At 35.2% G+C, this 72089-nt stretch overlaps 1 protein-coding gene across 1 annotated transcript; it reads left to right on the forward strand.

Moving 5' to 3' along the window:
• The first annotated feature begins 18208 nt into the window (after positions 1-18208).
• Positions 18209-26867, forward strand: LOC112773207 (pathogen-related protein). Its single transcript, XM_025818273.3, has 4 exons — positions 18209-18390; positions 18674-18806; positions 20156-20454; positions 26433-26867. Exons 1-4 carry the CDS (start codon positions 18223-18225, stop codon positions 26589-26591), a joined length of 759 nt encoding a protein of 252 aa, XP_025674058.1. The 5' UTR covers positions 18209-18222; the 3' UTR covers positions 26592-26867.
• The last annotated feature ends 45222 nt before the right edge of the window (positions 26868-72089 follow it).

A 72089-nucleotide genomic window follows, 5' to 3' on the forward strand; every position in this document is an offset into this window, starting at 1 on the left:
GCTTAGGTTATTACTCTCGACTAGGATAGTGGCAGTTGTTTCCCATTCCTTTATGAGGCTTCTGAGGAGTTTTCTCACTAGGGTTTGTTCTGAATAGGTCGTACCCATAGCATCAAGGTTGTTGATTATGATTGAGAATCTCTCAAACACTTCATCAATGCTTTCTCTATCCTTTATATTAAACATCTCGTACTCTTTTCGCAGCATATCAACCCTCGTTTCTTTGACCTGTTTAGTACCTTTGTGTGTAACCTGGAGTTTCTCCCAGATTTCTTTGGTTGTCTTGCATCTAGCACCTTTCAGTACTCTTCAAAGCTGATAGTACAGTGAAGAAGGTTGATGGCTTTAGCATTCAACTCCATTTTCTTCTTGTCGTCATCGTTCCACTCAGTTTCTTCTTTTGGAGTCACCACTCCATCAGTACTTGTTTTTGTTGGAATCTTGGGGCCACTCACAATAATCTTCCATATGTTGTAATTAATGGATTGAATGAAGATCCTCATCCTCTCTTTTCAGTAGGCATAGTTCTTCCCGTTGAAGAAGGGAGGCCTGTTGTTCGACTGGCCTTCAGTTAGAGTATAGACAACTGTGGTTGTACCCAAGTTGTTCGCCATTGGACCTTTGCTCCAAGTGGTGAAGCTTGATTCTTGAGACTTTGGCTCTGATTACCAATTGAAGGTTGTAGAAGGTTTAGAGAAGGGGTTGAATCTATGACCTTTTTTACTTTAATGAAATATGGCTTAACTTATAAACTTTCACTTGGATTCTGTTCGAACTCAGCAACAAAAAATTTATGAGACAATTTTTTTTTTTGTCTTATGAATATCAGAAAATAGAATAGAGAAAGGAAAGGAGAAGCTGACACCATCATATATCCTGGTTCAGTTGCCTTGTGCAATGCAACCTACATCCAGTCTCCACCACAACAGTGGTAAAATTTCCACTATAGTTAAAGTATTATATACACCAATTCCACAGGATTGACACAATCCTTCTACTCTCAAGTTCTAACCTAACTTGATTTGGCTATGCTAATACCTAACTCTTCACTCTTAGTGCTTACCCAACTAAAAAAGGGATACCTCACAGGTACAAGATACAAGAGACAAAACCAACCTAAAGAAATCTGAAATCACTCTAGGCTTTTCACTCAAGTGTTTCACTCAGCCTTTTAACACTTATTGGCTTTTACTTGAGCTCTCTCTTTATGCCTTTTCACACTCAAGAAATTATAGAAAGATATACATTAAAAAATGAAATAAAATTATAATCTGTAAAACATGAAAGAGATTGATGCTTCAACAGCCTCTGTTGCTATGTGATGAACCAGATTTGCTTAACTCTGATTTAGTTCTTCATTCTGGCGGAATGCTTCTTTGAAAGAAAGCACTATCTAAGTTGATGAACTCTCTCAGAGAAGACTTCTTAGAACATGAACTTCAAACCCTGGTTCTCTCCTTGTCTCAGTATGAACAAAAATTTTCTTTTTGTATCTCCTTGCATGTTGCCGAGTTGCTCTCTTCCAAGTTAACCTTCGAGCTTTGTGCTTCACCAACTTACTTTTTCACTTTCTTCCATTAATCCTCAAATTAGGAACTTTGGTTCTGACCCTCTTTCTTGATCGAAAGCCTCAGGATAGCAAAGAAAAATATTTTCAATGTTAAACCCAGATCTGAACCCTTGAGCTACAATTTTGTCCCCAAGAAACAAATTTGGCCATTGATTTACAGCAGTGATTATCAGAAACCACTTTTTTCATGTATCCCAAATTGGATTGACAGAGAGTTGGAGAAGAAGAGAGGAAAGTAAAATGCATGCAAGAGGAAACAAATCACCTTTAACTTCTGACTTAACCTAAGATGATTAGATTTGGGTGATTAGACTTTTGCCTTTCTGATTAAGCTTTCTCTTTCTTTCTTCTTTGATGAAACGAGCAAGAGAAACGAAGTTCTCTCTCTTTTCTCTATGTCCAACCGAAAGAAAAAGGTGAATTTTGCTTTGGTGGAAGCATTTTGGAGGGTTTAGCTTGAGAGATCAATTCGGGCTTGGGTTGGCTATGTCCACTTGGCCTATCTGATTTCTTTGCTTGGTTTTCTTTGGGCTTACTCTGTTTAAATAGTCCACTTGTTGTTTTAGTTTATTCCAAACTAGGATTCTACTATATTTGATAAATGTGGGCTGCATCACTTTATAAAAAATAATCAACACTAATTGGGTAGTTAACCCAATAAAAATAATGTTTGTCATCATTAATTATGTTAGTTAATTTCTTAACTCAACAGTCTGTGTTTTATTATTTTTTTGTATTCTTTTGTGTGTGTTTTGCTTTCTGTTTTCTTTATTTTCTCTATTTATCTGTTTCTTCTATTTAGTGTTTCTCTGTATTCTGCTATTTATCTGCTAAATAACACAGAATTAATGAACATAACCAATAACCCCGGCCCTACTAAGAACTCCCCAGTTCTTACCCCTTCTCTCTCCCTTTCCCCTTCAGATGAAAGCAAAAGTACCCTTTCGTAGTTCACTGACGACCGTTCGCAAAAAAGATTCTGCTCTAGGTAGTATTCTGAGTCTAGGTTGAATCTTGTTATCTGTTTATATGTATATACTTTGAGACTAGCCAACGTCTGCACCCGTTTGTATGCGAACTTTAACCTAAATCCTTTGTACAAGACTCTTGTTATGTGGCTACTTGATGAGGTACCAGAGAGACATCATATGGCAATGTCTGATCGTGCAGAGGAGTAGTAGACGATCTTCCACCTTTTGATGGCGTTCCACCTAACTTGAGTTTTGAAGACTTAGAATGTACTTTCCCTCACTTTAGTAGTTTAGAGGGACTAGGTGAGTATAAAGTCTAGGCTAGCCTGGGCGCCAGCTTAGGGACTTTTTGAACATGTCAGGGCCTGGGATGTTGTATGTATATATATGTATGTAGTTATTATTTAGCTATATCTAGGGCTGTTCTAACTAAAAGTCTATACTCTAATAAAGGCTGAATCACCAAATGTTGTCAACTACTTGTGATATATTTATGTGTGGTTATTTATAACTGTTTTATCTATTATTATTTGCGAATTGATTATGAATGATTCTGTTTATTAATCCAAACGTTTTAAAAAAAAAGTACCTCGTAAAATAACTACGCTTTTAACAACGAATCAGGCTCATATAATAAATGATAGATAATAATTAGGAAGACAAGTTGGTAGCGCTCAGTTTCTAGTATGATCATGACGTACCAGAAATTGGGTCGTTACAGGAAACTTAGATCTCTTTATGGATTAATGAGCAAGAGAGAAATGGTTAGTGGTTAGCATTGTAAATCAAGGCTCACTAGGGTTGAAACCTCAAGGTTGGAATTCCAAGGTTGGCGCAATGCTCGATTCAATGGATCTAGGAAGATGGTTTGGAAATTAAAAGAGAATTATGACATCTCATCACCCGGATGGAACCCGGGTAATCAACTAGAAGACGGGTATGAAAACAAAATTTGAGATCCCAGGATACATAATAAAAATCAATTTTAGGAGCTCTTAGCTTGTTTGCAATTTCATCAAAGCCTGGTGCACTTAATAGAGAATTTTAGAGATCATTTGAAGTTCAAACATTGGTGGAGGCTCAAAGATGAATTCAAGCACAAGCCTCCATGACAAGATCTCACTAAAATGTCCAACTGAAGGACAATAAATAAAAATGTCAGGTGGGAGATACCTCACCATAGTAACACGTTCCTAAACTTATCTCTTTTCTCATTTTTGTAAATATTGCTCTCTTTCTTAGTAGTTTCATTTAGTGGATTTTTATTTTGAATTGCATGTTTGAATAGCTGAAATAGTTTTAGAAGTTAGCAATCTTGTTAATTTGGAGTTTGCTTTGTTTTTCTTAATTTGATTTTCTAATTTTGTTGCTTTTGTTAAGTTTTAGTTATCTTGCTTATTTTGGGTTGGATTTTGTTTTTAGAATGCCAAATTATTGGTTAGGAAATATTTCTAAGCTTACGTTATCTTTGAAAAAAAAATCACATCATGCATATGCACGAACACCTTTCTAGAATGAGAATGTTTTTGTGTAAGAATCGTGCGACCATCGTGCGTACGCACAATGCATAAACAGAATGAAAGTGCTTTTGTGCGAGTATTGTGCGAATAATGTGCGTACACACGATGTCCTACCCGAAAGGAAAAGTTTTTGTGCAAGAACCATGTGTACGCATCGATGCTAAACGCTTATCCACTCATGCGGACGCACAACCTCCATTTTTATTCCCAGTCACACGTACGCATGGAAGATGCATAGGCACGAATTTGAAAAACGAACCCCCTTATGCGAAGGCCCTAATTCGCACAATACTTCACCCCTTTCCTTCTTTCCTCATTCTTCTTCCTCAACCCTGTCCACAAACCACCACTCCGAACCACCATCAACCACCTCCAGCTACCACAACCTCCGGCGAGCCACCATCATTGCCGGCCATCATCCCATCTCCCTCTCCTTCCTTATTTTCTTTCCTTCCTCTCCTTTATCGAACCGTCATCACCTTCCTTTCTCCTCCATTTCTGCCGCACCACCACAAACCACCGTCGCAGCACCCTCTTTTCTCTCGGTGCTCTCTATGTTCGCTGTCACCCACGCAACCACCGCGGCACCCTCGCCGCAGCCATCTTCTTCTCCCTCTTGTCACATTCCATCTTCCTACCTCCTTTATTGTGGCTGGTCCAACACAGGGCACCCCTGTTTTCCGCTATTATTCTAGCACGTCAACTGCCGCTGGCGCCGCCTCTAGTGGTTGGCCACCACCACTGCCACCTCCTTTCCCTCTGTCCTGTTTTGATTATTCCACTTCCAAGTTTTTGTTTCATTTTTGTTTTCCTTTAATTTTCTGTTAATTTGATCTTGTTAGTTTGTTTGATTTTGGCTAATTAGTTTAGTTAGATTATTTTGCTATTAGTTGATTCTAGGTTCTAAATTAGTTTGCTACTAGTTTGCCGTTAGTTTCTATTAATTAGTATGCTATTAGGTTAGGATAATTTAGTTTACTTTAGTTATTGTTGAAGATGTTTGGAACCAATCTGGAATTGCTGATTTATTGTGGATGATTGATGATTTTGCTAAATAATTATTGTTGCCATAGTTTGGATATTGTTGGGTTGTATGGAGATTTATTGTTTTCTTGCAGTTCTGTTGAATTTTGTTGCTAAAATTGTTTACAATTGGATATTGAAAATTATCATGCTTGGGTGCTTTTTAAGCTTTGATTGCATTTTGATTGATTGGACTATTGTTTTGATTAATTTCTAATAAACACTGCTGAATTTTGGCGTCATTGTTGTTGAATTTGGGAATTGGTGTTACAAGGTCTTTTTGACGGTATTCTGTGTCAATGTGACCTTGCCTCGAAGAGTCTTGTATTGAACATTTTTTTTGTCAATTTCTTGCTTCAATGTTTGTTTTCCTCTTATTTTACTTAAATGCATTAAAGTGACTGTTTTCAATCTCTAAGATAGCGTTTGTTTTGAGATACTGAGACGGAGACTAGAAAACTGGAACTCAGTATCATGTTTGTTGGCCCAGAGACTAGTATTAAAACTTTAGTCTCTGTCTCCAAAATTTCAGTACCTCCAAAAAGTGGGGACACATGAGACTAAAATTTTTAGGGACAGAGACTACAATTTTAATAACAATTTATACCTAAAATACCTTCATTTCAATTAATTAATTCTAACTTTATCCTTTGTGCAAATTAAATTAGAGCTTCTTTCTTATTTTAGTCTCTGTCTCTCACTTTTCACTAAATATAATACTGAGACTTATTTCAATATCTATCTTTCAATCTCTATCTCTCAGTCTCTGTCTCCCTTCCAAACACTACCTAAGTGACCAAAACTTGTGCATTTTACATACTTGATGTTTCTTTTGCCTATTATTATAAGTTTGACACATTTTGAGCTATGTAACTCATATGTTTCACTTTCTTTATGCTTATTTGGTTTGGGTTATATTATACATGAACTTTTCAATTTGTATATCAATCTTGTGATTTTAGTGTTAGAAATCATATTGGTGGTTGATCTTGCTATGATCACTTTGTTGAACATTATTTTTGCTTGTTTCTTACATCAGTTGCTTTTGTTTTTGCCTTGATGATATGTTGACTCTTATTTTCTTAACTATGTGCGTTGCACATACTTTAAATCATTCATTTTGGCATAATGCATGATTTGTGAAGTTGGATTGTGAGCTTGCCTATTCTTATCTTTCTAAAAAAATTTTGAGTTCTAAGGGCCATGTTTGCTATGCTACATGACAACTCTTTTTCAACTAACCTCTTTTCTTTTGCTTAGTACATAGCAACCATGTTTCCATACTTTTTGGTTAAATAGGCAACACGACTAACTTTGATTGATGTTATTGATTGGAGTGTGATTTTTGGTTGGTTTTGTTTCATAATTTCACTCACATCCAATCAATTCTCTTTCCTCCTTCCACTTCACAAATACTTAGTTATTCGCCTAAGTTCTTATACTTCTTGTTGATTGCTTGTTGCTTTAACTTGCATATTTATCTTTAAAGTATCTTAGGCACCTTAAAATAAGTGAGTATATGTGTACTTTGTGTAGTTGTGACATAGCTTTCAAATGATGGTGTGTGAGTTCTAAACCACGTGCAAACTTAGAATTCACGCACTATTTTCCTTAATGTCACAAACTAATCAACTCACTTCATTTTAGTGATTACTACATCATCCCGACAATCTATGCTTCCTTTCTTAGAATTTACTTGTCTTAATATATTCTGTTCTATACTTTTCAGGATGAGTAATCATAAGCAACAAGGGAAGCAAATGAAAGAACATGCCACAATGGATAGAGAAGCGAGAAAACTCATCCTTAGCAGCAGAACCACCACCAGCATCACAGCCGATCCACCGCATTGTTCTCCAGTTATTCCAAAAGATAGCCCGGATGGAATGTTGCAACAAGCGACACTATCAGTACTTGAAGAAGCTTTCTGGCTGTATAGACCCCTCAGAGGAGGAGCAGCATCCACCAGCTGAAGCTAGAGATGAGTAGAGCTCTAGCTTTGTCTTCATTGCACGGAAGACCGTGTATATTTTTAAGTGTGGAGAGGTCGAGCGACCAGATCGGCTGTTGGGTGACAATTTTTTCTTCCAAATACTTCCATTTTGATTTTTATTATGCTTTCTGGATATTTGTTAGAATTTTGCTATTTTGAGCGCCTTTCTAGCTTTTGTACTTTATTATTTTGGTTTGTATATATTTAGTTATCTATGGTTTGTACATATATATCTTTATCTTTTGGTTGCGATTAGATAATGTGATAATTGGACCTAGTTTACTTTTCTATATGCATATGATGAGTTGGATCGATAGAGAATAGGAAAAGAAACTAGGAATTTTGATTTTTCATCCAATCACATTATACTTATACATATAATAAACTTAGTCAAAATAATTAATTTTCAGGACAATTTTTTATATAGGACATCCCATTCATTTGAGTAAAAATTTTTCATTGAACTTGCTTGAAAAATATTGTGGAACATAGATGAGAGCTAGAATACACAACCAAGTGAGCTTTGAGTTTTAATGTGTGATTGCATCATATTAACCACTATGTTAATTTTTGTGTGTTATTCTCTCTCTAGATTGTGATATTTGATTTATTTAAGGTTTAATTACTTAGCAGGTCCCTATAGTTTCACCGAATTTTCAATTAGGTCCCTATACTTTTTTTTTCAATTGGGTCCCTGTACGTTAATTTTTTTTTTCAATTAAGTCCCTATTAACGTTTAACGTCACAAAAAACGTTAGTAAATTATGAAATGACTTAATTACCCCTATCTTCCACCTATAAACACTCTATGTTTCTGACTTATCTGAGGTTTCTCTTCTTCTCCATTTTTCATTTCCAGTTTTCATCTTCCACAAACTTATAACTCAAAGTCAAAGAACCTCTTTTGATAAAAAGCTCAATTAACTATTAATTTGAATTTTTTTATTTCAGTTTTGTACTTAGATATATTTAGTGTTTAATTTGTACAAAAAAAAATTTGCATCATCATCAACATCGTTCACAGTCCATACACGAACCAAAACCAATCAAAGAGCAAAACCACCCAAACCATAAAAAGTTTCAAATCCACGCACCCAATTTAAAATCCACAACTTCAACCAAACACAACCATATACATCATACACCAATTGATATCCGGCTATCACTAATCCAGAAACAAAATACCTGAAACTGTTCACCACTACCTTATACCTAACAGCCATCAACCATCACTCAAACACAAACAGATCCTCAACCTTCATAAAAAAACAGAAGCAGATTTGAAAAAAAAAAAACCTTTTTCTTCACTGAGACAGAACCTCCATCAGTGGCGTCGTCTGTCTTTCTGCTCCGATCTCTCTTTACCGAAAGCTTTTTCTGCATGCAGCAGCACCACGGCCCTTCTCTCACTTCTCTGCGCCGCTCCTCTGACTTCTTGCTCTTAACACCACTCACCGCTGCCATTCTTCTTCTTCTTAGCCGCTTCAACCACCATCACCATCGTCTCTTTCTCTTTCTGAAAAAAAATAAATAATAAATAAAAGAATTTACTGAGTTTAAAAAAAGAACAAAATAAAATTTACTCTGTGACCAGAAGCTTGCATGCACAGCCGGCGTTGTCTCTGATTTCTTGTTCTTCATCTATGCTGTTTGCCAGAAACAGAGCAGAAAATCTGCTTTCTTCTTCGTCACCTCTTCTTTCTTCTCACTGTCATCCTCTGGGTCATCATTGTCACCATCACCGGCGAACTCCTCCTTACTCCTCGCCAATGATTTGAGACTCTGCCGCCATCTCTGTCTCTTTCACCGGCGAAGTCTTCTTCTCAATCGCCAGTGACATCTCCCTTCTTCTTTGGGATAAAGTGAAAGGGGTGTTTTGGGTATTTTGAATAAATACATGTTTGTTCAGCTAACCACTCCAATCAAATAATAAGAATATTCGTTTTTAACCAAGAATATTTTGTTATCTTAAACGTTATACTCACGGCAGGGACTTAATTGAAAAAAAAATTAATGTATAGGGACCAAATTAAAAAGAAAAAAAGTATAGGGACTTAATTGAAAATTTGGTAAAACTATAGGGATCTGCAGAGTAATTAAACCTTTATTTAATTCTTGATGTCCAATATTTTGTGTATGAATGCATTTACATGATTGAGGCCTTTATTTTATTTTAACTCACTTACCCATATGGCCTTATCCTTTTATCTACCTTTGTTAACCAATTTTGAGCATATTTAATCCCCTTTTATTCTTAATTTTAGCACATCAGTACCCCTAAGTGAAAAACAATAAATGTTCTTAATCTGAATATTTGATTAGCTTAGGCTAGTGAGAGAATGCATCATCTAAGTATTGGAAAATTTGAAAATATTGGTTGAGAAAAATGGATATTTTGCATTTTTTGTTGAAATTTTGGGAATTAGATACATACTCATGCATTGAATATTGAACCATATGCATTAATTTTTTGTATATATTATGTTATTGAAAAAAAATAAAAAAAAGAGAGAAAAAGAAAAAAAACAATAAAAATGAGACAAATGTTACCCCAAGAGGAAAGTATGAAAAATAAAAGTATATGTGATATGAATTGAAAGAATGCATGAGTGTGTGAAAAAGTGAATAATGGGTAATTAGGTTTTGCATTAGAGTTGAATAGGTTGTCATAGGTTAGGTGGTAGTTTAAGTTAATCAAAGATTCAATTTCAAGTCCACTTAGTGAAATACAATCTTACCTTGACTTTAGTCCCATTACAACACTTAAAAAGTTCTTATGATACTTGTATGCATACATTGAATAATTGTTTGTTGTTAGAAGAAAAACAAGTCTTGAAAAGTAAAATTAGAAAAAAATTGAGTGAATCAACTCTAAACACTTGAGCGATTAGAGAGTATACACATCTGATGAGAGATTTGATTGCTCAATTCTATGTTTCCACCTTTTATTATTTATTATCTTTCAAGTTGTTACAATCTTTTGGAACTCAAATGGATATACGAAAATTGCATTGATTGCTACATTGTTTTAATCCTCTTTGTTCATACATTTTCTTGAAAATTAATTTGTGTTGACCAAGTAAATACATATATAGATACAAGTAGATAAATAGAATAGATTTAGATAGTTTTCTTTCAATAAATGTTGAATATCCCTTGATCTTATTTTTCTTGATATTTAGCATGAGAACATACTATTGTTTAAGTGTGAGGAAGTTAATAAATGCATATTTTATGATGACTTTTGGATTGAAATGAGTGAATTTTATCAACTTATCTTGCATTTATTCATTGAAATTGCATAGTTTTGTGAATTCCTCCTAATTGTGCTTAATTGTGAAAACATGATTTTATGCTTTAAAATTGCTAAATTGAATTCACTTTTATCCCATTCAATGTCTTGATGTGTTTGTTTGAGTGATTTAAGGTTTAGAAGGCAAGAATGACTTGAAGAAGTGGAGAGAAAGCATGTAAAAGTAGAGAATTCATAAAAAAAATGAAATTTTGAAAATCTATTCAATTTTCGTACGCATGGCAAATGCGTACACATCTCCTTGGATTTGTGTGTATTGATGAGCGGATAATTTATACGCTTTTTGGCATTGTTTTTACATAGTTTTTAGTATGATTTAGTTAGTTTTTAATATATTTTTATTAGTTTTTAAATAAAAATCACATTTCTGGACTTTACTATGAGTTTGTGTGTTTTTCTGTGATTTCAGATAATTTCTGGTTGAAATTGAGGGACTTGAGCAAAATCTGATTCAGAGGCTGAAGAAGGACTGCAGATGCTGTTGGATTCTGACCTCCCTGCACTCGAAGTGGATTTTTTGGAGCTACAGAAACCCAATTGGCGCGCTCTCAATTGCGTTGGAAAGTAGACATCCAGGAATTTCCAGCAATATATAATAGTCCATACTTTGCCCGAGTTTAGATGACGCAAACTGGCGTTTAACGCCAGCTTTCTGCCCTATTCTGGCGTTAAACGCCTGAAACAAGTTGCAAAGCAGAGTTAAACGCCAGAAACAAGTTACAAACTGGCGTTTAACTCCAAGGAAGACCTCTACACGTGAAAGCTTCAATGCTCAGCCCAAGCACACACCAAGTGGGCCCGGATGTAGATTTCTGCATCAATTACTTAATTCTGTAACCCTAGTAACTAGTTTAGTATAAATAAAACTTTTTACTATTGTACTAGGGGTCTTTCTCCCTATCTTTCGAATTCATATGCCATTTGAGGAGGCTGGCCATTCGGCCATGCCTAGACCTTGTTCTTATGTATTTTTAACGGTGGAGTTTCTGCACACCATAGATTAAGGTGTGGAGCTCTACTGTTCCTCATGAATTAATGCAAAGTACTATTGTTTTTCTATTCAACTCAAGCTTATTCTTATTCTAAGATATTCATTCGCACACAAGAACATGATGAATGTGATGATTATGTGACACTCATCACCATTCTCACTTATGAATGCGTTCCTGACAAACACTTCTGTTCTACATGAAAACAAGCTTGAATACATATCTCTTAGCCTCCTAGTTCACGATCAGAGTCTTCGTGGTATAGGCTAGAATTATTGGCGGCCATTCCTGAGATCCGAAAAGTCTAAACCTTGTCTGTGGTATTCCGAGTAGGATCTGGGAAGGGATGACTGTGACGAGCTTCAAACTCGCGAGTGTTGGGCGTAGTGACAGACGCAAAAGGATCAATGGATCCTATTCCAACATGATCGAGAACCGACAGATGATTAGCCGTGCGGTGACAGCGCATTTGGACCATTTTCACTGAGAGGACGGGATGTAGCCATTGACAACGGTGATGCTCAACATACAGCTTGCCATGGAAAGGAGTATGAATGATTAGATGAAAGCAATAGGAAAGCAGAGGTTCAGAAGGAACAAAAGCAACTCCATACGCTTATCTGAAATTCTCACCAATGAATTACATAAGTATTTCTATCCTATTTTATATTTTAATTATATTTTAATTATCAAATCTCCATAACCATTTGAATCCGCCTGACTGAGATTTACAAGGTGACCATAGCTTGCTTCAAGCCGACAATCTCCGTGGGATCGACCCTTACTCACGTAAGGTTTATTACTTGGACGACCCAGTGCACTTGCTGGTTAGTTGTATCGAAATTGTGAAAAAGAATTTAAGATTGCAAAGTACGTGTTAAGTTTTTGGCGCCGTTGATGGGGAATGAACAATCACGATTTCGTGCACCATGTATGCATGGCAAATGCATACGCACGAGTAGCAGCACGTGATTTACTTAAGTAAATACGTGGCTCGCGATTTCAGGCGCAATTTTGGCCCAATCTAACTCATTTCTGAAGTATATGAAGGCAAGACTCCAGAAGGATCAACCAAGTAGTGTAGAACCATGTTTTAGCTTAATTCCTAGAGAGAGAAACTCCAACTTTTCTCTAGGATTTTAGGGTTTTTAGCTTAGTTTTTTCTTAGATTTAGATTTTAATTCTTGTTTTAGTGTAGTTTTCTTTATATTTTCATATTCTAGAATCTTAATTTGCCTAATTTTACTTAGTTTTTTTATTTTGTCAATTTTAGTTTATGAACACTTGTTTGAATTTCATTTTCTTTTAATGCAATTTTATGTTTTAATGTTCATTGATGTTTGCTTAAGTTTTTATTATTGTTTTCTTGCTTTGGCCAGTTATAGATTTTATAATTCTTATGATTTACCATATTTTCTTTGTATGCCTTCCAAGTGTTTGATAAAATGCATTTCTTAGTTTTAAAGTAGAATTTTGCATTCTTGAATTGGAATTAAGGACTTAGGTGACCTTGAGTCATTGATATCCAATATTGATTGATAATTTAGGGTTGTTAGTTGGTTTTATTTTCATTGACTAGTCTTTCACTAAATCTAATTAGTGAGTTGGCTAGGTCTTGTGGATTAAGATCAATATGCCTATTTGACTTTCCCCCAATGTTTGGGGATGATGAAATGGGATTAACTCTTCTCAATTGCCATGTTTGTGGTCAAGACTTGGATAGAAAAACCTTAACTCCCAATTCTTACCAAAATGCCTTTTAGTATTTAAATTTCTTGTTTGCTCTTTATTTTCATGCAATTTAATTTCTTATCAATTACTTTTAAAAAATCCTTTTTCTCATAGCCAATGATGTACACACCTCACTGCAATTGAAAGACGATCCAAGATTTAAAACTTTCAGTTTTTATTGATTTGTATTGTGACAATCTTCTAAACTCTGATACATGTCATTTATTGGTTTGGGACTATACTATTAACAAAATGATTCTTTTTGAGAAAATTTCGAACCGACATTTGGCCTACATTATGTTTTAGTATCCTATTTGATTTAAAATAACTATAAAGATAAAATAAGAATATTTACTAAAATACTCTTAGGTATTAAAAAAAATATTGTTAAAATTTCAGTTTCTATCTCAAAAATTTTTGTCTTGTGTCTCTACTTTTTAAAAATATTAAAAAATTAAAATTTTATATTTTAAAATTAAAATTAAAATTTTAATCTCTAACCACTAAACACAATTCTAAATTTCAGTCCGGAAGGTCAATTTAAATCTTCATACATAAACACTATTCTAAAGAACTAAATAATTCGTAGTGATCTTCCTAATATTAGATAGTAACAATCTACCAACTAAAAATAAAAATAAATCAAAGTAGACCAGGCCATGTCGGATTTAACTGCTAATAGGCCTAACTTGTTCCGCCTGAACTCGGCAAATTTTCTTTTTTGGATGTTTGAGCTTAAGTTTTTTGAAAATCTAATTTGATCTAGCGTCTGATAAGGAACCTGTTAAAAAAAAAATAAGTTGGGTTAAAAATTTCAATGGACTCAATATAATATATATTTATATATAGGGTAAAGTATTAAATTAGTTCCTTGCGTTTAGACATAATTTTGTTTTGGTCTTTAAAGTTTAAAGTATCCTATTTGAATCCAAAAAAATTTCATTTAGTTTTAATTTAATTCCACCGGAGGTCCAAGATAAATAATTAACAAAATACTCTACATGACAGCAGTATAAAAACAAGGTCGATAATCTAGAGAATAAGTACAGGTTCCAGAGGCACAAAATCAACTGTGGATGCATCAATACATTTATTTATCATTTTTCTTATAATTAAAATGAAATATTTTCTATAAAACTAAAAAAAAATGTTAAATACATGTATTGATGCATCCACAGTTGATTTTGTGCCTCTGGAGCTTGTACCTATTCTCCAAATAATCGACCTTGTTCTTATACTGCTGTCATGTAGGACATTTCGTTAATTATTTATCTTTGACCTCACGGTGGGACTAAATTGAAGCTAAATAAAACTTTTTTGGATTCAAATAGGACACTTTAAACTTTAAGGACCAAAATAGAATTACACCAAAACGTAGAGATTAATTTAATACTTTACCCTTATATATATTAAAAAAATTTGATAACCAATAATAAATAATAAAGTCTTTGACGAAAAATATGGACTTCACCTAGGGTGATTCCACCCCCTTTGAGTAGGGCGTCAAAATGAGCCAAACTCTATGATGCACGGACATTGATTCAAACACGAGATACGACACGATACAGAATACGTCGATACGCAAATTTTAAAATCTTATATGACATGAGGACATGCATACATATAAAATATAAAGTATTTTTTAGATAAATCTTAATGATATTTTGATATTCTATTAACATTAAAATATAAATTAATTTTTTTAATTATTTTTAATGTCTTATTTTAATTATATCAAGTATTTAAAATATTTTTGGTTTTAATAAATAATAATATAAACTATATTTAAATTTATTTTAAGAATATATGTTAAGAATAAGACTGGACATGCTGACAGTGATGGTATTTAGGTGTGTCCAGACGTGTCCGGAAAAATTTTTTTATTTTTTATTAAGACATGGTTGGACACAACAGACACGCGTGTTGGACGAGTGTCAATGAGTGTCGTGTCCGAAATGTGTCCGACACGCAGACACAGCAACTCAGCGAAGTGTTCGTGCTTCGTAGGCTAAACTTATTAGGTCAGTCCGTTTATCTATTTAAATGTGCGGATTTTGTCTCTAAAATTAAACCCGTTTAAATTTCGGACTAAACGGGCTGAACTCGATTAACCCAAAAAAAATAACGGGTTAAACGGGTTAGTCCGTGGGCTAAACGAGTGGCCCGTTTTTTTTTTTACATTTTTTTAAAAAAATAACACTTTTAGCCGATATGTTTTCTGATTTAACCCGAAAATCCGACCCATCAATTAAAAAAATATTATTTTTTAAAGATTTTTTTTTATCTAAAAGTGATATTTTTTGTCAAAATATTTTTCAAAAAATAAAATAAAATGATAAACGGGTTGGTCCGTTTAACCTATCAAACAGACCATAAACAGTTCGAACTAAAAAATTCTGGCGTGCGAATAAAGCGAATTTAAACGGACCAATTTATTTAACTCAGAACTTAACGGGTCGGATTTAAATGGGTCGGATTAATCCGTTTGACAACTCTACCTTTGAGTAAATGCACTTTCGTTCAATTTTAATTGCACACATAATTTAACGTCGTCATTGACAAAAATAATTCATAAAAGGGCAAGATTTCTTTCTCCTTTTCTTATTTCATTTATAAAAGGCATTGTTATCATGGGAGTTTTGATATTTTCATTTTCTTCTTATGTTATTTTTTAAAATTACCTTTGTTACTTTAATTTTTAGAATTATAAAAAAACCTTTTTACAATTGGTAACATGCATTTTAAGAGTACATTTGAAGAACATTATATTATAAAAGAATATTTGACTAAAAATTATTAAAAAAATAACTTTTTTTTTTATTTCTAATGCATTAAATACATATAAAAACTCAAAATTTTTTATTATTATATCCTTAAAGTGTTCTTCTAAAATATATTTTAGCTAAATTCTTAATTTAATAATATAATTTTACTGATAAATGTTTTTAGGATATTGGTTAAGGTTACTATTAATGTAATTTTTTTATTTTTATAAATAAATATATTATAAGTATATTAAAATGTTCACGTATTTAATTATTTTTATATAAAACTTTCTATTATACTCTTCAAGTTATGCTCTTACTTATTAGTAATAAGACCCAATTAATTAAGTGTTATTAAAAATTTAATTCATATTATTAAGATATTAAAAATATAATAATATTTTAAGGAATATATAAGAACCTTATTAGGAATAAAAAAACGAGTAATTTTATATTTTTAACGTATTTAATGTATTCAAAATTCATTGGATATATATAGATACACACACAAACTTTTTAACTAAATTAGTAGAATAAAATTTCAAGATGTTTTCTTTTGAGTAGATATTTTAAAATAAGAGTATTTTATATCAATATACCAACTATTTATTATTCTTCTCTACGTTTCGTACTAAATATAATTTTCCAATACAAAATAAAAAAATATATTTTAATCATAATTGTTAGAGATATAAATTAAACATTCACGTCTCTTTTCTATGAGTTTAATTAAATTTTAGAAAAAAAAATAATTTCATGAGATTGTATTAAAATTTATATAGTCAAATAATTTAGAATTCGATTCTTGTTATTCATAAAAAAATAGTATAAAATAAATAAAAAAATTTATATAAAATGTTTTTTTAGAAAAATTTATAAAATAGCATAAAAATAGCATAAAAAACGTTTGTATTTAAAAGAGTGTATTAAAAGTATAACAATTGAAGTATCTCTTTTCATCCCCTTAAATTTTTAGAAAAAATAAATTTTATAATTTTATATATATATATATATATATATATATATATATATATATATATATATATATATATAATACTAGAGAGATAATAGTCCTAAATTATTTTATTTAATTTAATATTTATAATTTTATATATGTAATATCTGTAGTTATATATTTGTTACATCTAAAATTATTTATTTTAGTAATAATTATAGAATACAAAATAAAAAAATTTTAAACTATTTAAATTAATTTTTATTATTTCCTAAATATTTTTATAAAAAATAGGCCTTAATTAATGCAATTAATAAATCAACATTACATTGTTTCTCTTTCTTAAATAAATGAATAACATATGTGGTGGATAGTCATTCTCCTGTTTCTATTTTTATATGAAGTTGTTAATTAGAAATTGTTAAATGATTTAATATGTTTGACTAAATTATTATATAACAATTTTCAACTATCAATTTAACACATAAAAACAACTTTATATAAATTTTTACCGATATATATATTACCTGAATATTATGAATGCAATAAATACTATGAGACAACATATTAAAGAAGGGTTAATTATGAATTTGGTACCTAAAAGTTTTAATGGTTGACAAAAAAGTCTCTAAAAGATATTACCGACAAAACAATCATTAAATGATTTGAAAATATAACAAAAATAACGAATAATTATTATAGTTTTTGTAGATGATAAAAAAAAAACTTTTGTATTTAGCAAATAATTTATTCATTTGATTTAGATTTTTGTGTCTAACATTTGAATAAATATTTAGAAAGTGTACGAAAAAATCCGAAACAAAATTTGATCTCTAGTTTTTTTTTTAAATATGATAATTCACAATAAAAAATTTTTTAAAAAATTCATTTGGTATAAAATTATCAAATTTTAAAGATAAAAAGATCTTATTTATCTAATAATAATTTAAAATTTAATCTCTAAAATCTCTTTTAAAATATATATTTAATATTTAATTCTTTTTGTCATGTTTTTAAATTTTTCAAAAACTTATTTATTGTTAACATATTTTAAAATTCTTTTTATTAGTAATGTAAATTTTTGGTATTATTTTGATAATTTATTCTATTAAAAAACATTTTTAGTATTTATTTTGAAAAAATCTAGAAAATCAATAGATTTTATAATTTTTAGTCATCAATAATATTTTTAATAATGTAAAATTTGTATCTAATAATATAAAATCATTCAATTTTCTTTTGATGCTTTTGATGGTTAAGTGGTGATGATAATTTAACAAAAGTGCTTGCAATAGCACTCCTCATTTACTTTTAAGGCGGTGGCGTTTTTCTTATATATAAATATAAAAGACAGGTTTGCGGGTTGTGAGTGAGAAACAGCAAGTCACATGCATGGCTGAGAAAGGAGGAGATTCAGGAAGTGAAGAGAAGAAGGCGGTGGTCTATGGAGACAAGTACCGTACGATTCTGGAAGATGAAGTTCACAACACTCACTGGAGGCATGGTGGCCCTCCTCTTTTCGATGCCGTTAACAAGCTCTTCGAACAAGGCCGAACCAAGGTTGCTACATGCGTTTCAAAATAAGTATTTTTATTTATTTATTTGTTTTAGAAGAGGAGCTTTTCAGCAACAGTTGAGTTGTCTCCATATACACCACTTCAAATCATAAAAACAGTGACCGATATCATTATCAGACTAGATTATGTATATTGTATCTTTTGGATACCTCTTTTTTTTTTCAGATTTTGCATTAACATGGAGTGCTTGTGCTATTTTTTTACTTATTTAGTTTTTTGATTCATTAAAAAGTAATATAATATTTATATTAATTAATTATATGCAGGAGTGGCCTAAAGGGTCATTAGAGGAAACGGTTCAAAATGCAGTGAAGTTGTGGGAAATGGAACTTTCTCATAAGACTCGCTTGCAAGACTTCAGGAGCATAAATCCGGACAAGTTCATGCTTTCTGTCAATGGTAAATTAAATTAAACCTTTATTTTTCTTCTTCTTAGCCACAAAGTTGTTTTGGTTTTTATGTGTAAAGAGATGTTTTGTGCATAAATTAAATAATTGAGAATCAAATGAAGTGAGAACGTTTATTAAACTCGTCTGATTTAATTTCTGTTGCTAACTGCGAAGGTTTGGGCAAACTAATATATAGATAAAGAATCTGCGGACAAACTAATTCTATCATTCTAGTTTCAACCAAACATATACCAAGTTTATCTATGAATTTAGCTTGAGTATGTATAACCAAGAATTTAATTAAATAGAGATAGAGTAAACTATACTAAAATGATATCTCAAAGTTTACGTTTGCTGATAAAAATAATTTAAAAAAATGCTAATGATAAACAAGTTCTCGAAAAATTAAAAAATGCGGTAAAAAAATTATATATTAAATATATATTATAAAAAATAAAAAACTTAAGAGATTAGATTTTGATACTAATTTTTATAATTATTAAAGATTTTTTATCTTTAAAATTTAATAATTTTATGTGAAGTGAATTTTTTGTTATCTTTTATTGTGAATTATTATATTTTTTAAAAAAATAAAAAAATCTAAAGATTAAATTTTGTTTCGAATTTTTTCGTACACTTTTTAAATATTTATTTAAATATTATCACAAAAATTTGTATCAAATAGATAAAATATTTGTTAAATACAAAAAATTTTTTTGTCTTTTTCAAAAATATAATAAATATTAATTATTTTTGTCGTATTTTCAAATTATTTGGAGATTGTTTTATCGATATCTTAAAAAAAAATTTATTAGCAGCTAAATTTTTTGAATATCAAATTAATAGTTTATGAGCATATCATATGGCTACGCAGAGAGAAAAATATACGACTAACAGAAAAAGTATAATGCTTTTTGTCTTCAGATTATTATATTAATTTTTAAAAATATTTAATGACGAAATACAAATTTTCTTTCCTTATTATGTTAGATAAAATAAGAAATATTTTGGTTATAAAAATGTATAATTTACTTATTAAAATTCAATAATATTTTATGAATTTAAATTAATTGAAAATACACTTACTTATTTGACATTTTATTTTATAAGTTCAATGAAAAGAATAAATGATCAATGAAGTTATTAATTTAAAATATTTAATACAAAATCTATTACTTGTCATTATAAATAGCTAGGTAGCACATAGCATATATAATTACTAAATTAGACATCTATCTAGGTGTGTAAATAATATTATTTTTTTATAGAGGAGACATTTTTTTTTCTCCTAAATAGAAACGAAGAGTGAATGATGGTAAGTTGTTAATAAAGGTTTTGATGTTGTGACGAGGGAAAAAGGAAGAAAAGGGTTGAATGGAGAAGAAACTTTGAGGCTTGGAAGCTACAATGCCCTTTTGAAGAACACACTTCCAGAGCAGTTTCAGTTCTACAAAGCATCAGAAGAGACATATGAGTCTTCACATGAAGCCTTCCGTACGGCCATGCCACGTGGCTTTGCATGGGAAGTGATAAAGGTGTATTCAGGACCTCCTCTTGTAACCTACAAGTTCAGGCATTGGGGCTTCTTTGAAGGTCCCTTCAGAGGACATGCTCCTACTGGAGAAATGGTTGAGTTCTTTGGCATTGGTGTTATGAAGGTTTGTTTCTTCATCCTCATACAATTTCCGATTTAATTATTCTTCAGTTTATGATATCTGGGTGGATTTGTGCGAAGATTAATATAAAAACTTATTTAAAATATTAATATGTAGATATATTATTTTTTATAAGAAATAATTTAATTAGAATTGTTATATTCTAGATCATCGTCTATTTAACTCTGAATAAAATAAATAAAGATATTACAAGATAGAACCAAAATAAAAAACGATGCATTTCATATATTGCATAAATATTATAATTATGTGTGAAAATTTATATATTATGATTAGAGTAAATTATTATTTTTATCCATTAAAGTCTGTATACTGACAAAATTATCTAAAAAATAATAAAATTAAAGTTGTACCCATAATTATCATAATAGAATCGGTGATTGAATTAGTCAAACTATTAGTTTTTTTTTTTTTGGTTTCCCACGGTATCCCCCAACCCGACAGGTCAAAGACTAATCCGTCGCGGTACTGAGCTCCATTTAAGGGTTTGCCGCTGGCCAATGGGTTGCTGCATGCACAAGGCGGGATTCGAACCCCCGACACTTACTTAAGCGGACTAGTGAGCTAACCACTAGACCAACCCAACTTGGTTAGTCAAACTATTAGTTCATTGGGTCATTAGTACAACTGATGAATTACTGGTTGAACCAGTAAAACAGATTTCACATAAATAAAAAATATAAAATAATAAAAAATTTAAAATTAAAATTTAAAATATATATGTCACTATTATTTTAAAAACAATCAAGTTTTAATAAATTATAATTAACAAGTTATAATTCGATTATTATTAAATAAGTATATAAAATTATAATATTTTTTATATTAAAAATTTTTAATTTTATTTTTATATTAAAATACCTATTTTTTATTTTAATAATTAATTAATTAGTTTATATTTATTATATTATTATATATTATATGTATTTATTAAAAAATAATATTAATAAATATCATATAATCATAAAAAATTGATATTTTTTATTTATACATATTTAAATATTTATATTAATAATTATAAATAATAAAAGACATAATTAATTTAAATATACGTGAGTATAAAATTAAAATAATATCTAAAAAATTTATTATATATTTCTACTATATAATTAATAATTAGCATGTAAAATAATAAGGAATAACATAACTTAGTGACAAAGGGAGCATGCACTCACAAGAGGACCCAAGTTCAAACTACATTCTCATGAATTTTAAAATTTTCTCTCGGATGATTCGGTTAGTTGGACCGTTTTTCACCGATTTTGACCCATTCTCACCGGCTTTGACCGATTTTTATCGGTTTTCATTCTTAACCAGTCCTAGGACTAGACTAGACTGGTTAGAAATTCGGTTCACTGATTTTTCAGTCGAACCGGTTGATCCAGTCTGATTTGTATAACTATAGTTGTATTCATGAAAAATGAGTTCCATACGACAAAACTATTCAAACCCTAAAAAATTATCCAAAAATTTCAAGTTACCCTTCTTAGCCTAACCTAATCTGTCATAATCCTTAATCCCTTTTATGGCTTTATCACCACTAAAATTCTTTCTCTTCAACTCTCGTCTACATCTACCACAACCGCGCTAGTGCCACTGTTACCGTCACCACAACAACCACCGTCATCGCCTCTTTCTCCTTACCATCACCATCCTCCCAACAAACAATCAGATTCAAAAGTCAAAAGTTAGATAAAACCATAGCAATATAAAAAAACCATAACCAAATACCAATACTACTCTAAAACTAAAGAGAACCAACTACATTATTTTAGGTACTAATTAAAAGAAATGTGTCATTCCTTAAGCGCAATGCAGCACCTTCCTCTACGGGTGTTATTGAGCAGATCGAGTACGATCCTAATCGCTTCTTCAGCATCGTCCTCATCTGATGGATCGAAGAAGTCCGCCGCCATGTCATGCCGGAGAGAGCCCTTTCTCAGCCGTCGTGAAATCACTCCAGATCAATAATTCCACTGAAGGCAACAATAACATCCGTGGTGTGTTTGCATTCAATTTGATGCTGCCTCCACAACATGCCAATTTAGCATTGAGGAACGTGTTCTTGTCGGTATTCTTGCTGAAGGGAAAAGCAGCTTCTGTTTCTAGGTCTGGATTCGAATCGCTTCCTCTCGGGTTACCGAGGATTGCAGTGGCTGCATCGAGAGCATCGTTCTTCCGACCGTGAGCGAGAAGAGAAGATATGCTGCAGGTTCAGAATTAAAGAAGAACAACGACGTGTGGACGCATAGGAACAAGTGCAACGCTACAATTTCTTGGCACGACATCGCGCAATAGGGTTCACAGCGCAATTAAAGTTGGGTTCGTGCTAGAAAATTGTCCCTTTTTCACGCTCTTGTAAAACTAAATTGTTGGGAGGATGGTGGTGGTAGGGAGAAGGAGACAATGTTAGTGGAGGTTGTGGTGACGATGGCACTGGCGGTTGTGGTAGATATGGATGAGAGTTAGAGAGAAAGAATTTGAGCGGTGATAATAGGGTTAGAGATTAGGGCAGATTAGGTTGGACTAAGAAAGACAATTTGAAATTTTTGGATAGTTTTTTAGGATTTGGATCGGATAATTTATCGTATGAAACTCATCTTTTATAGGTACAATTTTAATTTGTTGTTTCGTGAATAGATTTGTCAACATTTAAAATTTTTATGGGTAGAAATGGTAGTTTACTCTTATGATTATGAATTAAAAATATATAATATATGATATATATTAATATACATAACTATAATATATCGAGCCAGTTTTTGAGGCAATGAACTGAGCTTATCCAAATTTAAATTTGACTAAGTTCAATTTATCATACTATTAGTGAGTCGAATTGAGTTGACTAACAAATTAATGTGACTCTGTTCCAGCTAATATTTTGAAAATCGGATCGGATTAGTTGGTTGAACCGATTCGACCGGAAACCGATGACATTAGCGGTTTGGTTTGTAAAGAAGAATCGCAAATTTAAAAATCGACAAAAAACTGCTAAAACGAACTGAAACCTGCCAATTGGACCAAATCATGACCTGGCCGGTTCTCCTTAAACGTCGCTGTTTTGAATTTTTATAGGAAAAAAATTGAAAAACATAAACCATCTCTGTCTCGTTCACTCCTCTCACCTCCAGAACTAAACTCCCTCTCTAAAAGCAAAGAAGTGACAAACAGAAATCCTAACCTTTATTCATCCATTGATATCGCCGTTCTTTTCACCACCACTGTTCCGCCGTTTTTTCCACCGCCGCACCGTTCAAGTGCCAAAAGAATGTTTGAGAAGCGCAACAAGCTCAAGGAACACCAAACCGACGAAAAAAGTGCTCTTGAGCTCGGTGAAGAGGTTCTTGTGGATTCAGTTGTATTGATTTTTTTTAAGGCAACAACAATATAGTTGGATTTATTTTGGGCAAAGAAAGAAAGATGCAAAAGGATAAAAACAAATGAAGAAAGTAAAAAATTTACTTCATATAATAAGAAATTATGCAAGACCACTGATGAAACTAAAATATAAAATTGCGACGTTATGATGATGATTTGAAAATTTTACAATCGGATTGAAAATGAAAAGTGGTCGATAAGAGTAGTTTTTTTTTTTTGTCATGAGAATAAGGTTAAAGTGTTTGTGTTGTAGACACCAAAGCCAAACAAGTATTTGGTATATCCATTTTTTTTTTATCTATCCATCAATATACATATAATTTTGATGTATTTATTTTTATTTATTTATAATTAATATCTTATTCTATTTTTGTTTTTATTTAAATTTATTATATTTTTCTTTCTAATAACAACTTACGGGTTATATAGTATTTTTAATAGATTTAATTTTAAACTTAATAGAATAAATACATTTTACAATATTACTAAATTAAACTTTTTTGTTAAAAAAATAATAATTAAATAGATAAAATAATTATAAAATAATTATATTTTTTTATTTGATAAAAATATAATATAAATATTTGATGAGAATATTTATTTATATTTTTAATTTAAATAATATTTTGAGATTTATATTAAATTATTATATTTTAGTATAATTGTTTATAATTTATTTATTATTTTAATATAAAATATTATTTTGATTAAATTATAATTAAATCAATTAAATTATTAAATTAATAAATCAATAGTTAAAACGGTTCAATAACCGAATCCATTTTTAAAACCTCGGTTCCAGCCTTAACCAACAATAACATCACTACCGCCACCAACCACAGTATCAAACGCAAGAACGGGATCATTGTATCAACGCAACAGCATAGTTACAACACCAGTAAAATCAACAATAATAATAACCTCTATATATATATATATATATATATTGATTTATATTGATTTTTTTGAGTTAAAAAAGTATTTTTTATTTTTGAGTTAAAAAAGTATTTTTTAAAGAAATAAAATATTTTTATTTAATTTAAAATTTATTTAAATACATCTTTTAAAAAAAAGTATTTTTATTAAAAAAATTAAATACTCTTTTTAAAAGCCAATCGAAACTGATCCATATACAATATATAAATACATCAATTTGACAACAAGCAAGTTTTTTTCTAATTTTATTTTTCAATTTTATAATTAAAATTCTCAATTTTAAGTTTCGAAAAGTAAAATAAATTTGTAAATATATTAAATTGAAAAAAAGTAAAGTTAATAGTCAATTTTGATCATCTGATAACTTCATGCATATAATGTAATATCTTTTCTTTTTATTTTTAAAATTGTATGTTAGAAACTTAGAATGCGTTATTCTCAAACTGATCTGAAAATAATATATCCACTTCTTTGTTGGTGCAATTTATATCCCGAATATAAATAATTAAAATATCATGTGTGCACGTAAAAAGTTATTATCAAATTAATTATATTAGTAGTTGATTTTGTGCTTAATTTTTTTGTATACATTTAAAATGACAGCATAAAAAATGGTTACGATGACTTATGAATGCTTTTATAATAAGCTTCTTATTGCTTTAAATTATCAATTATTTTAACTTTGTACTCTTGAATGAGAGTTAAATTCGTAATAGATTAGTTATTTATCTGGATATTGTTAAAAATAAAAGAAAATTGTCAGTTATTTTAGAAATTTGATATTTCCTTCATTTAATAATAATTGTGGTTTTGATATTTCTAATTTCTAATATATTAATAACATAATATGTATGAATTTAAAATTATGTCTAATAATACATTAAATTATGAATGTTTTGAATGACATATATTTATTTAAGAGAAAATGATAAATTGATCTCTTATTTTTTAGTTTACGGACATTTAAATTCCTGAGAATTTAAAAATACATTTAAGTTTTTGACTTCTTCAAAATATGGACATATCGATCTTTGAGTCTAATTTGTTCAATTTTAAAAACTCTCTTACGTGTGCATCCAGGTCAGTATAATGAGAGTCACGTTATCAAAATATTAATAACCTATTTATTCTTTCCTCTTTATTTAAAATGAAAAATATATTTTAAAGTTGTTCCAGAAACATAAAAATATTTTTGGATATGTTGCAAAAAATTATTAAATTATATTATCTTTTGTAGGGTACAAATAGTTAATTACATATTTATTACAATCATTTATTCAGTTTTTACTACTGTATTTATTCAGTTAATTCTATAATATTTTTTTAGAATTTAGTTAATATATATGTGTTAAAGATATATGATAAATTTATTATTAGTAAATTTTTTTAAATATTTTTATTTTATAATCTTAATATATGTTTTAAAAATATATAATAAATAAATTTTATTTTTTAATAATTCATTCGCGTGGAGGAAGAAGTCTATAAATTCCTTTTTAAAAAATTGGTAAGACAACGCATTTATTCTACATTAATACATAATTGAAATTCACACACTTATTTATATAATCCAAAGAGTGAGTAATTAATGCGTAGCAATTTAATAATTAGCGTAGCCTGACCACTGTATCCGAGTATTTTTACAGGTTGATGAGACTTTGAGAGCTGAAGAGGTTGAAATTTATTATGATCCAAGTGACATATTCGGTGTTCTACTCAAGGGACACCCTCAAGATGACAACAAAGCAATGCACCATCTTCATCAAGATTCAAAACACACCCACGCTTGCCCCTTTGCAAACTAGTACCTCGTAATCTCGGGAATTTTCATTCCTAAAAAATTATCTTCAGAGATATAATATCTAAGAATAAAATTATATGACTGTTTGTATCTTTTTGTCGAGGTAACGAGATGATGGGATTTGGAAATTTTAATCTGATAATATTAAAATTAAGTCAAGAAGAAAACTTACAAAATACTTCAATATTTAAGACAGTAATATTTTAGATGATAGTGTATTGAGAAGAAGTTATTTGTTAATTTTTTTTATTGTATTTTATGAGATAACGGTTTAGATATTTATTGTTTTTAATGTATGTGTTTAATGTTATAATTTGATAATTTTTTAATTTTATAATTTTATTAGTCTTAATAACATGTCTGTTAACTAGTAACGTAACATACTCATTAACTAGTAATATAATATTCTCATTTAATCATAATGTCGAGTATTATTTTTGTCTAGAACAGTGCCCCATGACTTAGCGACTTTGTCAGAAATACCCGAGTTTGATAGACCAAGCCCAAAAAAATTTTGTACATTTAGTATTTCGGTTTGTTTTGTGGACAAGTTCTTTTTCCGTTTTCTCGAGTAACTCTTAACTATTTTAAATTTGTTTAGGCTAAGTTTATTTAAATTTTATTGTCTTTAAATTTTACAATTGTGCCTTTATATGTTACCGTTCTTTCAATATTAGTATAACGCGTTTAGTGATTACCGTTGAATTGATATCATGTTAATGAGATAATGACTTCATGACCTCTCTTAATGAGCATTTAATAAATTTTATTCTTGTCCAAAATAGTTCTCAATTTAAGGAGCTCATGATTTAATGACCCTACTTAACAAGCATTTAATGACTTTTATTCTTATTCAGAATAGTGCCCCAACTCGGATCTCTTAACTTATCGACTTAGTCAAGAGTAGCCGAATTCGTTGAACAAGCTGAGTTTATTCTCAAAGCGGTCCTTGTACGAGGGGAAGGTTGGCTTCGTCTTCCAACATTCCAATCTCAACTGGTGGAGACATCTCAAGATCCAAACTTTTTTTGGCTGTATTATCTCGAAGAAGTTTTAATTTGTTGTGTTTGTCAATAAATACATAATGACCGAGAAAATTGAGTCAGGATTGGCTTAGTTTTCTCTTGTGGATACTCTTCTCAGAGTTTAGAGGATGTTCTTTTGCTCAACTACTTATGTCAGAAATGTTGAGAAAGAGATCTCAAATTTTCGATCTGAGTATGTGAATATAAGGAGCTTAAGAGTTTTACAATTTAGATTCAAAGCCTCGATGCTTTTCTCACATCCTTACAAGAAGAGAATACTACCCTTCGAGAATTGGTGCTTTCAAGAATAGAGAAATCATTGAAATGATTTAGTTTGTTTTTTGTAAAAATTTTCTAAGTTCATTGAACTCAGTTATTTTTTACTTTTTTTGTATTTTGAACTTAGTGCTTTAAGATTAAAATACTTTTCGTTCTTAATATTTTGTATTTAAATATTTTTTGTTCTTGATATATATTTTGAACTTTTTTATTCGGTATGAGGCAAGTTTATTTTATAAACTTAATTGTCTTTGATTGTTTCTTTATTTAGTCTAAGTCTAATAGACTTTATTGTCTTTGTTATAATAGCGCTTTAATTTATTGTACTGTTTTCTTTTATTCTTTCATCGATATTTCTTAAGAGTAGTATTTTTTTTTGAGATGAATAACATTCACATTTTCAAGACTTCGGTACAGTTAAGATTTTTTAACTTGTATGACCTCTTTTCGAAATTTTTTTTCCACCCTAAGGGGTCCCTTTCAATTGGGGAGCAGCTTTCTTTGAGTTTTCGTGGTACCAATGTCAGTCTGTCTCAATACTAGGTCTCCTAGTTAAAAATTTTTGGGCCTTACTTTAGTGTTATATCTCTTTGCAACCCTTTGCTTTAATGCTTGTTGGTGCACGAATTGTAAATCACACTTTTCACAACTCGTACCACTAACTAGCAAGTGCACTGGGTCGTCCAAGTAATACCTTACGTGAGTAAGGGTCGAATCCCACGGAGATTGTTGGCTTGAAGCAATCTATGGTTATCTTATAATTCTTAGTCAGGATATCAATTATAATTATCAGTTTGAATTGCGAAAAATAAAAGAGCATGAAATAAATACTTGTTATGCAGTAATGGAGAATATGTTGGAGTTTTGGAGATGCTTTGTCTTCTGAATCTCTGGTTTTCCCCTGTCTTCTTCTTCACGCACGCAAGGTTCCTCCTATGGCAAGCTGTGTGTTGGTGGATCACCGTTGTCAATGGCTACCATCCATCCTCTCAGTGAAAAGGGTCTAGGTGCGCTGTCACCGCACGGTTAATCATCTGTCGGTTCTCACTCCTGCTGGAATAGGATCCATTGATCCTTTTGCGTCTGTCACTACGCCCAACCTTTGTGAGTTTGAAGCTCGTCACAGTCATTCAATCCCTGAATCCTACTCGGAATACCACATACAAGGTTTAGACTTTCCAGATTCTCAAGAATGCTGCCAATGAATTCTAACTTATACCACGAAGATTCTGATTAAAGAATCCAAGAGATATTCATTCAATCGAAGGTAGAACGGGAGTGGTTGTCAGGCACGCGTTCATAGATTGAGAATGGTGATGAGTGTCACGGATCATCACATTCATCATATTGAAGTGCGAATGAACATCTTAGATAGAAACAAGCGTGTTTGAATGGAAAACAGAAATAATTGCATTAATTCATCGAGACACAGCAGAGCTCCTCACCCCCAACAATGGAGTTTAGAGACTCATGCCGTCAAAGAGTACAAAGTTCAGATCTAAAAATGTCATGAGGTACAAAATAAATCTCTAAAAGTTGTTTAAATACTAAATTAGTAACCTAGGTTTATGGAAAATGAGTAAACTAAGATAGATGGTGCAGAAATCCACTTCTGGGGCCCACTTGGTGTGTGCTGGGACTGAGACTTAAGCTTTACACGTGCCTAGGCTGTTTCTGGAGTCAAACGCTAGGTTGTAACCTGTTTTTGGCGTTTAACTCCAATTTGTAACCTATTTCTGGCGTTTAACGCCAGACTGTAACATGGAACTGGCGTTGAACGCCAGTTTATGTCATTTATCCTTGAGCAAAGTATGAACTATTATATATTGCTGGAAACCCCTGGATTTCTACTTTCCAACGCAATTGAGAGCGCGCCATTTGGACTTCTGTAGCTCCAGAAAATCCATTTCGAGTGCAGGGAGGTCAGAATCCAACAGCATCTGCAGTCATTTTTCAGCCTGAATCAGATTTTTGCTCAGCTCCCTCAATTTCAGTCAGAAATTACCTGAAATTACATAAAAACACACAAACTCATAGTAAAGTCCAGAAATGTGATTTTTATTTAAAAACTAATAAGAATATAATAAAAAGTGACTAAAACATATTAAAAACTACCTAAAAACAATGCCAAAAAGCGTATAAATTATCCGCTCATCACAACACCAAACTTAAATTGTTGCTTGTCCCCAAGCAACTAAAAACAAATTAGGATAAACCTCCTATAGAATCCTGCATGCCCCAGAAAGCTTCTGATTGCCTTAACATTAGCAGGTGGTGGTAATTTTTCAATTACTTCCACTTTAGCTTGATCCACCTCTATCCCCTTATTTGAAATTTTATGCCCAAGGACAATTCCTTCAGTCACCATAAAGTGACATTTTTCCCAGTTTAAAACTAGGTTGGTCTCTTGGCATCTTTTCAGAACAAGTGCTAAATGGTCAAGACAGGAGCTGAATGAGTCTCAAAATACTGAAAAGTCATCCATGAAGACTTCCAGAAATTTTTCTACCATATCAGAGAAGATAGAGAGCATACACCTCTGAAAGGTTGCATGTGCATTGCACAGACCAAAAGGCATTCTTCTGTAAGTAAATACTCCAGAAGGACATGTGAATGCTATTTTCTCTTGGTCCTGAGGATCTACTGCAATTTGGTTGTAACCTGAATAGCCATCCAAAAAGCAGTAATATTCATGACCTGCTAGTCTCTCTAGCATCTGGTCTATGAATGGTAAAGGAAAATGATCCTTTCTGGTGGCTGTGTTGAGCCTTCTGTAGTCAATACACATGCGCCACCCTGTAACTGTTCTTGTAGGAACCAGTTCATTTTTTTCATTATGAACCACTGTCATGCCTCCCTTCTTGGGAACAACTTGAACAGGGCTCACCCAGGGGCTATCAGAAATAAGATAAATAATCCCAGCCTCCAGTAATTTGGTGACCTCTTTCTACACTACTTTCTTCATGGCTGGATTTAGCCGCCTCTGTGGTTGAACCACTGGCTTAGCATCATCCTCAAATAGAATTTTATGCATGCATCTAGCTGGGCTTATGCCCTTAGGGTCACTTATGGACCACCCAAGAGCTGTCTTGTGTGTCCTTAGCACTTGAATTAGTGCTTCCTCTTCCAGTGGATTTAAAGCAGAGCTTATGATCACTGAAAATGTGTCACCTTCTCCCAGAAATGCATATTTCAGGGATGGTGGTAATGGCTTGAGCTCGGGTTTAGGAGGTTTCTCCTCTTCCCGAGGAAGTCTCAGAGGCTCTTTCAATTTCTCTGGACCCTCCAAATCAGGCTGAACATCTTTAAAGATGTCTTCCAGCTCTGATTCGAGACTCTCAGCCATGTTGACCTCCTCTACCAAAGAGTCAATGAGATCAACTTTCATGCAGTCTTTTGGTGTGTCTGGATGCTGCATGGCTTTAATAGCATTCAACTTAAACTCATCCTCATTGACTCTCAGGGTTACTTCCCCCTTTTGGACATCAATGAGAGTTCGTCCAGTTTCTAGGAAAGGTCTTCCTAGAATGAGAGTAGCACTTTTGTGCTCCTCCATTTCCAGCACTACAAAGTCAGTGGAAAAGGCGAATAGCCCAACCCTGACAATCATGTCCTCAATCACGCCTGATGGGTATTTAATGGAGCCATCAGCAAGTTGGAGACATATCCGGGTTGGTTTAACTTCTTCAGTTAAACCAAGCTTTCTGATAGTGGATGCAGGTATTAGGTTGATGCTTGCCCCAAGATCACATAAAGCTGTCTTGGTGCAATTACCCTCTAATATGCATGGTATTAGAAAGCTTCCGGGATCTTTAAGCTTTTCTGGAAAGCTTTTCAGAATGACTGCAGTGCATTCTTCAGTGAGGAGAACTCTTTCAGTTTCTCTCCAATCCTTCTTATGACTCAAGATCTCCTTCATGAACTTGGCATAAGAAGGTATTTGCTCAAGTGCCTCTGCGAACGAAATCTTTATTTCAAGAGTCCTGAGATAATCAGCAAAGCGAGAAAATTGCTTATCCTGCTCCTCTTGGCGGAGTTTTTGAGGATAAGGTATCTTGGCTTTATATTCCTCAACCTTAGTTGCTGCAGGTTTATTTCCTACAGAGGTGGTTGGAAAAGCCTTTTTAGAGGGGTTGTTATCAGCACTTGTGTGTGTCTGATCCCTCACTGGCATTTGAATGCCAGGGTTAGAAGCTGGAGTGGCGTTGGACGCCAACTCCTTACTTGTTCCTGGCGTTTGAACGCCAGAACTGAGCTTCCATTGGGCGTTTGACGCCAAATCCTCGCCTGTTTCTGGCATTTGAACGCCAGAGTTATTCCTCTCTGGGCTCTTACTGTCCTCAGAGGGATTTTGGATAACAGGTTGTTCATTTCTTAGCTTCCTGCTGCTTTGAAGTGAGGTATTTAATGTTTTTCCACTTCTTAATTGAATTGCTTGGCACTCTTCCGTTATTTGTTTTGATAGCTGCTGTTCTGTTTGCTTCAACTGTACTTCCATATTCAGATTAGCTATTCTTGTGTCTTGTAGTATCTCCTTGAATTCGGCCAGCTGTTTTGTTAGAAAGTCTAATTGCTTATTGAATTCAGTAATTTGTTCTGCAGGACTGAGTTCAGCAGTTACTATTTTAGCCTTTTCTTTCATGAAAGATTCACTATTTAGGTACAGATGCTGATTTCTGGCAACTGTCAATAAGCTCTTGAGCCTCTTCAATGGTCTTTCTCATGTGTATAGATCCACCAGCTGAGTGATCTAGAGAAATTTGAGCTTTCTCTGTAAGCCCATAATAGAAGATGTCTAATTGCACCCAGTCTGAAAATATTTCAGAGGGACATTTTCTTAGCATCTCTCTGTATCTCTCCCAGGCATCATAAAGAGATTCATTATCTCCTTGTTTAAAGTCTTGGATGTCCAGCCTTAGCTGTGTCATCCGTTTTGGAGGGAAGTATTGATTCAGAAATTTTTCTGACAGCTGTTTCCATGTCCTTATGCTAGCCTTAGGTTGGTTATTTAACCACCTCTTAGCTTGGTCTTTTACAGCAAATGGAAACAGTAATAATCTGTAGACATCCTGATCAACTTCTTTATCATGTACTGTGTCAGCAATTTGTAAAAACTGTACCAGAAATTCTGTAGGTTCTTCCTGTGGAAGACCGGAATACTGGCAACTTTGCTGCACCATGATAATGAGTTGAGGATTCAACTTAAAGCTACTGACTCCAATTGAGGGTATACAGATACTGCTCCCATATGAAGCAGTAGTGGGGTTAGCATATGACCCCAGAGTCCTTCTGGACTGTTCATTTCCACTTAGATCCATGACGGAGAAAGGGAGATGATGTGAATTGCAAATAAAATATTTTTTTTAAAAACTGAAATTAAAATAAAATAAAATAAAATAAATGAAAAATTGACTATAATTTCAAAAATTAGAAGAAAAAGAAATAAAAGAAAATTAAAAACTAAATTAATTAATTAAAAAGATTTGAAAAAAAATGTGGGTGAGGGTTTTCGAAAAAATGAAGAGAGAGAAATTGGTTAGGAAGTTTTGAAAAAGATATGTCTTAAAATTAAAGATACTTGTAAGAAAATAAAAATAAATAAAAAAAGAAAAGATATGAAAAAGATTTGATTTTAAGATTTGAGATTAGAAAAGATAAGATAAGCTAGGTAAGAGAAGATAAGGACTTTAAATTAAAAAGTTTTGAAATTTGAAATAAGATAAGATAAGATTTTGAAAAAGATATGAATTTTGAAATTTTAAAACTAAGATAAGATAAAATAAAAAATTTTAAAATAAAATCTGAATTTTTAAAAGGAAAATTCGAAAAATCAATTAAAATAAAGGAAAAAGATATTTTTGAATTCAATGAGGAAAGAGAAAAACAATAAAAAAACACAAAACTTAAAATTTTTAGATCTAATGCTCCTTATTTTCGAAAATTTGGAGGAAAAACACCAAGGAACACCAAACTTAAAAATTTTAAGATCAAAACACAAGAAAGACTTAAGAACACCTTGAAGATTCACAAGAACACGAAGAACAAAAAGTCAAAGACTCAAAGGACTCAAGAACATAAAAAAAGAACACCAAACTTAAAATTTTTAGAAAACCAAAAACTAATTTTTGAAAATTAAATAAGAACTAACAAGAAAACACCAAACTTAAAACTTGACACAAGATTTAATTAAAGAAAAATTATTTTTGAAAATATTTTAGAAAGAAAGACTCAAAGGAGCAACTATTCACAAGAACATAGACACAACGCTCTAGCCAATTGAGTTATAAATTTAAAGTGTTTTAACAAGGTGTTTAATGTATAAAAATATTTTATTTTTTTTATTTTTTTTAGATACCAATAAATCTAGAATGCATAAGAAAAACAAGAAAAATCACAAAACAAGAAAAACTAAAGATCAAACAAGAAAAATAAACAAGAACAACTTGAAGATTAAGAAAGAACAATGAACACAAATTCAAAAATTTAAAAGAAAAGAAACACATGCAATTGACACCAAACTTAAAATATGGAACTAAACTCAAACAGAAAAACTCAATTATCAGTTTATAAAATTTTCGAAAAATTTAAAAAGAAAAAATAAGGATTTAAAAAAAGAAATTTCAACAAAAAACAATAATAGAAGACTCTAAACCAAAAAGAAAAAATTTTTCCTAATCTAAGCAACAAAATAAACCGTCAGTTGTCCAAACTTGAACAATCCCCGGCAACGGCACCAAAAACTTGGTGCACGAATTGTAAATCACACTTTTCACAACTCGTGCCACTAACCAGCAAGTGCACTGGGTCGTCCAAGTAATACCTTACGTGAGTAAGGGTCGAATCCCACGGAGATTGTTGGCTTAAAGCAATCTATGGTTATCTTGTAATTCTTAGTCAGGATATCAATTATAATTATCAGTTTGAATTGCGAAAAATAAAATAGCATGAAATAAATACTTGTTATGCAGTAATGGAGAATATGTTGGAGTTTTGGAGATGCTTTGTCTTCTGAATCTCTGCTTTCCCCCTGTCTTCTTCTTCACGCACGCAAGGTTCCTCCTATGGCAAGCTGTGTGTTGGTGGATCACCGTTGTCAATGGCTACCATCCATCCTCTCAGTGAAAAGGGTCCAGGTGCGCTGTCACCGCACGGCTAATCATCTGTCGGTTCTCACTCCTGCTGGAATAGGATCCATTGATCCTTTTGCGTCTGTCACTACGTCCAACCTTTGTGAGTTTGAAGCTCGTCACAGTCATTCAATCCCTGAATCCTACTCGGAATACCACAGACAAGGTTTAGACTTTCTGGATTCTCAAAAATGCTGCCAATGAATTTTAGCTTATACCACGAAGATTCTGATTAAGGAATCCAAGAGATATTCATTCAATCGAAGGTAGAACGGGAGTGGTTGTCAGGCACGCGTTCATAGATTGAGAATGGTGATGTGTGTCACGGATCATCACATTCATCATATTGAAGTGCGAATGAACATCTTAGATAGAAACAAGCGTGTTTGAATGGAAAACAGAAATAATTGCATTAATTCATCGAGACACAGCAGAGCTCCTCACCCCCAACAATGAAGTTTAGAGACTCATGCCGTCAAAGAGTACAAAGTTCAGATCTAAAAATGTCATGAGGTACTAAATAAATCTCTAAAATTTGTTTAAATACTAAATTAGTAACCTAGGTTTACGGAAAATGAGTAAACTAAGATAGATGGTGCAGAAATCCACTTCTGGGGCCCACTTGGTGTGTGCTGGGGCTGGGACTTAAGCTTTACACGTGCCTAGGCTGTTTCTGGAGTCAAACGCCAGGTTGTAACATGTTTTTGGTGTTTAACTCCAATTTGTAACTTGTTTTTGGCGTTTAACGCCAGACTGCAACATGAAACTGGCGTTGAACGCCAGTTTACGTCATTAATCCTTGAGCAAAGTATGGATTATTATATATTTATGGAAAGCCCTAGATTTCTACTTTCCAACGCAATAGAGAGCGCACCATTTGGACTCTTGTAGCTCCAGAAAATCCATTTCGAGTGCAGGGAGGTCAGAATCCAACAGCATCTGCAGTCCTTTTTCAGCCTGAATCAGATTTTTGCTCAGCTCCCTCAATTTCAGCCAGAAATTACCTGAAATCACAGAAAAACACACAAACTCATAGTAAAGTCCAGAAATGTGATTTTTATTTAAAAACTAATAAGAATATAATAAAAAGTGACTAAAACATATTAAAAACTACCTAAAAACAATGCCAAAAAGCGTATAAATTATCCGCTCGTCACTTGTTCAGCTAAATTAATTACTGACCTTACTTCATCAGTAAGGTCAACATCCATACGATGATCAGAATTCCTGAGTAGCAATATCGGACTAGGTTTTCCAAACTTTTATTGGGTTCTGGTCTCGATTTCTCTTGAACTCAAGAGTCCAAGAGCACTAAAAATACTCCATTAAAATCTTTGACTATATCCCTTAAGGTTAAACTTGCTGTATTTCACTTTAAAGCAACTATTCGATCTTTTCGAATAACGATTACCCGACCTTCAGAGCTCAGTACTTCATCACATAACTTTCTTGGTATAAACATCAGCTATTTGATCTTCTCGAATAGTGACTACATGACCTTCAGAGGTTGAAACTTCTCGAATAGTAACTACACGACCTTTAGAGATCAAGACTTCATCATATAACTTTTTTGGTATAAACAGTAGCTACCCGATCTCCTCGGATAGCTAACTTGCTTTATCGCACTTTAAAGCAGCTACTCGATCTTCTCGAATAATGACTACACGATCTTCAGAGGTCAGTACTTCATCACATAACTTTGTTGGTATAAACAGCAGCTACTCGATCTTCTTGAATAGTGACTACACGATCTTCAGAGGTCAGGACTTCTCGAATAGTTACTACACGACCTTCAGAGGTCAGGACTTCATCACATAAATTTGTCGGTATAGACAGCAGCTACCCGATCTCCTTGGATAGTGGCTACACGACCTTCAGATGTCAGGACTTCATCTCATAATTTTGTTGGTATAAACAACAACTACTCGATCTTCTCGAATAGTGACTACACGGCCTTCAGAGGTTAGGACTTCTCGAATAGTGACTTCACAACCTTCAGAGGTCAGAACTTCATCACATACCTTTGTTGGTATAAACAACAGCTACCCAATTTTCTTGGATAGTGGCTACACGACCTTCAGATGTCAAGACTTCATCACAAAACTTTGTTGGTATAAATACTCACATGTCATTTATTGTCTTCCTTTTCAGATCACATTGTAAGTTGTTAAATCCTTTAGGATTACATTTATGTCTTCCTTCTCAACTTGTGGTGTTGACGACCTTGGGATTGAGAATTGTCCCAAACTTTTGGCCTCATTAGATGACGAAGCTATGTTTTTTTTCTTCCCAACTTGTGGTGTTGATGACCTTGGGGTTGAGGATTGTCCCGACCTTCCAGCCTCATTAAATGACGAAGCTGAATTTTTTCTTTTAGACGAAACCACCTTTGAGACTTCTTCATGTCGCATATATTCCAAGGTGATCTAATAAATTTTCTCTATAAACCTCAAATAATTGGAAATCAACTGTCTCCTAAAATCACCTTCCAGTAAACAAGTGAAATGAAGAACTCTAGTGTTCTGAACCTCACTATTTTTGAATTCTGGAGGAACTTGTAGTTCCTGATTGGTGTAACACCCTAATATTCATATCCTTATACTCGAGTCATAAGTCGATGATAATAAAGTGGTACGACTCTCAAGGTGGATTTTTATACATACTTATAAGTATAATTGAAAGAAGTATTAATCGAGAAGCCTGAAAAGAGTAAAAATAAAATCGCGAAGTCGTGTCACTCACGCATCGACAACTAAAAGTTAAAGCGTGAAGCCGAAAGCGATATACAGATAAAGGCATAAAGGAGAATAAGAGAAGGACAATATATAGATATATAACATAAGTAAATAGCCACTAGTCGCGACCCGCGAAGTTTAGGTCGGCTAGGGTACAGTATAACAGTAGTTGACAACAGAATCTCCTAATCTCTCCCATAAGAAACATAAGAGCCTTTATAGGCAAGTTCAAAAGAGTTCAATACATAATATAAGCTTTTCAAAGTAAAGGTGGAGAGATTCTAAGCAAAATATAAAGTAGAGAATATAAAGATCTTCGCCATCTCTCAGATGAACCACAGCTCACTTCTGAGCAGCTGGACCTGTATCTGAAAAATAAGAGATATATACGGAGTGAGAACCCCGACCCATGGGTTTCCAATACGGTAAAAGTGCCAAATAAATACAATGCATTGCAATAAAAACTCACTAAGCGTCCTAAACTTCCTTTCACCAAATATTCACCCTATGTTCTCGCTAATCCATAAACAGGCAACTATCATAAGGGAATGCTAAATCTAATTCATCTTCCTCATGTTTTCCAACTTTCTAACTCTCTAACGAATCAGAATCAGAATCATAAACAACCATCACCAGTTATTCTGTCTCAACAATCCTATATCAATACGTCATATCCTCACCTGGAGCAAGTGAAGTCACTTCACTGCGTCTACCCAGGAGCTCAAATTATCTCATTCTCTACTTGGAGCAAGTGAAATCACTTCACTGCATCTAACCAGGAGCTCAAATTAACTCATTCAATAATCATCATCATTATTCAATTACATCATCAACTCATCTCATCAAAAATAGCCCTCAGCGTTCATCGACACCAGCATGAGGGACCTCTTAATTGTACAAACACAAGTAATACAGGCAAGTGATACACAATTAAAGTACAAGTAGAACAAGTAGCACATAATCAGGTAACATAGCATATATGATATAGCAATCCAAAACAAATAGGCAAATCCAAACAATTCAAACATATGCAAATGATGTATGCCTGCCCTATGACTGATGAGTCTCATCTATTGGTTATAAAGCCAACCCGACAAGTCCTGGTAGCTAACCATTGGACTGTCCCTCTGTCGTGCATCCCCAACTCGAGTTATTCACAATCATAATCATAATCACACAACACCCACACTGATGTTTATTCACGGGGGGCGAGCTCATCCGGAACTTTCAGTGTCCGACCACACTTACGACATAGGGTCAGCAGAATCTCGAATCTCAACCTGGAGCAAGTGGAGCCGACCCACTGCATCTACCCAAGAAAATCTGAGATTCGGATAGTTTCAATCTCAAATCATACTCGACTGGGAGCAAGTGGGGGCTAACCACTGCATCTACCCCAGGAGTTGCAAACCAAACCCAGAGCAAGTGGATCAATGCCACTGCATCTACCCAGGTAGGTATATCTCACCACATCCCGGAGCAAGTGGACCAATGCCACTGCATCTACCCAGGCAGGTGTATCTCACCACATCCCGGAGCAAGTGGACCAAAGCCACTGCATCTATCCAGACAGGTGTTTAAAAGCTCAACCTGGAGTGAGTGGAGTCACCACTACTGCCGCTACTACCCAGACATCACAATTTCTGATCCGGAGAAAGTGGGACGAACCACAACCCTTGCGTCTACCTGGGGAGCCTCTATACTAACCAACCTGGAGCAAGTGGGGCACAACCACAACCCTTGCATCTACCCAGGAGGTACATTCTCATATGCCTAGGAGGAACCAAGGAGGGGATCCTAACCTCCCACCATCTCGTTGGGGGCAATTTTACAATACCAGGAGGAACAAGGAAGGGGATCCTCACCTTCCTTCATCTCTCTGGGGTCGCACTTTCGAGAAAGAGAGCTCAAGATAAAACAATCATTCAAAGCTATATTTTCATTTCCAGCCATAAATCAATATTTATCATAGCCATCTGGCCCATAACCAGCCAATAATCATTATTAAATACAGCCTTTTGGCCCACGGCATACACCGCACTTCCATCATCACCCTCAGCAACTCATACAATCATCATTACTCATCATTCCTCATTGATTCTCTCTTTACTTCATCCACAAGTTGTCACATGTCCCAACTTCTTTTCATTACTAGACATACTATAAAGCTTTAGGACTTAGAGGATGAAAATGGAGGCTTAGAAGTCTGAAATTTGGCTTTAAAAACTCAAAATTAACCCTTGCTGAAAATAGGGTCACGCGTGCGCTTCGCCCACGCACACGCGTGGAAGTCAGAAAAATAAAGTGACGTGTCCACGTCACCCATGCGAATGCGTGGTAGTCAGAAAAGCAGAGCGACGCGTACGCGTCAGCCACACGTACGCGTGGGTGCGTTTTGTACTCCTCGCACAAAACCAGCATAGTACCCGCGCAACTCTCGGGATTTTCTATGGGGCATTCGCATCAGTGCAGCGATGCGTACACGTCGACCAGGCGCACACGTGGGTGAGTAAAAACCGAGACTGACGCATGCGCGTCGGCCACGCGTGCGCGTGGAAGCACAATTTTTCAAAATTTTTACTAAGTTAAAAAGCTACAGAATTACATTTTCAAACTCCAAACTTCCAACACACATAACTTCTTCTACAAAATTCCTTTTTCAACCATTTCTGAACCGTTGGAAAGATCGTTGAATAAACTTCCATAAAAATTTAATTTTGAAGATTTTCAAACTCCGTGGACAGAGTTACGGACCACCAAAGTTGGTCAAAAATCAGTTTTTACCCAAAACTAGAAATCACCAATTTTTCCAATTTTTAGCCAAATTCATTTCCACTCATCCAAATGACCACAACCCAACCACATTCATATAATTGCACTCAACTAAAACCAAACCTACCTCATCTACACAATTTCACCCAAAACTATCAAATTCCTCACCTCAATTCCTCAAACCCTATTATGCAATAATCAAACTAATTATTCACACATTCAATATCTAAAATCCATCCAATCTCTTATATCATCACACAATACACACATCAACTTACCTTCCTTACCTTTTTCTAGCCCAAGATCTATGGCCTCCGGCCCAAATTCACAATTTAAATGCATATTCCACAAACCAATATTCATTATCTAATTCATCAAATCCTCAACACAGCAAACATACAAATCCACACAATTCTCAACTCAATCATTAATTCACATTACATATCAATTATGCATATTAGTACCAACTATTTACACAATCCAAACTTAATCCTAGGGGCATCTAGCCTAGAAATTCTCATCACACTACACGGTACTTAACTGAAACTTAAACCGTACCTCTTGTAGCAAAATTAATTGAGCTCTTTCTTGGAAGTCTCCACCAATCCTTAGCTCCAAGCCTTACCAAAGGTCCTCAAGCAATATCAATCTTCCAATTGTGCACCAAAATCACTCAATACTCTAACATAATCAATTTTCACACTTATAATCAACCTAGGGTTCATGAAATTGATAAATCACAAGGGTTTGAGTACTTCTTACCTCAGTCCATATAAAATAGGAATAGAACCCACTTAGAATCCATGTTAGAGTATCTCTAAACAACCAAAATCACAAGATTTTAACATTAACTACCTAAAAAGTGTGAGAATTTCGAAAACTAGGCAGATATGAATAGAAAATTCACTACAAAACTTAGATAGAATTGTAGAGGATGAGAAGAGCGACACGTGGCTGCAAACGGCCCATCAATTGGAGTTCCGTAACTCAAGTTATGGTGATTTGAAATTGGAGCTAGGATTAGGTCTTCTCCTTTCTTCTCTCTTCTCTCAATTTCGGCCCTCACCCACTAAATGGGAGTTGTGGCTGCTGAATGGCCTTAAGTTAAGACTTATATATACTGAGCTTGGGTTCACTTGGGCTCAATTCACTTGGTTTAGTCCGTTGGCCCAATTTTGGGCCAAAACCTTTAAGATTAGCACTTTAAATCGCATTTTAAATATTTCTACCTTCCGTAATTATAAATCCTAATTTCTTAATCTTATTTACTCATAATCAATTTTCTCAACTGCAGTACCAGACAGATCTCAGCCGGTACTGCCGGTCAAAATTTCAGTGCGCGTTTTTACGCAGAAAATTATGTTTTCCGACTCAGAAAAATCCACTGAGTCCAAATATCATATTTAAATTATCAAATTCTGACTGCTAGATTTTCTAACCATATTTGCTCCTATTTAATTTATTATTTAATTAATTACGGTTTGACGGAGTTTTACGATTGGTAAGTGGGGTGATATCAATTTCATATCCATCATCTTGATTTTATTGTTCCTTGAAATGACGACTTATCAGGCATATTAAGAAATAATAACTATAGTTTTTATACATGTAGATATTCAAGAGAGACAAAAGAATTATTTTAGCAATACTTCAACAACACATAAAAATTAACACAATGGATAGTTATAGATCAAAATAATAGATAAGATTGAGAGTTATAATAATGGTACTTGGTGATAATTAATTATGATAGAGTGAAGAGAAGTTGAAAAGAGAAGAAGAAGAAAACAAGAAATGAAAAGAAAATAAGGTAATATAACAGTGGTGATGAGATAATACTAGATATGTTATAAAGAATAATAATAAGAGAAAAGAATAGTATGTGACATAGTGAAAAAAATATGATAAAAATATAAATTAATAATTTAAAAAAATTAATAAAACTAAAGATAATTTAAGAAATTGAATATAAAATTAAAAAATAAAATATTTTTTATCTATTAGAATTATGTATAATAATTAACTAAAGATAATTATTTTTATAAAAAATTAAATTGTAAATAATTTGTAAATATTTATCGTGATTTTGTTATATATAATAACAACATAATAAATTTTTTAATATCTTATTTAATTCAAATTTATAAATTTTATACATTCTAAAAGTTAAATAACCTATAAATTTTCTATATTTATTTTTAATTTTTTCTATTCTTAAATTTTTAATTATTTTATCAATTTATAATTTAAAAATAAAAATATAAATTAATCTCTTAAAAATAATAGAAAAACGGTTGAACAGGCACGATAGTGTCTGTTGAGCCGCTAGTATTTACTGCGTGAATAATCATAACGAAAACAAAAAAATAATCTATTTTTTTTACTATTTGTAGGAAAATAAAGGTCTTTCAAATTTAGATCTATATTTGACCTAATACTTTTAAAAAATAAAGACAAAGATAAATATCTATGATATTTAATTATAAATTATCTTTTGTAAATAACTAACATGTATTTTATTTTATATTTACTTTTTTTATCAAAAGAATATTATAACTATTAATTTTTGAACTATTATTTTTTAATAAGATAGATATATGTTTATTGTGTACTTTTATAATTTAGTATTTTAAATGTCTTTAATTTTTTAGTGATTTTATTTTCAAAAAAAATAATGATATAAATAAAGTTAGGAAAAATATTAAAATGATAAGAAAAAAACTTAATTAACAAAATGATGAGTGAATAATATATTAAAAATAAAACAAAATTATTTTTATAAAAATAATAGAAAAGCGGCTGAGCACATGCTTGTTGAGCCGCTAGTTATTACTAACATGTTTATCTTACCTGCCTTAACGAATCAAAGCTAAATTATCTAGTTTTAGCTGTTGATAAAATATTTATTAAAATTAATAAATATTTAACAAGTTTTATATACTAATAAATTAATAGGATGAGAATTCTTTTAAATGGAGAGACTTTAGATAAATTTAAACCTTCTAAAAATATTTGTCAAGGACATCCTCTCTTACCGTACATTTTTATTTTGTGCATGGAAAGGCTCTCTCACCTCATTTGTGCAAAAGTTAAACACAAATTTTGAAAGCTGATTCATACAAAGAAAAATGGTCTTCTCCTTTCTTACCATTGCTTTGCTAATGACCTTATCCTCTTCTCAGAAGCCTCCATGAAACAAGCGAAAATCATTAGCAAAGTTTTGGATGCTTTTTGCAAGAGTTACGGAGAACAAGTTAATAATAAAAAGACTCGGATTTTCTTCTCTTCCAATGTGAAAAATAATGTGCGATCAAATAGTAGTGATGTGTTCCATTTTAGCCGAACAAAAGATCTTAAAAAGTATTTTGGGGCTCCTCTTCTCAACTTTAAAGTGATGGACACATACAGTAATATTATTAACAAGTTAGACTCTAGACTTAATGGGTGAAAGGCCTAAGATCTTTCTCTTGTAGAAAGAACAACTCTGGTAAAATATATAATTTCTTCTATTCCTAGTTATATTATACAAACTGTTTGTATTCCTTCTTCTACTTGTAATTTGATTAATAAAAAATGTAAGAATTTTTTTGGAGAGACATGGAATAATCTAAGAATATTCATCTTCTTAATTGGAACAAAGTCAACAATCCTAAACAATCGAGAAGCTTAGACATCTGACATGCAAAGAATACAAACCATGCATTTATGATAAAAGTTGGATGGGTCTAATAAAAAAAATGCTCTATGGGATAGAGTTCTAAGATCCAAGTATCGTTGTGAAAATGATATCCTTCCAAATACTAACAGAAAAAGGCATGAATCAAATATGTGAAAGAGTATTTGTATTGGTTGGAGTGATATAAAAAATAATTTCATATAATATTGGAGATGGATCAAGAATAAATTTTTGGAAACACAATTGGGACAAACATTGGGCAACTAGAACAATTTGCTAATCAGGTAATAAACCGCTAAGAAAATTATTCTCTCTTAACTGATTTTCTTGTTGTTTCAGGTGAATGGGATAGAAAAAAATTAATGGAATGGCTGTCAAAAAATGTGATAAAAAATATTTTGACAATGTCATCTCCTTCCATGTGGAAAAAAGCAGACAACATAGCATAAACTTGCTCATCTGATGGCTCCTTCAACCTAAAGTCAGCTTATACAACAATAACGAGCAATCATGAACCTCCTAATCGAATGTTTAAACTTGCTTAGAATTGGAGGGGATCGAAAAAAATTCAAACCTTTATGTGACTTATAGCCTATCAAATAATCTTAACCAATGCAAAAAGAAGAAGGTGACATCTTTTTAACCATTCAAACTGCCTAGTGTAATGGTCAAGAGAAAACTACGCTTCATGTGCTAAGAGATTGTAATTTTGCATGGAACTTGCAGTTTCCATTTCAAACCTCAATGCACAATTTTTTCAACACCTACATAAAAAAGTGGCTCATCAACAATCTTAATGGGAGCTATAATTGGTCGTATGTGTTTGGAGTAGCCATATCCTCTATGGTACTACCAAAACAAACTGATATTTGAAGGTATCATGATTCAACCAAGTCAAGCGGTGTACTCTATTAGAATTCGAAGTAGTTAAATAGCTAATATGATGAACAACCTACTTCAAGCCTCTGGAAAGGCAGAATAGGAACCAAAATAATTTAATTTGTTGAACTTCATCACCTGAGCAACTCATAAAATTAAATGTAAATGGATCCTTCTTTAAACATTGTAACACCCTAATATTCAAATCCTTATGCTCGAGTCATAAATCAATGATATTACGGTGGTACGACTCTCAGGTGGATTTTTAATAAATAAATATAGGTACTTTCGAAAGGAGTATTAATCGAGAAGCCTGAAAAGAGTAGAAATAAAATCGCGAAGACGTATCACTCACGTTTCGACAACAAAAGATAAACCGCGAAGCCGAAAACGTTATACAGACAAGGCGTAGAGGAGATTAAGAGATAGATAATAGATAGATATATATAACATAAGTAAATAGTCACTAGTCGCGACCCACGAAGTTTAGGCCGGCTAGGGTACAGTATGAAAGTAGATGACAATAGTATATCCTAATCTCTCCCAAAGGAAACATAAGAGCCTCTATAGGCAAGTTCTAAAAGAGTTCAATACATAATATAATCTTTTCAAAACATAGGTGGAGAGATTCTAATCAAACACAAAGTAGAGGAAATAAAGATCTTCGCCGTCTCTCAGACGACCCACAACTCACTTCTGAGCACCTGGAACTGTATCTGAAAAACAAGAGATATATACGGAATGAGAACCCCGGGCCCATGGGTTCCCAGTACGGTAAAAGTGCCAAATAAATACAATGCACTGCAATAAAAACTCACCAAGCATCCTAAACTCCTTTTCACCAAGTATCCAGCCTAGATTCTCACTAATCTATAAATAGGCATCTGTCGTAAGGGAATACTAAATCTAGATCACATCTCATATGACTCCAAACTCGCTGACTCTCCCACGAATCAGATTTCAGAATCATAAACAAAGCCATCATCAGTCGTGCTGTCTCAGCAATTCTATATCAATATATCATGCCCTCCCTGGAACTAGTGAAACCACATCACTGCGTCTACCCAGGGAGCTCAAATCATCTCAACTAATGATCACCATCATCATGCAATCGCATCATCAATTCATCTCATCAAGAACAGCCCTCAACCTCCACCGACACCAACATGAGGGGCCTCTCAGTTGTACAAACACAAGCAATACAGGCAAGTAATACACAATTAGGGTACAAGTAGAACAAGTAGCACATAATCAGGTAACTTAGCATATATAATGTAGAAATCCAAAACAAATAGGCAAACCCAAACAATTCAAACATATGCAAATGATGAATGCCTGCCCTATGGCTGATGATATCATCTGTCGGTTATCAAGCCAACCCGACATGTCCGGTAGCTAACCCGGGCACAGTCTCTCTGTTGCGTATTAATATCATTAGAGGGAATATGTGCCCTGTCACCATTAGAGGGTATCTGCGCCCTGTCGCCATTAGAGGGTATCTGCGCCCTGTCGCCATTAGAGGGTATCTGCGCCCTGTCGCCATTAGAGGGTATCGGTGCCCTGTCACCCTTACAACCAGAGAGAAAACACAAGCATGATTACATTCAACATTTTTCATCATTATTCATTTATCATATTCGTTAATTTATCATATATGCCTTTATACTCAGCCATAATCCATAATGGCTTTGCCGTAACTCGGCAATAACTCAGCCACCCGGCTCACAGTTCAATCCAGAACTAGCCAATTTATCAACATGGCTCCGCCGTATCCGGCAAGAACTCAGCCATCCGGCTCATGGTCCAATCAAGAACCAACCATTTATCAATAAATATAGCCCTTCGGCTTATGGCATACACGGTACTTCCACCGCCATCCTCCATATCTCATATAATCATATCTGATCATCATTGATCATAACCTTTTCCCTTGCTTCACTCGCAAGTTACCACATCCCCTAGCTCCTTCCTCATTGCTAGGCATACCATAATGATTTGATACATAAGGGGTGAGATCGGAGGCTTAAAAGTATGAGGTTTGGCTTTAAAAACTCAAAAATCAACTTTGGCATGAAAACAGGGCCACGCGTACGCGCACTCCACGCGCACGCGTGGATGGCCAAAAACTCATCGACGCGCAAGCGTCATACGCGCGAACGCGCGAACGCGCGGGTTGAAAAATATCCAAACGGCGCGCAAGCGTCAGCCACGCGTACGCGTGGGTGCTCTTGCGCCCAGGCACAAAACTGGCACGACCCTGGCACAACTCTCTGGAAAATAGCTGGGCATTTGGTACAGCGCATCGACGCGCCCGCGCACACCACGCGCACGCGTGGATGGTGCTTTCTGGAAGAACAGCGTGCACGCGCCAGGTGCGCCTACGCGCGTAGGGTCGTTCTGCTAAAAATTTTCTAAGTTAAAAGCTGCAGAATTTACAGATTCAACCCCCAATCTTCCGACGGACATAACTCTCTCATTTTAAATCGTTTTTCACCCGTCCTTCGAACGACATGGACATCCCGGATCCAATTTCATTTCTAAACAGATTTGGCAGAAAACAGAGATCTGTAGTCCAGGTTATGTCCTGTCAAAGTATGCCCCAAAACCATGTTTCCATACAAAACCACAAAGTGCCATTTTCAAAACAAGCAATTTTCAACGCTTTTCAAAATCAATCAAAACATGCCAATTCCAGCCTTTTCTTTGAAATCAATCAAAATATACCAAAATCAACATCAAGCCTCCTCAACTCGCACGTTGACACTTTCTCAAACTCAAACACATTTACATATCATATACTCTTTCTCATGCCAAATTTCAACAACACTATTTCCAATCAACCATCATTATACATAATCAATATCGTACTCACTATCACGTGGCTTTACCTACAAATCAACCTTAATCATTCCTCAAGCATATATCACGACAAACATATCTCTAATGCATCATCATACCATCAAGGCATCAATAATCATAATCACATATATGACCATATAATATATCTCAACCAAATCCAAACATACCTCATCTATATAATTGCACCCAAATTTACCAAATCCCACACCTCAACTCCTCAAACCTTATTATTCAATAACCAACCCAATCATTCATATATTCATTATCTGAAATTCATCCAATCACTTGTGTCATCATACAATGCACACATCAACTTACCTTTCTCACCTTTTTTCGGCCTCTGGCCCAAAATCCACGGCCTCCGGCCCAATATCATAATTTAAATGCATAAACCACAAATCAATACTCATTACCCAGTACATCAAATTCTCAATACATCAAGCATACAAGGCCACACAATTCTCAACCCAAATCATTAATTCACATTACATACCAACTATGCATATTAGCACCAACCATTTACACAATCCAAACTTAATCCTAGGGGCATCTAGCCTAGGAATTCTCATCACAACACACGGTACTTAAATGAAACTTAAACCGTACCTCTTGTAGCCAAACCAATTGAGCCTCTTCTTTGGAAGTCTTCACCAACCTTAGCTCCAAGCCTCACCAAAGCTCCTCAAGCAATACCAATCTCCCAATTGTGCACCAACATCACCAAATACACTAACATAACCAATATCACATACATACATCAACCTAGGGCTCATAAAAATGACAAATCACAAGGGTTTGAGCACTTCTTACCTCAGCCCATATGAAGTAGGGATAGAACCCACTTAGAATCCATGTTGGAGTATCCCTAAACACCCAAAATCACAAGATTTCAACACTAACTACCTAAAAACGTGTAACAGTGGGGAATTTCGAAAACTGGGCAGAGATTAATGGAATACTCATCACCAAACTTAGATAGAATTGTAGAGGATAAGAAGAGCAACGCGTGGCCGCAAACGGCTCGTCAATCGGAGCTCTGTAGCTCAAGTTATGGTGGTTTGAAGATCAAAGAGAGTTAGGTTTTCTCTCTTCTCTTCTCTCTTCTCAAATCTGCGCCCCAACCCTTCTTTTTAGGGTAAAATGAGCTGAAATGCTCACAACTAATGTTTATATATGTTGGATCTTGGGCCCACTTAGGCCCGGTTCACTTATTTTTGCCCATTGGCCCAATTTTGGGCCAAAACCTTTAAGATTAGCGCTCTAAATTGCACTTTAAATATTTCTACCTTCCCTAATTATAGTTCCTCATTTATTAATATTATTTACCCATAATCAATTTCCTCAGCTGTAGTACCAGACAGATCTCAGCCGGTACTGCCGGTCAAAATTCCACTGCGCGCTTTTACGCAGAAAACTATGTTTTCCGACTCGGAAAAATTCACTGAATCCAAATATCATATTTGAATTATCAAATTCCAATTGCCAAATCTTTCAACCATATTCGCTCTTATTTAACTTATTATTTAATTAATTTCGGTTAGACCGGGTATTACAAACATACCAATAGTGCAGTTTGAAGAATTTTTATGGGAGAGTTTTTAGAAATCATCTCAGCAAATTTGTTAAGGGATTCTCATGCAACCTCGAAAGTTGTTCAATCATGCACACAAAATTCTGTGAAATTATTAGAGGCCTCCAAATTACAACAACAAATGGATATAGTCATCTAATTATTAAATCTGATTCAGACATAGCAATTCAGTTTATTAAAGATGGAGCTCTTTTTTCTGATCTGGTAAGACTCTCTTTGATGATATTAAAATTCTGCCTGGTTGACTTCAAGAAATTAAGTGGTTGCATACTTTACGAGAAGGTAACATTATAGTTGATCAGCTTGCTAAAAAGGGTCAGGAGCTTCCTCCTAACCTTCATATATTCGACGTTCCTACTCCAGATATTTGCTCTATGCTAGAAGCTAATTGAATTGCTTTGGAATTCCTAGAAGAAGGGGTGTTAGTTTTTTTTTGTTGCCTACGGTATCTCCTAATCTGACAAACTAAGGACTAATCTATCACGGATCGGAGCTCTATTTAAGGATTTGTTGCTGCCAAATGAGTTACTGCATGTACAAGCAAGATTCGAACTCCCGACACTTGCTTAAACGAACAAGTAAGCTAACCACTCGATCCAAGTTGGATAGAAAGAGTGTTAGTTAACTGGGATTTTTTTGAATAAATAATTTAATTATTTTAATTACCGAAATATATAATTTGTAGCGTATTTACCAATTTACATTGCATTGATTTATCTCGTTTACACTGTAAACGAGATATATAGAATTTGAAAAATACACATAACTCGTTTACAGTGTAAACAAAATATGTGTATTTTTAAATATAAAAATATAATTTTTTAAAATAATAAAAAATATTAATAATTTAAATTGGACTAAACTCTTAAAAATAGAACGTTTCAAATAATAGAAAATGTGAATGGTTTTAAATAATAGGAAAGATGGGCGGTTTCAAAATAACAAGGGAGATATGTGATTTTAACTAATTGATTAATGGAGTATCACGTCATTTGAAACTGTTTGTTTAAATTCATCACATTAATTTTTTAGAAACCAACCTATTCAAATTTTAAATTAATAACTTCTTTTATATTCATTTGTACTGAATTTTTTAAAATAGATAGTTTCAAATAACAGTGAAGTTAGACTATTAGTTTAGATTAATGGGTCTACAAGGTTAGTTAAAAATTTGGATTTACACTAAACCAATTTAAATTTAAACTTTTCACTGTTAACACTATTAACACATTTACTTATCCAAACTCTTGAAATAAATGAAAGCGCATAAGTGGTAGCGTTAAAATTACACCGTTACCTTTTTTTAACTACCACTATTAGCATGATTGGTTCTTCCACTCACTGACCCATTGACGGTGTAACAGCCCAGACCACCCGCTAGCACGATATTGTCCGCTTTGGCACACAAGGCCTCACGGTTTTGCCTTTGACGATAGGGATGATAGCCGAAGCCCCCCACACTCACTCGTCAAAACGCGTCATGCTAGGGAGAGGTATCCACACCCTTATAAGGCATGCTTCGTTCCCCTCTCCAACTGATGTGGGCCTTACAATCCACCCCCTAAGGGAGTCCAGCGCCCTCGCTGGTACATCGATCCGGGTTCTGGCTCTGATACCATCTGTAACAGCCCAGACCACCTGCTAGCACGATATTGTCCGCTTTGGCACACAAGGCCTCACGATTTTGCCTTTGACGATAGGGATGATAGCCGAAGCCCCCCACACTCACTCGTCAAAACGCGTCATGCTAGGGAGAGGTATCCACACCCTTATAAGGCATGCTTCGTTCCCCTCTCCAACTGATGTGGGCCTTACAGACGGTTTTTTATTAGAATTTACACTAAACTAATTCAAATAATGCTACACATTTTTAATTGAGATATAATTTGTTTATTAAAAATAATTTTGATATATAAATCAATTAAATCTAAATAATAATAAAATATATCAAATTATTAACACTTTTTTTTATTATTTTAAGATATTAAATAGGTTGGTTTCTAAAAATAATAATAAGCTGACTTTAAATGGGCAGTTTTAAATTACGTGATAAGTTCAGTCGTCCAATTAGTGAGTTAAAACCGTCTATCTTTCCTGTTATTTGAAATTTTTCATCTTCCCTATTATTTGAAACCTTCTATTTTTAAGAGTTTAGTCCAATTTAAATTATTAATATTTTTTATTATTTTAAAAATTAGATTTTTATATTTATATATACACATATGTCGTTTACACTGTAAATGAAATAATTATGAATGTCTTTTGTTTACACTTGTTCATACCCTGGCCCAAATCATAAGTCAGGTCCAAATTAAGTTAAAAGGCCCAATCATGAAGGTTGGCCTTCACCTCCTATCCGACCTCCACAAAGAGGTCGGGTTCAACACCAGCAGGCATTCAACGCTTATCCAAGCGAATAACTGCCTCCGTAAATCTCTCTCCCACTTCTAGAAGGGATCTTAACAACCCTAGGATAAAGGGACAGTTATTCACCATTAGAAGTGGAACTACTCCAATGGTAGTTATTGGCTCATCACCTATAAATACACTGATACTCTTTAAGTATACTTAAGTTCCAATACTCTTTAACCTGCTTAACCCTTTGCTGACTTAGGCATCGGAGTGTCTTGCAGGTACCACCCCACCCTTTCAAACACACAAGTCGAACGGTGGCTCTCTGACGCGGGACAAGTCGGAGATCACTCCATTGAACGTTTGGGCCTCATAAGCAAGACCAATCCACATCCAGTTTCAGGTAACCCCTGGAACATTAGCGCCATTGTCGAAAACCCAGAGATCAACCTATAATGGCAGACAACCAGCATGAAGACGGATACATCACATCGAAATCCGATCAAGAGCATCAGGATGTGGTCAATAATGACCAAGCAATAATACACCTATCAGGTGTGGAAGGATTGCGTGGTGAAGGCCCTTCGAATACCCAGGGATCAAAGAAAGTTTTCTCTGAGGTTCATTAGCCCGGAAAGGAGGGGCAACCTCATTCCACTGACCTCATGGGGTTGTTACATGGCCACCAAGGTTGACTCGAGCAACTAGAACAAGAGCTGGAGCGACAGCGTGAAGTGAAGAAAATCCTAAGGCGAGAAATCGAGCGACGAAGAGAGCTTGAAGAATAGCTCTCGAAGCTGGAATCTAATCTCCAAAATAAGGACTCTTTCGTAGACAGAGAGGACACTCCATTGGGGGGAGAAGACTTATTCACTGAGGATATCATGAGGGCTAAAGTTTCCAAAACCTTTAAAAGCCCTGACATGGATCTGTATGACGGGACGACTGATAAACCCCAATATTTTGGTTTATTTTGTGCTTATTTTGGGGGATTTTATCACATTTTCTCACATTTATTCAATGAAATAGCATGATTTTGCAATTCTCCCTTGATTTGTGCTTAAATGTGAAAACATGCTTTTTAGGCCCTAAAATTGGTGATTTTAATTCACTTTAATTCCATTCGATGCCTTGATATATTTGTTGAGTGATTTCATGTTCATAAGGCAAGTATTGGATGGAAGAAGTGAGGAGAAAAGCATGCAAAGCGGGAGAACTCATGAAGAAATGAAGGAACTGTAAAGCTGTCAAGCCCGACCTCTTCGTACTCAATCGACCATAACTTGAGCTACAGAGGTCCAAATGAGGCAGTTCTAGTTGCGTTGGAAAGCTAACATCCGGGGCTTCGAAATGATTTAAAATTTGTCTTATTTTGCTTCGCGCTAAGGGGCGCGCACGTGCCATGTACGCGTGCGCGCCGATTCTGCCGTGGCCCACTAAGGTGAAATCGCCCTCAGTGATTTCTGAAGCACTTTGGACCCAACCCAACTCATTTCTAATGCTATTTCATGCAGAATTCAAGCTTGGACAAGGGGGGAGCAATTGTTTGGTAGTATAGCATCATGTAGGTTAGTTTCTAGAGAGAGAAGCTCACTCTTCTCTCTAGAATTAGGTTAGGTTAATCTCTCTTAGATTTAGGTTCAATTACATGTTTTCATCTTGTTTCTTTTATGAATTCTTGCTTCTACTCTTTCATTCTCATGATTTGTAGTGTTAATTTCCCTTTTTGCTCTCTTTTATGTTCATGAATGTTCATGTTGAATTTGATTTTCTTTTAATGAAATTTATGTTTGATGTTTCTTTTATTGATGATTTGAGTTATGATCTTGTTTCCTTGTAATTTGTAGTTAGTAGATTTTACTATTCTTGCATATTTTACTATGCTTTCCATTTGTACCCACCAAGTGTTTGACAAAATGCTTGGTTGGGCCTTAGAGTAGATTTTTGAGCATTCTTGGCTTGGAGAGAGTAATTAGGCAATCTTGAGTCATGAAAACCCAACTCATGTTGGTGATCTAGAGTTGTTAGTTAATATTGTTTCCATTGACGCTAATCTTTTGCTAATTAAATTAGTGAGTTGATTAGGACTTTTGGAATATTGTTTCCATTGACGCTAATCTTTTGCTAATTAAATTAGTGAGTTGATTAGGACTTTTGGATTGAGATTAGCTAGTCTTGTTAGATTTTCTCTCATGGAAGATAACATGATACCTTCTTCCAATGTTGGAGATGACGTAATAAGATAAATTCTTGTTATTATTGTGGTATGATTGATTAATCTTGTTTAACTTTCTCCCTATTTGATGGAGTTGACTAAATAAGATGAATTAATCATTGCATGACTAGGATAGAAAGCCTATGATCTCAACCCTTGCCATGAATGTCTCTCTTCATTAGTTGCTCTCTTTATTTCTCTTATCATTTATTTTATTGCCATCTTATCAATCAAAAACCCCCCTTGCATCTTCATAGCCAATAATCATTCATTTCATTGTAATTCCTTGTGAGACGACCCAGAGTCTAAATACTTCGGTTATAAATTCATTGGGGTTTGTGCTTGTGACAACCTAAATTTTTGATTGGGAGGATTGTTTGTTGGTGTAGAACTATACTTGCAACGAGAATTCATTTTGTGTGAAATTCTGTACCGACACGACAATTTTCTTAAATCAACGACCGACCTAAAGCATCACCTCAGTAATTTCAAAAGTCGGATGTATCTGGCCGACACCTCCGACGCTAACCGCTGCATAGCCTTCCCGACGACTCTAACAAAAGTGACCATGAAGTGGTTTGATACCCTCCCCCCAGGTCGGTCACTAGCTTTGACGACCTCTCACGTAAGTTTCTTACGCGGTTTTCAATTCAGAAAGACAAGGTCAAGCATGCCCCTAGCCTACTGGGAATAAAACAGGAGGTCGGAGAACTCCTGAGAGACTACATAGAAAGGTTCAATAAAGCATGCTTAGAGATCCAGGACCTGCCTACTGAGGCAGTAATAATGGGACTCGTCAACGGCCTTCGAGACAGACCCTTCTCCCAGTCCATTTTAAAAAGGCACCCGACTTCCTTGAGTGATGTACAAGAGAGGACCGAGAAGTACATCAACATGGAGAAAAATGCCAGGTTACGAAAACCAAATTGGCGACTTGGGAACCCTCAACAATCAAAAGAAAGGGAAAGGGAGCCCAAGAGAAAGGAAGAAGCCGGATTTGAGAAACCCAGAAGATATTATAACTATACTCTGTTGAGAGTTTCCCTCATAGATGTGTACAAGGAAATTTGCCACACTGAGAAGCTTCCTCCCCCACGCCCAATAAAAAATAAAAAGGGGCGAAGTCATAATGAGTATTGCGAGTACCATAAGCTTTATGGGCACACCACAAACAATTGCTACGACCTTAAAAATGTAATAGAAAAGCTGGCCAAAGAAGGTCGGCTGGACAGATATCTCACGGAAAGGTCAGACACTCATGGAAAAAGAAAAAGAGATGATGAAGGTCAAGAATGAAGAGGTCCGCCCCCGCAAACTCCAGAATGACATATCCATAGAAAAAGACATTTGAAAAAAGTATATCAAGTCGGGAGTGAAGGACCTGACCTTCCAACCATCTCTTTCACCAAAGAAGATGGATAAGGAATCATATCCGGGCATGACGACCCAGTGGTAATTACAATAATCCTAGCCAACCTTCACCTACACCGAACCCTGATAGATCAAGGGAGCTCAGCCTACATATTGTTCAAGCCAGCCTTTGATAAGTTAGGGCTTGAGGAAAAGGAGTTAAGAACCTACCAGGATACACTTTTCAGTTTAGGAGACACTTCTATTAAACCACTGGGCTTCATCCCCCTACACACAACTTTTGGAAGGGGGTTGAAGTCCAAGACTTTAAGCATCAACTTCATTGTTGTTGATGTAGCCTTTGCTTACAATGCCCTGATAGACAAAACGACTTTAAATCAGCTAGGAGCAGTTGTTTCTACCCTTCACCTCTGCATGAAGTTCCTGACATCAGAGGGAATTGCTACTATTAGGGGAGATCAAAAGTTGGCAAGGAAGTGTTACAATGAAAGCCTAAACCTGAGAGGTAAAGGCAAGAAAGTTAATATAGTAGAGCTCGGAGGAGTCTAAGCAAAAGAAGAGTCACGACTGCATCCGAAAGGAAAGACGGAAGAGATTCAGATTAGACAAGAGATCAGAAAACCACCAACATAGAAGCTGATATAAAGAAAGAGCTAAAACAAGAGCTCGTAAAGCTCTGGCGAGAAAATTCCGACCTCTTCGCCTGGAAAGCTTCCGACATGCCTGGGATAGATCCTAAGTTTATATCTCATAGGTTGCCTGTTGACGAACTAGATTTCTACTAATTTAGAATTTTGTAAAAATAATCGCGTTGTAAGTATAGTTTCTAAACCAACAGAGAATCCTTTCGTACAAAAATTTGATTGTCACAAGTAACAAAACCCAATAAAATTTATAACTGAAGTATTTAAACCTCGGGTCGTCTTCTCAAGGAACTGTAGGGAGGTATGATTTATTATTGGTTATGTAAAAAGATATGTTTTTGGGTTTTTTTTTTAAATAAGGAACAAGTAATTTAAATGACAAGAAAAATAAATTAATAATAATAAAATCTCTTGGCAAGGTATAAGAACTTGAGGTCCTATCCTAGTTATCCTTATCAGGTGTGATGAGAATTGGATTTTGCTCCCACTTTAATTAACCCTTGCTAAACAAAGAAAAGTCAAGTGGACAAATTGATTTGATCCTCAGGTCCTAGTCAACTCCTATGGAAAGACTAGAGTTATTGGAGTAAAAATTAATCAGCAAAGAATTCCAATTTCAATCAACAGCTGAGTTTGATAACTCAAGTGTTACTAATTATTTAACCAAAGCCAAAAGGGAAAAATATCTTAAATCAAATTAAAAGCATCCATAACATAAAATAAAGCAAAATCAAATCTGAAATACCTCAAATTGTATTAAATAGAAAATCAATATAAACATAAAGAGTTCATAAACTAAATTGAGAAAATAAATAAAAGGGACATTGAACCTGGAAATTGAGAAGAAGAAATCCTAAATCCTAACCTAAGAGAGAGGAGAGAACCTCTCTCTCTAAAAACTACATCTAATCCTAAAATTGTGAATTATGAGAACGTGTTCAAGTATGCCCCGAGTCTCTGCATGTTCCCTGGCTTTATTCTGCTTTTCTGAGCCGAAAACTGGGTCAAAACGCGGCCCGAAATCGCCCCCAGCGATTTCTGTTAATTCTGCAGATCGCGCTTGTCACGCGTACGCATCGGTCACGCGTACGCGTCACTGGCCGAATTCCCTTTCCACGCGTGTGCGTCAGGCGTGCGATCGTGTCGTTGTGCTGATCTGCTTCCACGTGTACGCGTCAAGCACGCGTACGCGTCGCTGTGATTTTCTCCATTTTGCGCGCACTCGTGAGCCGTGCGTGCGCGTCACTTCTCGCTGGTTGTCTCCTTTATGCTCCTTCCATTTTTGCAAGCTTCCTCTCCATTCTCTAAGCCATTCCTGCCCTATAAAGCCTGAGACACTTAACGCACAGATAACGGCATCGAATGGTATAAAGGAGAAATTAAAATACACAATTTGAAGCTTTAGGAAGCAAGTTTTCAATCATAGAATACATCCAGGAAGGAATTGTAAAACCATGCAAATCTTATTACTAAGTGGGTGAAAAGCTGATAAAAACCACTCAAATTAGCACAAGATAAACCATAAAATAGTGGTTTATCAATCTCCCCACACTTAAACATTAGCATGTCCTCATGTTAAGCTCAAGGAGGCAAAGAGAATTAATAAGGGACAGTAGGACTCATGAAATGCAACCTATATGTGAATGCAACTATATGCTAAAATGATTTTGCCTACGTTGTTAAAAGCGAACAAGTTTTCCAAGACAAACATAAACCAAATTCCACTAATTCAAATCGTACAATAAAAAGCAAGTAAACTTGTAAGAAGAGAGCTCATGAAAGCAGGGAACATAGAACCAAGCATTGAACCCTTACTGGTAGTGTATATCACTTTAACTCTCAAGTGTCTAGGGTCAATCACTCTATTCTTCCCTAGTCATGCTTTCTAAACCTTGTTCTTCATCTAACTAATCAACAAATATTTAGCATACCAATGCAAACTTCATGAGGTCTTTTCAGGGTTGTAATGGGGCTGAGGTGAAGCTAAGGATACATGTATGGCCAAGTGAGCTGTAATATGAATCTTTGACTAACCTAAGCTCTCACCTAACATACATATACTCTATATACTTTTAAATTCATGCCTAGCTACCCATAATTCCCACTTTTGTATCACATACTCATGTACCAAAAATTTTTTTTTTGACATTTCTTTACTTTTATCACATGTGCATTGATATTTCTATTAAAGCTTAACATTGGGATAATTTTTGTCCCCTTATTTGTTTACTTATTTATTGAATATTTTTGGATTTTTTTGAATGATAAAAGCAAACATAAGTTATCAATACACATGGATTTTCTATTATTTTTCTATTTTGGTTTTTCATGAGTAGGTTCCCAAATTCTCAATATTCAAATAAGTTAGAAACATGATACATTCCCTTATTAACCCATGTTACCACAGTTTCCCCACACTTAGTTGATGCACAATCTCTATCTTAAGCTAACAAAGATTCAATTGGGGTATTTAATTGTTTTTCTGCTTAAGGCTAGTGATGTGGTTATAGAACAGAAGGGGATTAAAAAGCTCAAAGTGGCTAACAATGGTGACATAGAAGGGTAGGCTTATTTGGGATAAGTGAGCAAAACAAGTAATGGCCTCAATCATATGCAAGCATGTAAATATACTAATTAATGGACATATAGACTGGAACAAAATCTAGATTGCAGTTATAGAGAAGAAAACACACAAGAATAAAAATTTATGGTTAAATGATGTAACCATATAAATAAGCTCAAAATCTCACGGGTTGTGTGTTCTTTGGCTCAAAAAGCATGTTTCAAATACAACTTCAAACAAGTTTAACACAAAAATTTTGATTTTAAATTAGTGAAATTTTTCAAAAATAGGGTCCTAGAAAGACTTATTATTTTTCAACCAAGTAGTACGTAAATGCAAACAATCAACTACACATGCAATCTATTATGCAATGCAATAATGAACTAATAAAGAAGATAAGATATTGGTGTTGAGAAGAGAATAACTAACCCATGGAGATCGGTATCGACCTCCCCACACTTAAAGATTGCACCATCCTCGGTGCATGCTGAGATGTGCAGGTGGACGGGCTGTTCCAACTGGCGCTTTTCTCCGAAGATTTTGCAGATAGACCTGTTTGTCTCCCCATGTAAATGTCTTCCGGTTCCCTTTCGGGTGGCCATCCTGAAAGAAAAAGGGAAGAAAAGTAACCCAGAAATAAAGATAAGAAAATAAATGAAGTATGGGTGGGTTAATGCCAAATGATAAGGGTCTCATTTACATGGAAGTTTCAACATGTATGTGAGAAAATAATAGAAGCACATGGCATACCAGTGGTGCAAAATTTTCAACAATGGGAAGAGACGGTAGATAATGAAAGACAGTGTAAGTTCATGTCAATGCAAAAGAAATACATGTATCATAAAAGGTTGACATTGACAAAAAGATAATATCATCTAACAGTGTGAATCAAGTCACTAAGCATCAAAATAATACCAGAAAAGATACAACAGTTGAATAAGAACATTTATCACCAAAAATAATAAATTTAGAGAAGAAAATAAAAATATGCACAAAATGAAAATGCAATGAAAGAAAGTATGCAAATAAGTAAGTAAAATAGAATGGAAGTGAAGAAGGATGATGAAGAAAAAGAAAGTAGGAAAGAAAGAAGAAAGAAGAAAAGATAGAAGAAATTAGGATTAGAGAAGAAAAGATAAGATAATTGGCACTAATCTAGATAAATTGTGCGACGCAGGCGACGTGGACGCGTGGATGACGTGTTCGCGTGAGTTGATTTGTGCTAGTGGCGTGAGAGCAGCCTCGTGTTCGCGCAACTTTCTGTCTCAAACGCATTTTGCCAAAATTTAGGGTGACGCGTGCGCGTGGGTGACGTGCACCTTGAATGGACTGATTTTGTAAAACAACGCGGCCGCGTGGGGCACGCGATCACGTGGGAGTGCTGGTGCTTCTAGCATGGTTCCATCCCCACTCCATCATAACTTGCTTCCATACACCCATTTACGTCGATTTTACAGGGCCATGCGTTCACGTGGGTGACGCGGACGCGTGGGGAGGCTATATCGCAAATGACGCGAATGCGTTAGTGACGCGGTCGCGTGGTCATGTTTGTGCCTAAGGCACGCCACCAGCCACGCTTTCGCGTGACTCTCTATCTTTTCTTCTCGTGTCCAAGGTATCTATGACGTGGACACGTCAGTGACGCTTACGCGTCGCGTGCATTCCTTTTTTTTGATGCAGTATGCAATATGCAGAATGCAGAATGCAAATGCTGATATGGAAGTTATGAATAATTTCAGGTTCAATAGAATAAAACAAAACTTTATAACAAACAAAATGAAATAAAATTAAAATTGAAAAGGAACGATCATACTATGGTGGGTTGTCTCCCACCTAGCACTTTTAGTTAAAGTCCTTAAGTTGGACATTTGGTGAGCTCCTTGTCATGGCAGCTTGTGCTTGAACTCATCCTGAAACTTCCACCAATGCTTGGACTTCCAATAAGCTCTATCAATACCAAGTAAATTTCTCAAGCTTTGATGGAGTTTGTCACAAGTTTTGAGCTCCCAAATTTGATCCTCATATATGCCTGGATCCCAAATCTTGTTTCTGCACCCGTCTTCAAGTTGATCATCATGGTTCCATCTGGGTGGAAAGCACTCTGAATTATCTACGGAGTACCAAACTCTTCTTTTAGATCTAACCAAATTATCACCAGTTGAGCCCTTCCATCTTTCTCTTGAAGTATCAACCTTAATAAGCTTTGATTTGCAACTCCAACCACTAAACATTCTTCTCTTACGTTTAATGCCACAAAGGTTCCTAAGTTGGCCATCCGTTTCAAGAATACCGTACTCAAGTGGGATAGGAAGACGAACAGAGATAAGTTTTACCCACTCAAGTGAAGGAGTAGACGACAACCTAGGTGGAGAAGTCTCTAACGTTCTTGACAAAGCGTACTCAACTCCCGTCCATCCTTTTCGAAGGGATTCTACTTCCACATCATTTGCAGACTCAATCAGAGAAGAGTCTTCATACTCAAGTAGTTCATTTGCAGATGTAGATTTATCACTAGGAGGACTTGAAGATTCTCATCACCAAGGGAACTTACTTCTTGATCTGTCCCATCTAAGTCTTCATAAGGAATATGCCATGGAGGTTGTGCACTGGCCTTCTTGACATCAATTTCAATCTTATTGAAGGGGTACTCTACAATTCTAGATTTCCATGGAGGTTCAGCATCTCCTAAATCTTCAACCACTTCTTCCTCTGCAGCTGTTATGGCTTCCTCCACTTGTTCCAATACAAAGCCATGTTCCTCGTTGTCCACCGGAGTTTCTAGTGTCTCTTTCATGCTACGCTCTTCTTTTGATTCTCCACATGTAGCCATGGGAGTACTTTGAGTGCTCAGATGTTGGGAAGCTAATCAATTTACTACCTCGGTAAAGGCAGTCGCGAATTCTAGTACTCCCCATTTCATCTCTCTTTGCCCTTGAAGAAGAACACTAATAGTATCATGCATTGAAGGTTGAGGTGGATGTGAGGGCTCATTATTTGGGAGGAAGGGTTCATGATAAGAGGGTGGTTCATCACTCTCCATCTTTTCCACTTGTTGCACAGCACACTTTAATTCCTTGCTCTCAAATTGAGATTCCTTAGCCATGAAAGCTTCGGGTGCTGTTTGGTTTATCGCTCGGTTCAATTGACGCAGGGTTGCTTGAAATCGATCCATTATTTCCTTGAGACGATCCCTTGACTCTTGTTCTGCTCGGATATCATAAGTAGGATCATAAAACTCTTGGATTGATGGATATGGATGTGGTGTATATGGAGGTGGTGGTCCTTGGGAGTAACTGGGTTGGAATTGGGGTGGGTCTATGTATGGCTCATAGGGTGGTTGATATGGTGGATAAAGGTTAGAATCATGTGATGATGTTTGGTAGTAAGGGGCTTGTGAGTATAATGGTCCAGAGTTGTGTTGAGGAGGCGGTTCATAATCATATAGTGGGCCTTGTTGGTAACTACAAGGGGGTCCACCATATCCATCATCTTGGTACGCTCCCTGGAATAGCTCTTGACTATAGTAATTTGGTGGAGGTTGGTTGTCACGAAAGGGTCCACCATAACTATTGTCTCGGCATGCATTGTGGAATGGTCTTTGTTTGTGGTACTGTGGAAGGTGTTGTTGCTGAAAGGGTTGATAAGATCCTCGTGGCTCCTTCCATCTCTGATTGTTTTGACCTTGATGCATGTTCCTATTATAATTTCCATTCCTTGCAACAACATTGGAACCAAACTCAAAGCGATGGGGGTGAGAACTCATAGCAACTAATAAAAATTAAAAACAAAAATAAAATCAAATAAACAAGCAAAATAAAATATTTACAATAACCAATAATAAGGCACACGTTTGCAATTCTCCGGCAACGGCGCCATTTTGACGAACTAGATTTCTGCTAATTTAGAATTTTGTAAAAATAATCGCATTGTAAGTATAGTTTCTAAACCAACAGAGAATCCTTTCGTACAAAATTTGGTTGTCACAAGTAACAAAACCTAATAAAATTTATAACCGAAGTATTTAAACCTCGGGCCGTCTTCTCAAGGAACTGCAGGGAGGTATGATTTATTATTGGTTATGTAAAAAGATATGTTTTTAGGTTTTTTTTAAATAAGGAACAAGTAATTTAAATGACAAGAAAAATAAATTAATAATAATAAAATCTCTTGGCAAGGTATAAGAACTTGAGGTCCTATCCTAGTTATCCTTATCAGGTGTGATGAGAATTGGATTTTGCTCCCACTTTAATTAACCCTTGCTAAACAAAGGAAAGTCAAGTGGACAAATTGATTTGATCCTCAGGTCCTAGTCAACTCCTATGGAAAGACTAGAGTTATTGGAGTACAAATTAATCAGCAAAGAATTCCAATTTCAATCAACAGCTGAGTTTGATAACTCAAGTGTTACTAATTATTTAACCAAAGTCAAAAGGGAAAAATATCTTAAATCAAATTAAAAGCATCCATAACATAAAATAAAGCAAAATCAAATCTGAAATACCTCAAATTGTATTAAATAGAAAATCAATATAAACATAAAGAGTTCATAAACTAAATTGAGAAAATAAATAAAAGGGACATTGAACCTGGAAATTGAGAAGAAGAAATCCTAAATCCTAACCTAAGAGAGAGGAGAGAACCTCTCTCTAAAAACTACATCTAATCTTAAAATTGTGAATTATGAGAACGTGTTCAAGTATGCCCCGAGTCTCTGCATGTTTCCTGGCTTTATTCTGCGTTTTTCGGCCAAAAATTGGGTCAAAATGCGGCCCGAAATTGCCCCCAGTGATTTCTGTTAATTCTGCAGATCGCGCTTGTCACGCGTACGCGTCGGTCACGTGTACGCGTCACTGGCCAAATTCCCTTTCCACGCGTGCGTGTCAGGCGCGCGCTCACGTCGTTGTGCTGATCTGCTTCCATGCGTACGCGTCGCTGTGATTTCTCTGTTTTGCACGCACGCGTGAGCCATGCGTACGCGTCACTTCTCGCTGGTTGTCTCCTTTATGCTCCTTCTATTTTTGCAAGCTTCCTCTCCATTCTCTAAGCCATTCCTGCCCTATAAAGCCTGAAACACTTAACGCACAGATAACGGCATCGAATGGTATAAAGGAGAAATTAAAATACACAATTTGAAGCTTTAGGAAGCAAGTTTTCAATCATAGAATAAATCCAGGAAGGAATTGTAAAACCATGCAAATCATATGACTAAGTGGGTGAAAAGCTGATAAAAACCACTCAAATTAGCACAAGATAAACCATAAAATAGTGGTTTATCAGCTATCCACTTGGGATCCCGACATGTTTAGCAAAGCAGGTGAAAGTTCGGACCAGAACGAGTTCAGGTGGTCGAAGAACAAGTACAAGCCCTGCTAGAAGCTGTATTCATCAGAGAAATTAAGTATCCGGCCTGGCTAGCAAATGTGGTGTTGGTCAAGAAACAGAAATGCAAATGGAGGATGTGCGTCGACTACACCGACCTTAACAAGGCATGTCCAAAAGACCCGTACCCTCTACCCAATATTGATACCCTAGTAGATTCCAGCTCGGGGTATTGAAGAGCGGATAATTTATACCCTTTTTGACATTGTTTTTACATAGTTTTCAGTATGTTTTAGTTACTTTTTATTATATTTTTATTAGTTTTTATGCAAAAATCACATTTCTGGACTTTACTATGAGTTTGTGTGTTTTTCTGTGATTTCAGGTATTTTTTGGCTGAAATTGAGGGACCTGAGCAAAAATCTGATTCAGAGGCTGAAAAAGGACTGCAGATGCTGTTGGATTCTGACCTTCCTATACTCGAAGTGGATTTTCTAGAGCTACAGAAGCCCAATTGGTGCACTCTCAATTGCGTTGAAAAGTAGACATCCTGGGCTTTTCAGCAATATATAATAGTCTATACTTTTTCCGAGATTTAATGGCCTAAACTGGCGTCCAAAGTCACCCTAAAACGCCCAAACTGGCACTAGAATTGGAGTTAAACGCCCAAACTGACACCCAAGCTGGCGTTTAACTCCAAGAACAGCCTATGCACATGAAAGCTTCAATGCTCAGCCCAAGCACACACCAAGTGGGCCCCGGAAGTGGATTTCTGCACTATCTGCACTTAGTTACTTATTTTCTGTAATCCCTAGTAACTAGTTTAGTATAAATAGCACTTTTTACTATTGTATTAGGAGCATATGCCATATTTTCACGTTTGGTGGCTGGCCTCATGGCCATGCCTAGACTATTTTCACTTATGTATTTTCTACGGTGGAGTTTTTACACCCCATAGATTAAGGTGTGGAGCTCTGTTGTTCTTCATGAATTAATGCAAGTACTATTATTTTTCTTTCAATTCACACCTACTTCTTCTCCAAGATATACTCTTATACTTAATTCAGTTAAGTTAGAATGAAGGGGTGACCCGTGACAATCACCCAATCTTCGTTACTCGCTTAGCCAAGATCCGCGTGCCTGACAACCACAAAGCGGTCTACATGATGTTCAACGTAGTCATTGGACGACAGCTGGAGTATATTCTCTTGGATATCTAATACACAGACCGAGTCCAGGAGATTAGTATCTTTGTGGTATAGGCTAGAACCAATTGGAAGCCATTTCTGGGATCCAGAAAGTCTATACCTTGTTTGTGGCATTCCGAGTAGGATCCGGAAAGGGATGACTGTGACGAGCTTCAAACCTGCGAATGTTGGGTGCAGTGACAGTGTGTAAAAGGATCAATGGATCCTATTTCGACGCTAGCGGGAACCGACAGATGATTAGCCATGCGGTAGCTCTACCTGGTATTTTTCATCCGAGACGAGAAATCTAACAGTTGATTAGCCGTGCAGAAATCGTAGAGGACCATTTTAACTGAGAGGATCCTACAGCTTGCCATGGAAGGGAGCACGCATGGTTGGGAGAAGGCAATAGAAAAGCAGAGGTTCAGAAGCAACAAAGCATCTCCAGACGCTTATCTGAAATTCCCACCAATGAATTACATAAGTAACTTTATCTTATTTTATGTTTTATTTATCTTTTAATTATCTAAATCTCATAACCATTTGAATCCGCCTGACTGAGATTTACAAGATGACTATAGCTTGCTTCAAGCCGACAATCTCCGTAGGATCGACCCTTACTCACGTAAGGTATTACTTGGACGACCCAGTGCACTTGCTGGTTAGTTGTGCGGAGTTGTGAGAAGTGTGAATCACAATTTCGTGCACCAGGTATCAATACTTGTCATTTATAGACCCCTAGTCGGTATATAACCAAATCCCGATGTATAAGCCGAACCAGGAGAAGACATCGTTCATCATGCCTAGAGCAAATTACTACTACGTGGTCATGCTATTTGGATTAAAAAATGCAGGGGCCACATATCAAAGACTGATGAATAAAGTGTTCGCACCTCACCTTGGGGACTTGTTGGTGGTATATGTAGACGACATGTTGGTGAAGACCAAGGATGATGCCCGTCTCCTAAGCAATCTCTCGCAAGTCTTCAACACCATAAGAATACATGGGATGAGATTAAATCCCGCTAAGTGCACCTTCACAGTGGAGGCTTAAAAATTTCTAGGATTCATGCTAACACAGAGAGGGATTGAAGCTAACCCCGATAAGTGTAGAGCGGTCCTGGAGATGAAGAGCCCGACCTACCTAAAAAAAGTCCAGCAGTTGAATGACCGACTTGCAGCTCTATCTAGGTTTTTGGCAGGATCGGCACTAAAATTCCTATAACTTTTTTCCCTACTAAGAAAAGGATACCAGTTCGAATGGACTCCTAAATGTGAAGAGGCATTTCAGGAGTTCAGAAGATTTCTAAGCCAACCTCCCATTCTTACCTGGCCAAAAGCGAGGGAAGAACTCGTATTATATCTAGCTGTCGCCGAGAAGGCCGTGGCATCAGCATTAATACGGGAAGATGAGGTCGGGCAGCATCCCGTCTACTTTACAAGCAAGGTGTTACAAGGCCCTGAGCTAAGGTATCAAAAAATTAAAAAGTTTGCATATGCCTTAGTTGTAGCATCTAAAAGGCTTCGGCCCTTTTTCAAACTCACACCATAAGAGTTCGGACAAACCAGCCCATGAAGCAAATCCTTCAGAAAGCAGACGTTGTAGGCAGAATGATCCAATGAGCTATAGAATTATCCGAGTTCGACTTGAAATACGAAACTCGGATAGCAATAAAAGCTCAGTGCCTAACCGACTTCATAACAGAGTATGCAGGCGACCAAGAGGAAGCCTCCACAATCTGGGAGATATATGTGGACAGGTCTTCCAATAAGTTCGGAAGTCGAGCTGGTATCATACTGGTCAATAAGGAGGGAACCCAAATAGAATTATCATTAAAATTTGAGTTTGCTGCCTCTAATAACCAGGCTGAATATGAAGCCCTGATTACGGGATTAAAACTCGCCAAAGAAGTCTGTGCTTCGAAGGTAATAATCTTCAGCAACTCTCAAGTGGTAACTTCCCAAGTTAACGGAGAGTATCAGGCAAAAGATCCCAGCATGAAAAGGAACTTGGAAAAAATGCTTGAGCTTCTTAAACAGCTCATTGAAACTAAAGTCAGGCATATAACAAGGGAGCTCAACAATAGAGCAGACGCTCTTTCCAAACTAGCAAGTACCAAGCCGGGAGGAAATAACAGAAGCCTGATACAAGAAACTCTCCAGGAGCCTTCAGTCGCAAAGACGGATAACAGGCTGGACATCTTGCCAGTCTCTGGCTTAGATCTCAGATGGATGACACCACTAGTCGAATATTTAAAATTTGACATCATTCCCAAAGAGCAAAAGGAGGCTCAAAAACTCAGAAGGGAAGCGCAAAACTATACCTTGGTACAAAATATCCTTTATAGAAGAGGAATATCTACACCATTGTTAAAATGTGTCCCGACCTCTAAGATTAGGTGAAGTTTTGGAAGAGATACACAATGGGATTTGTGGAAATCACCTTGGAGCAAGGTCTCTAGCCAGGAAGGTGATACGAGCCAGATTCTTCTGGCCGACCTTGCAGAAGGACGCCACTGACTTCGTTAAAAAATGCCAGCCCTGTCAAATGCATGCGAATTTCCACATCGCTCCCTCTGAAGAGCTCATTAGTATAACTTCTCCATCACCTTTTGCAAAATGGGGATTGGACCTACTCGGACCTTTTCCTCAGGGGACTGGACAAGTAAAATACCTTATAGTGGGAGTGGACTATTTCACAAAGTGGATTGAAGCAGAACCATTAGCCACCATTATAGCTCAAAGAAGTCGGAAGTTTCTTCACAAGAATATCATCATCTGATTTGGGGTCCCACACTCCATTACCACAGATAACGGCACCCAGTTTACCAACTCTACATTTAGGAGCTTAGTAGCCAACATGAAAATTAAGCACTAATTTACCTTGGTGGAGCATCCTCAGGCCAACAGACAGGCTGAAGCTGCCAATAAAATTATATTGGCAGGGTTAAAAAAGAGGCTACATGATGTAAAGGGGGGCTTGGGCTGAAGATCTCCCTCAAGTATTATGGGCTTACCAAACTACACGTCACTCAACCACTAGAGAGACACCCTTTCGACTTACTTATGACATAGAAGCCATGATCCCTGTTGAAATTAACGAGCAAAGTCCAAGGATGAGTTTTTACAATGAGGTCGGTAACGTTCAAGCCCATAAAGAAGAGCTCGAGTTGCTCCTAGAAGTCCGAGAACGAGCTCAGATAAGAGAAGCAGCACTAAAACAAAGGATGGCAACAAGGTATAACCAAAGGATCATTCGAAGAAGCTTTACCTCAGATGACTTAGTTCTCATCTGTAATGACATCGGGGTGAACAAGTCGAGAGAAGAAAAACTCGCTGCAAACTGGAAGGGGACCACACAAGATAGTTGAGATCTTGGGAAAGGGCTACTACAGGGTATCCAACCTAGGAGGCTCCGAGCTTCCAAGGTCGTGGCACGCTTGCAATATGAAGAGATATTACACCTAGAAGCGAACCTTACTCCCTGATGTACTCTTTTTCCCAACTTCACGATTTTTTTTTCCAAAAAAGATTTTGCTGAAGAGGGTTTTAACGAGGCATCAAAGCGAGGACTAGGGGTAGAAAATTCATTCCCTTAGTAGCAAAAGCACCCGTGTAAAGCCACATTTCATTAGTAATAATATATATATATCTCTCTCTCTCTCTCTCTTATTTATCGTTCTCTTTAGAATTTTCATTTATCATTACTATGATACGCACCGACTTAACCTCGAAAAAGCGCAAAAATTCATTGTCTGACCTAGATGGTTGGCAAAATAAAGTGACGAGGTACAAGTCGGTGTAAAGAGGTTATAAAAGACGATCCTAATAGCTCGGAAACAAGATATCGAACGACTTACAAGTCGGAAAGCCCGAGCAGAACAAAATGCATCGCAAAAATGACCTAAGTTATCAAAATTTTCTTTGTAAAGCGAAAATTAAACGTACAAACAATGGAAAACAAAGAGATACGTAAATCCCTTAGGGGATCAATGCCCTCCTGAAAAACTTTGCAAAACCTAAAGTTCAAAAAAGCAAGGATTCCTCAAAAAAGGACCTTGTAAAACAGAAAAGTCTCATCAAGCAGCGAGAAAGAAGCGGTATGACATGAATAATAAAACGACTAATTCGTTAAAGGTCCTATGCAAAAAGGACCAGAAACAAAAATTGTTGTTTAAAGACCCTATTAAGGATCAAGTGTCAAAGAACATCCACAAACTATACAAAAGAATACATAAAAAGTATTCAAGAAAGGACCCACAAGCTAGGCCTTAATAACTTCATCACTTGGGACTAAGGAGAGGATTTGGATCATTAGTAGGAGAGGGGGTCGGATCGGCTGCAGGGGTCGGAGGAGTAGGGGCATCTCTTCGGCGTCAGTAGTCAGAGCCACTCTAGGTTGAGAAGAAGAACTCGGCAGAAGACCCTCCATTGGTCCGACCTCACGAGGAGGAGATTCAATTATACGCTGACCCGCCGTCTGCAGCTCGGAGTCAGTCTCAGGACGAGGAGGAAAAATTATCTCCCCACTAATGACAACTTTGTCGGGATGAAGAGGTGACAGGTCCAGGTCGGGAGCAATAACTCCGACCTGTTCCTTCAACACCCGAAACACCTCTTCAGTACCCTCGACAATGGAGTCCTACAAGTCTTGGTAACCCTCCCGAAGCTGCTCCACCTCCCTTTTCAAGTCAAGACTGGCCGAAAAGAGGTGTACATAATTCTGCTCAGCCTTCTCCTTCAAACCCTTAGCCATGGCATAAGAACACATTAACTGTTTCTCCCTTTCCTGGACTTGGGAGAGTTCTTCCTTCAGCCTAGAATTCTCCTCCTGCAGTCTCTTCTCATCTTCTTGATATATAGCAATTCGCCCCTGGAGATCCTCCAAAGAGCGCTGGGTCACACTTAAAGGGGTTTTTTCTAGTATATCAAGAAGAGATGTACAGACCCCGGCAGTCCAAATTCCTCCTCGGATTAAAATTTGAAGATGGTTATGGATGGTAGCATCATCCATAGAAATTTGGCTATGTAGAAGGATGTGCTTCCTGAAAAATTTTACTCTGTCAAACCCAGTGTCCCCGACGTTAGAGGCACCGGCTTCCGAGATCTTGCGTTTCTTCTTCTCAGGTTCTGAGGAAGAAAGGACTGGGGGGACATGGGCAGGGGGAGAAAGAGGAGGAGTAGGAATGGAATTTACCAAAATTGGCTAGGAGGAAGTCCCCAAGCCCGAGCTTTGAAGCCAAGGAGGAGTGGCAGAAGTTCCGACCTCTTGTGCAGCAGTTCGGGTGCGAGCATTCCTCTTTGCTTCCTGCACCTTTTGGTAAGCTGCTTTCAACCCGCTCTTCATTTTTTCTGAAAAAAGAAATAAAAGTGATTAGTGCACAAGTCGGAAGTAAGAAAAGTCGCCTACAAAAACCAAACACAAAAATCCCAAAGTTTCCTACAAGCAAATAGCGAAGGCACCCAAACCTACTCAGAACCTCCTCCTCCATTACCCAGTACACTCAATAAAAACAACAAAGCCAATAGAAAATGAAAAGTAACGAAAGACTAACCTTTCTGGGAGGAAAACTGATAGCAAGAAGGAAGGAGATGCCGAAAACGCTGAAAATCCCAGGAACGGAATTAGCAAGCACCAAAGTGTGAAGATACAAGGAAGAAAGTACGAAGGAAAAATTCGAAAAGAGGAAAGAGAAAGAGACGGAAGATATTTATAACATACTAGGGGCACGATGGTAAAACGACACAGCCATTAAAAGAGCGCGCCGTTACCAATGTAACTACCCTCCACGCGTAAATGCGAAAAGCCAAACAGACGCAACGGTTGATAAGACACGACGATTGACAATTTGAAATCACGTCGGTTTTTTAAAATCGAAATCACGTCGGTTTCTCAACTCGGGAATAAGATAACGACATAGGCAGTCCCGAACTCTATCAATACTCGAATCCAACTCCTATTAAAGAGATCGGACTCGAGTAGGGGCATTTTTCATACCCTGACCCAATTCATAAGCCAGACCCAAATTAAGTTAAAAGGCTCAATCATGAAGGTTGGCCTTTACCGCCTATCCGACCTCCACAAAGAGGTCAGGTTCAACACTAGCAGGCATTCAACGCTTATCCAAGCGAATAACTGCCTCCGTAAATCTCTCTCCCACTTCTAGAAGAGATCTTAACAACCTTAAGATAAAGGGACGGTTATTCACTGTTAGAAGTGGAGCTACTCCAACGGTTGTTATTGGCTCATCACCTATAAATACACTGATATTCTTTAGGTATACTTAAGTTCCAATACTCTTTAACCTGCTTAACCCTTTGCTGACTTAGGCATTGGAGTGTCTTGCAGGTACCACCCCCCACTCTTTCAAACACACAAGTCGGACGGTGACTCTCTGACGCGGGATAAGTCGAAGATCACTCCATTGAATGTTTGGGTCTCATAAGCAAGCCCAATCCACATCCGGTTTCAGGTAACCCCCGAAACAATATTATAAACGAGATACATTCATAATTATCTCGTTTACAGTATAAACGAGATAAATCAATGCAATATAAATTAGTAAAATACACTACAAATTACATATTTCAATAATTAAACTATTTTTTTTTAAATTTCCTAATTAACCCTCCTCTATTTTGTGTTTTGGTTTTTTTCTTGCTTTGATTTTTCTTTTCCATTTGTAATGGGTCTTCCCTCACAAAAAATAAAAGATTTACCTCTCAGGAGAGTTAACAATTTTTTGACAAAAGATAAAAAAAATAATTTTTAGTTAGTTAATATTAATTTTTTTAGTTAGTCAATATTAATCACTTTTAAAATTTAAATTATAATTTAAGATTTAACATTAAAAATTTATGATTTAAAATATAGATTTTAGATAAATAAAATAATTTTAAAAGATTGA

The sequence above is a fragment of the Arachis hypogaea genome, chromosome 18 (assembly GCF_003086295.3).
Source record: "Arachis hypogaea cultivar Tifrunner chromosome 18, arahy.Tifrunner.gnm2.J5K5, whole genome shotgun sequence".
Classification (NCBI taxonomy): domain Eukaryota; kingdom Viridiplantae; phylum Streptophyta; class Magnoliopsida; order Fabales; family Fabaceae; genus Arachis; species Arachis hypogaea.

Coding starts and splice junctions, on each gene's coding strand:
- LOC112773207 (XM_025818273.3), top strand. CDS start 18,223: ATGGCTGAGAAAGGAGGAGATTCAGGAAGTGAAGAGAAGAAGGCGGTG. Junction 18,807..20,155: donor GTTCATGCTTTCTGTCAATG/GTAAATTAAATT, acceptor CGAGGGAAAAAG/GAAGAAAAGGGTTGAATGGA. Junction 20,455..26,432: donor TTGGCATTGGTGTTATGAAG/GTTTGTTTCTTC, acceptor GTATTTTTACAG/GTTGATGAGACTTTGAGAGC.